Consider the following 69,715-nt stretch of genomic DNA (forward strand, 5'->3'; position numbering starts at 1 on the left):
CTCCCTCGCCGGGGGGAAGAGGCGGGGGGTGATGTTTTTAGTTTTTTTGCCCGATCCCCCAAAGGTCAGCCTGGCGATATCCCGCACTACCTGGTGATAGTTAGGAGGGGGGGGGAGAAAATTGGCTTAGAAGGGCGGGGGAATCAAATGTTTGTCTTTATTAGACGTAGGCTAGGTGGCGCAAGCTACCGCCCGATACAAAGGGTATAGCCAGTAGCATCCATCCATCCATCCATCCATCCGTTTGCAATTCTCGGAGCGAGAAGGAAGCGAGAGAGGCTGCGCCAAGGCGCTCGTTGCTTGCAATGGGAGGCGAGAGGACGAAAGGCGCATGGAGCAACAGAGTTGCAACAGAGCGGGCGCCTGCTCTCGTGCAGGCAACACTGGCGCATATCCTTTCTCGAATCCTCTCCCTCTGGCGCCGCCATTAAATTGCAAACGCTCTCCAGGTTTTGAGTTGCGCCCACCCTCACTACAGCCTCCCTATTCACCGCTTTGCACCAGAGTGCTAGGAGCAGAAGATGACATGGCGGAGCGCCCGGGCTGGCGTGATTAGCTCAAAAATTATGCACAGTACTATTGCAGGTCAACCTTCTTTAATCTTAACTGTAACTTCACCTCTAATTAAAAAAAAAAAAAGCCTAAGAAACTTGTGTTGAGAAAGGGGCAAAAAACGAAAAGAAACCGGTAGTCAAGGTAGACCCCGCGCAGCAGTCGACCAAAAGGGCTCAACTCGACTCTCGTTCCAACACCGCTAAAGCGCAGTGTCTCTTTTCAAGCACAGCAGTAGGTCTTTAAAATATTCGGGGGTATCTGTTTTTGCAGTTTGCGATATTAGAATCTTGATTTTGGTGGGTTCACAAAGCTTGGGATGGCGTATTTTTATTGAAAGACGTTTTAACGGACATGCTGGTTTTTGTTGGCGTTTTACAGAAATAAGCTACCGGATGTAAAAGCTCTTGGGGTGACAAGCTTTGGCCAGGGAAAAATTAGCAAACCCATTGTCCAGAAAAAAAGTGGTTTAAAAAGTGTGCGCGTTTTATTTATTTCTCTTTTTTTCTTTTCTCAATTTCTTGAAGGTCATTCTAGCGATACCCTACACTGCCTGGTGATAGCTACAAAAAGGCAGAATAGGCTTAGCAAAACGGGAAAGACATCTGCTGTTTTTATATTTCTTCGTAAGGTGGCGCAAGCTACCGCACATTATAAAAAGGTACTTCTGTGAACTTTTATTTATCTAGCGACCATAATACTACCTGCCGGAGTAGGTCGCGTCCACGCGTCCACTCGAGCGACTCGAGTACGTCGAGTGAATTTGCGAACACGCTCACACGCTACCGAAGCTCCTGAAGTTTTTGGGTGATCCCGCTGTCCCATCTGGTTGTGCCGTTGTACCAGTTGTCTTGTGTCATAAGCCGTGCAGTGCCAGCTGAACAAAAAGCAGCTTTACGTGTATCCTGGTCATGGGTTAGTACTTCGCCTTTAATTTTGACGGATGCGTACTGTTTGCGACTTGTTGATCTTGTCGACGCCGCAGCTGCCGTAGCTGTGCATTGATGAACTTGTCGTATATGTCCTTTTTCTGACACGAAACTGTTTGTTGCTTGATTCCGCAGTATTGGCCGGAGTCTGCCAAGCTTACAAGCACAGGGGCTACGGGCTTTGCAGGCGCTTTGCGAAATCTCGGTGGAGGAGAATGTTCAGCACGGACGTTAGTTCTGGCAGTTCCTGTTCCACCATCGCGGTGTGCCAGCTGACGTCGACGTCTGACAAGGCCGCTAATTTTCAAGTGTGCTCCGATCTAATTCACCGTGCCAAATCAAGAGGGGCGCAGGTGAGCCTCGTGTACCTACTGTAGTGTGAGACGGTGAACAAGAGCAAGATAGCTCTCTCTCTCTAGAGTAGACAAAGAGTGTTTTAATTTGTCGACCTCTTGATCGGCCACGTTCGTGGTCCGCCCTGTCGTTAATGTGCTTTGTTGTACCTCCAAGTCTTTCGCTACAAAACTTCACGTTTTGGGTAAGCAGTTTAGGCTGCAACCGTGACTAAATTGATCTCGATGTACCCATGGATGCCCTTTAGGTAAGCAGTTTAGGCTGCAACCGTGACTAAATTGATCTCGATGTACCCATGGATGCCCTTTGGGTAAGCAGTTTAGGCTGCAACCGTGACTAAATCGATCTCGACGTACCCGCGGATGCCCTTTGGGTAAGCAGTTTAGGCTGCAACCGTGACTAAATTGATCTCGATGTACCCATGGATGCCCTTTGGGTAAGCAGTTTAGGCTGCAACCGTGACTAAATTGATCTCGATGTACCCATGGATGCCCTTCTCTCTCTGCCATATCTACATACCCGGCCCCTCTATACTGAGGGCGGGAAAGGGGGGGCGGGGGGGGCTTGGCTTTTAATAGGGTTCCTCCTTGGGAGGAGGGGAAAATCAAGGATCACTACGGCAGTGGTTGTTGGGCTCACTCGTTGCCCTCCGACCATCGTGGACCCACAAGTGTTGCGCTTTTGTGCCCCTTTGCGAGGTTGGGCTGGTGTCGGGCCCTGCGGGGTCCTTTCTCCTTGTCGGTTCCTCCTGGGTCGTTCTTTTGTCAACGCCCCGATTTTTCTTTAGTCCGGTTACTTATTGGCTTTTTGACGAAATTTCCATTTGATTTAAGGATCCTATTCATTTATTTTAGTTTGGCTTTAAGTCTGCGATGCTCTCAAGGTGGAATTGGACAAGGGGACTTTTATTATTGTGAAAGTATTAACTGCCCCATGGAGCGAACTGGCATCATCAGCTCTTGAAGCCGTGCCAAACGCCACCTTCCCCTGTCCCAATGAAGCGAAGCCCGTCATCTGTAGCAGAAATCTCATAAATACGCGCTGGCACACATCATAGTTTGAAGGAACGAGGCTCCTATTGGCTCTCGGGTGGCGTAGTTCCAAGGAACGCCACCAGAGAAGCCCTCTCCGTGGCGCCGCAGTGCACGCAGCGGCCCGGCCACCGGTAAGAGGTGCGGGCCTGGCCTCATTGCCCGAAGGGGCAAACTCTGGAAAGGCTGCACGTTGGAGCTCAGCACGGCGCGGCCACTTCACGAGAGCGCGCGCTTGGCCGTCGGCCGCTACCCCAGCAGTTGCGTAATGTGGCCGTCCAAGCCAGTACACCGCAGACAAACTAAGGGAGCGGAAAAACGACATTCATGCTTTTGCATTCAGAACTCATAAGTGCTTAGGTGCTGAATTTTTTTTTTTCTATTTTTTTTTATTTTTTTATTACAAAATCTGCCATATCTACACTTACTGAGGTTTAGCACCGCAGAGTCTTTTAAATACCTAGCCTCCAGCATGCGCTTGTTGCCAACTCTGCCGTGATTGGCCGTGTATGCACACTGGAATCTTAAGAGATGGCAAAGTGTTATGATAAGTAGGAAGCTTGCACTGGAGGCAGGGCAGCTGAAAGACCTCTATGCCATTCTCAACCTCAACAATTGTAGAGAGCTAATTTCACTTAATCAAACTGTATGTTACGTTCATAAGATAAGCAATAAATGGCTCACACGCATCGCACCATACCAATGGTCATTCCTGCTTGTTTCTGCCAAAATGAAAACAAATTTGGTAGTACAAAATGTTTGCCGCCAAAGCTATGTGCTCGGCAGAAAAGTTTTTTGTAATGGCCGCCGACTTGACGTTGGTGCAAGCCATGTATAGACGCTTTGCAGTAGCTGTGCATGGGCGCCGCCATAACCGACCTTCAGTTTTTGTCTCTTGTTTTGATCACTTCACTCCACCGTTATCACTGCAGCACAGATTGTTACCATTTTAGATTCAACCGCGTCCTTCTACCAGCATTGGCCCTTGTGGAGGCTCATCAAAGTCCACTTCAGTGGTTCGGTATCTCTTTAAGACAAGGGAAGGTCAGCAATGGCGGCTGTAATCTGGCGTGTCTGCAAAGCGTCTATAGAAGACTAGATGTGGCACGTGGACGTCCTACAGACGTATTGTCATGCGAGCGATCTTTTGACTCGGTGAAATTCTTTTAAAATGCCCCTTCCGTCGCATCTTTGCAACACTCAGATGGTGTTCCTACCGGAGGCAATGGACTTTCTGGCAGAGAAGAAGGCTCAGGCCTATGAACTGGCGGAGCCACTGGACGGACCGCTGATCACCGAGTACAAGAGCCTTGCCAAACGGCTCTCGGTCTGGCTGTCGCTCGGCAGCGTTCACATCAAGGTTGGTCTCGATTGGCTAGAGCCGTTAAGTAAGCTATGCGTAAAGCTCCAGCACCCCATTCCCTACATTCCCTACAAAATGGCAACGTCTGCCAAAATGGCAGACGTTGCCATTTTGGTGCCTAGTGCTGGGCAGGCGCAATTGGGGGCTGTTACTATTAGAAACTTCCTACTCCCGAACTTTCGATACGGTGTTGGAAAGCTCCGACGATGTCGTTTTGCTCTGCCATTTGCAACGTTTCTAGAGGAACGAAGACCGTTTCCTGCAGTTTCAGTTGAAGTTTTGGATAACTAGCAACCGTGATTCTGAACATTAAGATGGCTGAAATATTGACACTCTGGAGCACAGCCTATTTATACTCGGTTTCACCTTGCGTCCGGACACAGCCAGAGCTACAAGTTGATGGGACCAGTCGTAGTGTCAAAAGGGCAAGTCCCTGGGCCTTCTTCATTCACGATTGGTTCAACGATGATAGGGCACATGGGAAAACATGACGGCCACCATGCCAATATGCTTTCACGCTCCACAATTGGTTCCGCCGGCTCGTAGCGTCGTCTGCATCTGGGCTCGAGTCTAATGACCCTACGATCGGCAACCGTCGGCTCATTGTCTTCTGCGGGGCGACCACTTGCCACGGTTTCATGCAGGACGCCGACATAGGCAACAAGGTGTCCAACACGCACGTGGTCATCAACTCCGAGGGCGACATTGTGGACACATACAGCAAGGTGCACATGTTTGACGTGGATGTGCCCGGCGCACGAATCAGGGAGTCGGACTACACCGCAGCGGGCACACGGATCACTCGACCAGTTGCAACGCCAGTCGGAAAAGTGGGACTCGGAATCATATCCTTTCGTGTCGGAAAGTAACCCCAGCGAGGGCCCAATCAATCACTTTCATTAAATCTAAAAAGAAAGAAACAGTTTAGCAAACTTTGACACTGTAATTTAGCACGAAGGTGCAGCTGGTAGGGGCATTTGTTTTGTGTTCAAGTGTCAAATAGCAAGCTCTCTTCGATCCTACATTTCAACTAAAAAGCTTGATCTTTCTACTTTGCGAACCTGCCGAGGTTCGAGTTTGAGCGGGTTCGACTTTTTTCAAACGTTCAACTAAAATTTCGACGGAAGTTCGACTATGCGCGTAAATTAAATATAAGGGGGGACCGTTGCGTAACCTTGTGGAGGAGAGACGCAGCATTTGAATGAGCAAACTAATTGATTAAAAGCTTGCATGTTTTCTTTTATATTGCATAAAGGTTGGTAATCACGATCTCTAACATCTAAATTAGACTGTTTCGTAAATACCTGTTTCCCCAAAATTGCAAATTTCTTAATTTTTTTTTTTTTTTTTTGATGCTGAGTAGCATTGTTGAACATTGACGGAAGTTTGAAGGTTCGACAAACCATGGTTTACGACATTCCTGGTTGAAACGTGGAGTGTGAGGAAAGGCAGGGTCTAGGGTACTAAACCTGCCTACTCGCGTCGACTGGAAACTTTTATTCAAGTAGGATCGCCGTAACCTGCAAAGCGTGGCTTCGGAACCGATTTTTCCTCGATCCTTGACCACCGACCCTCACTGCTATGACCTCAGGTTCCCCGAGTTCTCGCTCAGCCTCGCCAAGATGGGCGCCGACATCGTAACCTACCCTTCCGCATTCACCGTGCCCACGGGTATGGCCCACTGGGAGGTCGGTATGCGACGGACTAGCCGACGCCCGGCGCTAATCGTCCGGCTTGTTTCCGCCCTGTCCCGCCGCCCAAGGTGATCATGCGGGCACGAGCCATCGAGAGCCAGTGCTACGTCGTGTCTGCAGCCCAAGTTGGACAACACAACCCCAAGAGGTCTTCTTACGGACACGCACTCGTGAGTCCCCGTCCGTGTTTTAATTCGTGAAGTCTCGCAATCTCGTGGCGTAGAGCTGGGGAGGTAAAGGCGGGTTTGCACGCTTGCGACTGCGTATGATCGTGTGCCTTAGAACTTCCTAAAATCTTTTACAACAAGAGGACAGATTGGCGCCATCTGTCGCAAAACACTTTCGGGTAACGTACGTTTCCTTTTTTTTTTTTTTTTCGCATCATTTTTTTTTTTTTTTTGGCTCGAAAAACATTTGAGTGTTATATGGATTACCGTTTTCCGTAGGTAGTGCGTACATTCAATCTCGCAAATACCGCAATATCTTCGCTCTAGTGAAATGCAGTTCCAGGTCCACCTCATAGATGGCACCTGGCATGTTCTCTCGTCGTAAAGCGCCAAAAGAGCTCAGTCATAAACAGACGTAAGTGTGTGAACGGGCCTTTAGAAAGTAATTAGTAAGTTATAGTTACATCTACTTGGTAGGTGGATCACAAAAGGTAACGAGTAAGATACAACGGGGTGGATAGAGGGACCCTTTTGAAAAGTGTGTCTATCCACCCTGTCCAAGGACGAACCTGATATGCCCTAAGGGGAAAACTCGACGTTTCCGAAAGTGCAGAGCAAATTGGCCAGTGTATGTCGGCTTCAAGTCACAAAGTTAGCACGCGTGGTTTGAACGACGACGTCTGGATTGCTCAGACTTTTTTTAAGGGGTCGGTTGCTTTATTTAATGACGTTGCAAGGTGTGCCGAGATCGCCAACGAATGGTTCGGTTTTCATTAAGGAAAAGAGATTGCCACTGTTTCATTTTGCTTCTGCACTTGGCTCAATGCAGAGTTTTAAATGGTGTCCGAATGTGGTACCGATACCTTTAAAGTAATCTGAATTTGTGTGTTTCCGAGCAAAGTTTTGAAAAGTAACTCTAGCTAATTAAATACAATGCCCCCAAAGTATGAAGTCATAGCTACAGTTCATTGAAATTTCCCTGTAACGTGCATGTCGTTTAGTTGTGAAAATCTGACTAATTAGAGGGGCTCTAACATATTTATACTAATGCGTAATTAGCTTGTGACTCGTACTCGCGAGCCTCCGACTAAGCTTTTTTTTTTTTGCTTTCCAAGGCCCGTACAAAATCCTCAAGATTGGCTGAGCGGGCGGTAAAATTAATCTATTGGGGCGACGAAAAAATTGGTCTGCTTTTTTCTTGGCTGCCTAGGTCGTCGATCCCTGGGGCTGCGTCGTGGCGCAGTGCTCAGATGCCGTCGGGATTGCGGTGGCAGAGATAAACCTTGACTTGGTCGCGAAAGTTCGACAGGCCATTCCAGTCTGGAACCACCGGAGGACCGACCTCTACGGCAACTTGTCACCGTGTTGGAGTGCTTCAAAGCAAGGTTTCTCACAAATTTTCTGCTATAACATCGAGTATGGTAGCAGTATGGTGCCTGAAACGCGTCTCTGACCGGCTTGTTTACCGCGTCCTAAAAGGTGGTCCCCGATTTTCACCCGATGTAGAAGTCGTTGTGTTGTGGCCGGCCGCAGGCCTGGTGGTGTCGCTGCGGCGGCGGTGTATGTGGCGGACACCCGTTCTGCTACGGGTTGCCCTCCAGCTTGACAGTCGACGGAAGCCTCGGCAGCCGGGAGTTGGGTTGCCGTGACGACAGCGACTCTCGAATTTGTTTGTCCCTTCTACCGGGACTTGTACGGCCAACCACCGGGATCAAGACGTCCAACAACATGACACTCCGGCTTTGCGACGCCATTCGTTGCCACTTTGGGACCACTATCGATGCGTTGGCGGAACGGGATGCTACAAACACCGGTTGGAGACATGTGCCAGTCACCGTAGTGGCAGTAGTGTGGGTAGAACACCTGCGAAGGGAGAAAACTCTCCTCGGCATTGTTCGCGGGTTACCCACAGATATCTGCAGTCAACCGGCTGGTGGGAATACAATTTAATTGGGCTTGGCATACTGCGAATCGGATGCAGATGTCAAGGGCTGCGGGTGCGGATTGGATGCGGATATCCACCGATCCAGATCTACACTTTGGCCAAGGTGGCACATAACCGTGTTCGACCGCAGATTGTAGGTTGAATAAATGAGTGATGGTATGAAGTGCATCGTCCAATGTATTGGGGAGCAAATTAATCTATTAGAAAAAAAAGAAAAGGCGCCGATCGGGGAGAAAGTTGTTTTTTACGGCAAGACCTGATTATCACCAAAGTTCGCTGTAGAGCGTTCTATCTCGCCGAAGACATTGTTTCTAGAAAAACTAAGAATGTAGGGACAGCAATCGTCCGAGCAAAGCATGTTCTTGTTTGGCAGGGAAAGAGCGGAGAACGTTCTTTGTGCAAACAAAACCTAAAACGTACAAGGCGCAAAAAAGTAGAAGCCCCCTTCCCCCTTGATTTCTTGATTTCAAATGGAAAAAGGAATGTGCAGATTGCGGGTCGGATATGGTTCCATATTTTGTGCATGCGGTTCGGATGCGGATACAAAGTGTGCAGATGCGGATCGGGTGCAGATAGATAAATTCAAGAGCATTGCAGATGGGATGCAGGTACGAAGTTTGTGGATGCGGATCGGATGCAAATGATCAAACCGTTATCCGCACTGGACTCTAATCATTTGCACACATTACTAAGTTTCAAAAACTTTTTGCAAACAGCAGTAGCAGGATGACACTATCTGGAAGGAGGCCATTTCCAGGTTTAGTGCTAATGCTGTGACGACTACGGGCGGGCAAGTCGACTTTATGAAACCCCATGCTCCAAAATGTCACTCGACATCTTCAAGACTCACTGAAATGTGGAGCTGTTACATGCACTCTGTTCAACCCCAACATTCCTGTGGTTAGAGTATTTTGTTGCACTAAACCAACATGAGCAGTGTTTGACTACCGCTATGCCGAAACCACAGCCCCTGAGATCTAGCAACATGTATGTTTTTTATACTTCCTGCTCGACTTTTGCAGAACCGGCACATTAAAAACAAACAAAGAAAAAAAAAGAAAAAAGTTGTCCTGATTGCTTGGTTAACACTTGTTATAGAGTTTTAGTTGTGACGAGTGACTTGCTTCCCGCCGCACGAAATGTGGCAGATTGAGCTTGTAAGCACATGTGCGTCGTCGGTTGATAGTTGACCAAGTGTGATTGCCACCTTTCCAGGACCTCCTCAGCGCCCCGAGTACCAGTTTGGTCAGGTAACGGTGCAGGCAGCTCACGTGTTCTACAAGTCTCCCCTGACGATTGCCTTCGTCAACAAGATGCCCGTCCTACCTGGTCGTATCCTTTATGACAAGGCTGATAATGTGTTGGTCAATGGTGTAACCTGGAAGAGAGGGGAAAGGGGGGGGGGGGGGGAGGGCAGGAAGCCTATAAAGCTTTAACCCCCTATTAGAAAAAATGAAGAAAAATCCTGGTTATGCCACTGGTGTGGGTGGAAGGCTTATCCTAGTGTGTTTCTAACTGGCATAGAAGTCCCCAACACTCGCTAAAGGCCCGTTCACACTCTTGCATTTTCTTAGGACTGAATTCTTGTGATTTCTTACGACGAGAGAAGACACTGGAGAAGCTCCCTGTGGTAGTCTCTGGATGCTTATGACAGAAATGCCTCTGAAATGCTATGCAAACCTAAACCTGCCTTTTTTTAGGGGCGAAGCTCCTTAGGGGCTAGCCATGTCCGTATGTCCGTCCGCCGTCGGGTGCACGTGCTCCTGCTCGTGAGCTCACGCGCTCACGTGCTCATAAGCACGTTAGCACGTGCTCCCGCGCTCGTGCAGGGAACAAAAAAAAAAACCGCACCTCCACATGGTGAATGATGTTGATTGAGGCGAAGCTCTGGTGGTGCTTGTCTGCATAGACGGTGAGCCGCAGCATGCCGAGCCTTTCGTTCGTTTTCATCCATGTCAGAAAGGGAATGTGTGGTATGGAATGTGGTTATATGCGCATTTGAGCATTTGACCGCAGCGTGACTTGGATGAAAACGAACGAAAGGCTCGGCATGCTGCGGCTCACCATCTACACAGACAAGCACCATCAGAGCTTCGCCCCAATCAACATCATTCACCACGTAAAGATGCGGTTGTTTTTTTTTTCTCTTTTTTTTCCCCCACTTATATTTATTACATGAGGTTCTAGTTAAATCAGTTCCTGAGCAAAGTCACGCAGATGTTCTAGTCGCTCCTATCCGCCCGGCGCTGCGACTCGCAGACCTGTCCGTCGAAGAGGTGCAGGACCTCTTCCTAGTTGTCCAGAGAGTGCAAGTTGCGGCGGAGAAACAGTTTGGTGCATCGTCCTCTACCATAGCTGTCCAGGTAAGTCTGGGCCGGATCCTCGAAGTTGCAACGACGGTTTCAAAAAGGACAAAGGGAACTATCGAAAGTGAAACATACGAAAGATTACTTCAGTATACTGGGTGTCAACTATTTCGTGCTGCGTTGTCAAGGCTGGGCTACTTTCTACTGCGCTGTGAAAGCTAGTTTCGCGAGTGCATGTGAGCGACACGCAAGACGAAGCCACGTGCTCTCGCAGCAGTGCAATGCTGCCGCGGAAGCCACGCCAGCCTTGGCAATGTCATGTTGGGCATAGCCATACTTGGTTTGGCTCGAAGCAGCTCAACCGAGGAAGGCACTGTTTGTGGCACAGCCTTCTCTTTGCCACTTCCCCACAATTCACCAGTGCGTTTGTAGAAGCATATTCTTAGGTGCCTACTCACGTTTTTACTTTTTATTTGTCACGTTTGGTTGGTTACTGGTGGCCATAGCTGAGTTGGATGCTGCAGTGCAAGTTTGGGTGGCGAGTCTTCCACTGTGTCAAATCAAGCGTATCAACAACATGCATACGCACCCGAGAAGGGCAGACGCACTGATGCACTGTGGGGAAGTGGCAAGCAAAAGGTTGGCTAAAAACGTGGTCATTATATTGACCACTCTTTGTTTGCATTTCGTATTTCTGTGGGCTACATCATCCTTTCGGGAGCCAAAGGATTGCAAGTTAATAGAAGTATTTCTGTGTTCACCTGTTGGGATATGTTTACGTCAGTCTGCAAACCAGGGTGGGTAATAAAAAATCAAGATGATCTGAATCGGGATTTATATTGACTTAAATCAGATCGGTTTTACTGTGATGATTTATACAGGACCTCTTCCTTAAAAAATCATTCCAGAATATTTTTAGTTGCCATTTGTCTATCATGTGATGCCCTCTATGTTATTTTGTATATAAATCAGGGAATCAAGCAAGAAAGATTTATATCAGGTTGAGCTTGACCACGGCGGTTTTCTTTCACCCGTTCACCTCGTTCGTCAGTTACGCAACGTCCTATTGCAAGTAAATCAGAATGCGAAAAAAAGAAACTAATGCTAAAAAAGCAATGTCCTCGTGCAAGATATTCAGTTCGCAAAAGAAAGGGCAAATGAAGCTTTTTCAGACCCTAAAGTATGTCGAACTGTATTTTTTGTCTACTATGGCGGTGCTATTAAAAAATGAAATTTGTTAATTAAGCTGTTCTTCAAATTCAAACCAATTATTTCTTCCTCTTGGTTTTCAGTGATCGGACGGATTAATTAACTACTCGTTAAAATTAACTAATTAAGTAATCGTATAAAAATAGTGATCAAAGTTATATTTTATGGTTACTGTGATTTTAATCCAATAAGTCTGATTTCAATCAAATAAGTCTGATTTTTTTCCATTCTTCTAATAATTACAGCTTCACTTTGAAAACCATTGTTTTTCATTCTGTTTTTGTCGCATATTTTAACTAGGACGGGCCAGACGCGGGCCGTTCCATCGACCACATTCATGTGCATGTGCTGCCACGGAGACCCGGAGACTTCGCTCGAAACGACGAAGTGTACGTGAAGGTGAGTCACGCAAAATGACCGCATTGTAAAAAAAAAAGAAGCACGGTTTAGTTGAGAGTTTTGCCTGAGCTAAGCTCCTACTGACGTCCTATTCCGCCTATGCATCGAAAGCTGTCCTGAAGTGGTAGCGAATGACATCACACAAGCCGATGTGTTATTCTGTCAGATGTCCTAATGCTAGTGCTTGGTCATAGAAGTTCTGGCAAAAGGCACGAGCAGACCAGAGTGCGGAACGTCCCAATTCGTGGCTGTCGAAGCTTCTGTGGAAAGTCAGGCTGGAGAGCAACCTGCAGCAGAAGAGGCGTCTGCCACGTACAACGCCGCTGCACGGCACTTCGACGTCGTCATCAGGCGGAAATCGAGGGACCAGTTTCTTTAGACGCAATAGACACACCGGTCGGAGACGGAGAGAGACATGTTTTTATTTGATGAGGGGTTCACCCGCTATGGAGCGCTCCATAACACTATGGAGTCGGAGACACGTTCCAGGCACGTGTATGAGGAATTCCCTCAGTAGATTTGGAGCGATGCAAAAGTGCTCGGCTCACGCCTTTAGAGCAGTAGATGCTAGTGTGCGCTTGCACAAGCAAAAAAAATTAGCAAAAGACAAAAAAAGAAAAGCGCTCCGCAATTGTTTTAAATCCGCAAAGAGAATTCCCCATAAGTTGCTTGGGCTTAGACTGTTGTCTGCTCGCACAAATGTAATTTATGCGAGCGGACGATTGACTAACGCGTGTCTTACGGTGGAACTCTGCAGCGGTGGTACAGCTGACGGCACAGGCGCACGTGCAGATGCTTCGCGAATCGCAAGTGCTGGTTTCTGTGCCTGCGTTGTGCCCACCAAGCGAGCGCTTGTTGCAGCATGTTACGAGTCAGAACTAAAACGAAAATTTGATCAGAAAGACTGCCGTAATACCTTTGATGGATGCCCCGAGATAGCCTGCCCCCTATATTTGGCTTGGTTTGTCGTTTTTTCTTAATAGCCCACTTCCTGTAATCGTAGTATTCAGATCAATGTGATGGCCCCGGCGTAAATACGGCTAGTTAGCTATGGTGGCAGATTGCTGACTGGGAAGTACAGTCATTTGTTGCTTCATTGCCCCGTGCCACGGTAACAAGTTTGGCAGGGACACATAACCTAAATATAGCATTTTTCAACTTTTCCTGATTGCACACCGAAAGTTAGCCCACTTCTAATTTTCACCCAATTTGCTTCTGATTTTAGGTGGGGTCTCTCAAAATGCTTAAGTAAGCATTTTTTTTTATAATAAGTTTTTTTTTTGCATTTAACGCACTTGTAGACTGAATATTCAGATTATTTCTGAAGAGGGAGCTGTGGATCATGCATTTCTAAAGCATTTTGATACGTTTGTTTGCAAGTAGCGCCTTGTGCAGCCCTTGGAAGCAAGTGGCGGCACAGCACTTGCTGGGTGGTGCACGAAAGCACCTGATGTCAGACCCCCGTGTCATATGCCATGCAGCTAACGCCCGGGCCTTTTTGCCCCACTTTCAAAAGCGCCAGTTTCAGAAGCCCATAACGCAAATCCCCCGTATCAGGCGGCCGGGTCCTCAGCGCGAGGGCGGAGCATTCTGCTTTTAACTAAGAGACAGTAAGTGTGCACGCGAGCTTGTGTAAGAATTATGCCGTACTTGGGACTCAAGTAAGGAATAACTGGATAAAGCTTCCCGTTCTTCAGGCGTACGCTATACACATTCACGTCTCGTGACGTTACAAGTGAGAACAAACAGAAAATATCAGTCAGTGGCAAAACTTTTAAGTAATAAGCATTGAACTACAGCTTTCATTGACTCTGAAGCACACGCGGGTTCACAGTTCCGACGTTTTTTTCAATACTGTTAACCTGCAGCTCATGGCGCCGTACTTATTACATGTACAGCACTTCCATTCTTACGTCCTAACAATATTTGTATCCATCTAGGTAGATGATGTCTATAATTCTACGTCTGGGTATACTCAGACGTAGAATTATAGACTTTATCTACCTGCTGTCATAGAGGTATATGTATATACCTCTATGACAGCAGGGTGCATCGCTGGTTATGCATATTTATGGAGTTGGCCACTTGTAGTACGCCATTCTAAGTTTTTCTGCAGTTCATGTTAACTTTATTCTGTTGTTTCTTTCACTTAAAAGAGATTTGTAGACCCTCAGCGGATTAGGTAAATACATAGAACAATGCTGGTTGAAGCGCGAAGAGGGTGGGACGGGGGCAGTGAGGACGGGGCTTTAGGCACTTGGCGAATACGGGACGGGGTAATGGAATGCGGGGCTTTCGAAACGTAGGGATAATGACGCAGGGCTTTTGCAACGGGGATTCTGCACGAGGGGCAATCGTGCTACACCCCACTTGCTCGTCGTGACACGTGTTTTCCGTGTTTCCACAATGGTTAACGGTACTTGTAAAACACTTCTGTCAACGGGCTTCATGCCTTTCATGGTAACACCGATTTCTGTTTGCCCCACAGCTTCAGGAAGACAAGAAGAACCTAAGGCCAAAGCGTTCTGACGAAGAAATGGCGGCGGAAGCTGAACAACTCAGAGCCCATTTCTAAATGTGCAGCCTTTGCCTCCTCCTCTCCATTCAGCGTATTCGTGGTGGTTACAGCTGCGATGGAACAGTTTATGGATGCAGAGTCTATAATTAAATGGAAACTTTTAAGCCCGGATAACACAAAATTTGTATTCTTGCAAGAACATTTGACGCTTTGCATTGACGCGGAGGCGTTGTGAAAAGGGCCCTTAGGACGACTAAAGGTTAGGGGTGACAAGACGTTCCTCACGCTGGTACAGAGGAACAAGAAAATTGTGAATCCTACGCGATTTTTTTCCTCTTCTGCCCGCGCGCACCCGTCGTCTGCTAAACTATAGTTCCCAGGATTACTTTCGGCGCCAGAGTGGGCGCTGCACGCTTCGCAGAAGGTTGATGATTCTCACTCGATCCTGAAAGAATTACGGCGAGAACTTGAAGTACCTTGATTCTTTATTCGTTTTGACAGGCGTCGCGTTAACTCGAGGGAAAGGAACAAATGTTCACATGATCCTGCACCTGCGGCTTTCGTCCCTGCTGCTGTAGAACTGAGATTGTGTGACCATGGACACCGGGGAGTTGGCCCTGGCACGGATGTCCGGACAGTCCGTGTAAACGCGAAAATAGAGGACCACCCGGGCCGTCGCCTGGCCCAGGGAGTCCCGCCTGTTCGGCACCGAGGCGTTGATGGTGTCGTCGGCCCCTTGTCCGAACGGCAGGAAGTCCACGGTCAGGGACTCGGCGCACAGGATGTTGCCTCCTGGAACGCAAGCGACACTGGTTGCCGAAAGTCCTCTTTTTCGGAATCCCGGAGAAAAGCTCACCGGAGAAAAGCTCACTGGAGTAAAGCTCACCGGAGATAAGCTCACCGGAGAAAAGCTCACCGCAAAACCGGTGGATGCGGAGAAAAGCTCACCGGCCATTGAGCGTATGCGGAGAAAAGCTCACCAATTTTCTTTCCTCCTTTTTACATGGATGCAGTTGAATCATGCGTAACCTATATCAATTTATTAGCATTAAAAATCGTCAGCTTTGTAAAAAAGAAAATATCCTTTTTTGTAATGTTTGTTAAGCTTATTGGGTATATTGCTCCCAAATTATTAATTGCGGGCGAGTGTTTTCTATGGCTTAACCTCTACGCAACGAAGCCTAACTGAAAACAAGAAAGAGTTCGAAAACTTAATAATGTCTGCCTAAAACTTAAAAATCAAATCTGTAAATGCCGAAAATCCGAAACTGCTTGCACAACAACGCGGTGCCTGAAATTCTTTTTGAAGCTCTTGTTCACAATTGAAAACGGAATAAAACAGTCAGTAGGTTATCGAGGCTTCTATCTTCCACGGACATGCACGTTTTCTAGCCGTTCGCGCTGATGTTTCCACTCGTTGCCTTTGTGCAATAGTGCCCTTCTACTGCCAACCACCCATGACCTTCAAAGCTGCACACTCTCAGCGTTGTTACTCGTGACCTTTATAAGAAGTCGTCTTCTGTAAGGTAACAAATAGGGCGACTTGGTAAACGTTATACATGATGAAAACCGCTCAAACGACGACGATGGATTGAACTCAACAAACACGACAGGACGAGGCTGTTCGCACAACTAAAGCTTTGTTAGTGAAATTAACAGAAAGGAAACAGTGTAGCCGACTCTGATTACATCAACAAACACCTACTTATCTATTAGGCACTACACAATATTGGGAGCTGAAACGTTTCACACACTGCTATTCACATTAGCTCGCAAAGAACAAACTTCTTTATCTGATTTATCTGTCAGAGCTACGGAAGGCGTACTGTCAGCTGTCAATAAATTGTTGGCTTTTCTTACCAGTGTACGATGTTCTTAATTTATACTTGCGGCTTAATTAATATACAGAATGGGTGATTACTAATTTCTGAGGAATTAGTAAATATGCCCAATGAACTTTAAGAATATTAGAAAGAGGACATGTTTTTAATGAAGTGACGAATGCGAATTTTGTTAAATCGACACGTTTGACGCAGAATCCGCTAAGTTAAAAAAATTCGGTGAGCTTTTCTCCGCATCCGCTCAGAGGCCGGTGAGCTATTCTCCGCATCTGCCGGTTTCGCGGTGAGCTTTTCTCCGGTGAGCTTTTCTCCACCGCCCCTTTTTCGAGCCACAAGAGCCAGCTTCTGGCTTATCAAAAAGCACGTTTCCCAACGGGATTTTGTGGACTTTGTGCACGCAAATAAAGCAGCTTTTTTCGAAGAGCGAGTCATCCGTGCTCGCGTCGTTCCACCGGCAGCGTCTTCGTCTCGATGTGGCGTCAGAAACGCGAGTTAATGTATAGATACGTTGCACTGACGTAAACTGACAATTCACGCATCTTTGTTTGAGCGTTCCCTCTGCTCCGGTAGTCTTACACCGGAAAGGATGTGCCTAAGAAGCAGAAAAGACCACAATCGCGAAGTGACGGCGTGTGCAAGCCACATATACGCTTAAAAACAAATACTTGTCTTTACAAAGGGACATACAAAGGTTAATTATGCTCATCGAGGTTTTTATTTAAACGTGACCTATAAAAACCCAACTACCCAGAACACAATTTGCGGCTCGAAATTAGTTTTCTTTCCGCCCAAAAACCGGCGGTCGAGAATTGTTCAATTTCAGTCGTGCTCCCTCTCTTTTCCACGGCCACGTGGCGTTTAAACTCTGTGTACCAAATATTCAAAGTGTGCCATCTAAGGCACACATTGAGTGTCAAAAATAGAAAAGAATATGAACCTAATTTTCGTGGCCTCCAAAAAACTGCAAATATGTTGATAAAAAAAAGATATCGCACAGATCACAGGTAGGACATGACATGTACCGTAGCCACCTCTATGTTGACAAAGCCTGGCAGATCATCGCGTGACGTGGTCGCCAAAAGTGAAAAGTTGGAGCGGCAGACAAGAGGCGTGTAGCGGGCGCCCCGCTGCGGCGAGACGGCGAAACACTTGTCCCAGGTGATGGAATATCCGCTCGTGCTTCTCGCGTTCCTCGGGCTACCGTTTCTATTCTCGTCGGGTTTGGAAACCATGTTTCGGGTCCTCGCCGCTGCAAAAGCTGCGCGCTGAATACCGGACTCTTCGAGAAATGTTCTGTGCTACCAGATTCTCTCGCTCCAAATCTTCGACCGCGCACTCATGGCTCCGTCATCGAACTGCCAAGCTTTTGCGAGTATAGAGGAGGCTATGCAGGTACACACACGTCATTCTCAATATGACGACGTTCCGCGGATGGCGGCACGCTACGGACTAAGGACTGACCAATCGATCTTCAAACGCAGAACATCGAGCGGAAGGGATATAAGTGCGAAAGAATCGCATGACAGACGGTGCTCGTAACTTCGTCGACTGCTTCACACTCCGGGGGTGTTAGGTTCGCCGTGTCAGTTGCCCGCCGCAGAAGCGGGTCCATATCACAAGAGCGAATGACATTTTAGCGAACGGCGACATTTGAGCGAATGGTCGTTTTAGCGAATAACGGGGGCGCGCGTTAACCCATCCGTCGCGCTGCGCTTTACGCCGCTTCGCGGCGACAGTCTGCGGCAACTCATTACAAAAATATGAACTCACTTGGCCCACCCGAAAACGCCGCTTCGCGGCGTCCGACTATTCGCTAAAGTGTCATTCGATGAAACGTGGGCGTTCGCTAAAACGTCATTCGATCAAGTGAGTGCCTCCCCGCAGAAGCAATAGCTCGAGGGAACCATGCAGTAAGGAGAAATAACCGTCAGGGCCTTTACGCACAGTTGCGTTTGACTCCGTTGCGTCGAAAAACGAACGCGAGTTCTCGGCACATCTGGGCTTCGTATGCAGCGTGGAATCGTAAGAAGCACAGATGTCCTGATTTTTTGCAGCCGCAACGCAGTCAAACGCTCTCAAAGGCAACTGTGCATAGGGGCCTTCAGTATACAGAATCGACAACACCTGCAAGCTATGTATATTAGGTATTCTCATTTCTCTGGGTGTCGTATTTGAGCGCGCTATTCACAGCGCATCCGGGGAAGGGAAGGGGGGTGCAGAAGGTGGTATGGTTGGCCTGGACGAGGTCCTCCCGTCCACAGATCAAACTTCTGCTAACGCCTTCAAAGAACGGCAAACTTGATAATGTGAAATGCACGTTGCGGAAGCACTGTGGAAGCTTCCCCAACGTCACAACCACGAGAGCTCGAGGTCGCTGCTTTGAAGTGTTCTTCCGCAAAACGAGCGCTCGCGCTAGAAATGCATGTCTCTAAGTCAGGAGCGCGGGCTAGCTCGCGCTTGTAGCTTTGACTGCAGTCTCAACTTATGTTAACGTTCTCTGCCTAAGCAACTCCACGAGTGAGTCGTACTGCAGCGATCCTGACGCTGCGTAGGAACTCATGACGTGGCGGCATTCCAACAGAGCTTCACAGACCGCCACCAGGCGCAATTTTGAGATCTCTTCATTTGTTTTAAAATTAGTTTGCTTTACTTCTCTGCCTGCAGCCCGAAAACGCTAGTCTACTCTAGTGTTTCTGGGCTGCAGGCACAACATAGACCACATCTAAACAAAGAAACAAGTGCAACGATTCCGTTCTGGTACCCCTTCAAACTACTCCAATAAACGCGCCTTCAAAATTGTATTACTCGTTATCTCGAACATGTAACACACATCTAGGGGGTGTTGCTCGAACTCAACTGAAGAATACCCCCCCCCCCCCCCCCCCCCCCCACTTCCCTTCCCAAGCCCAACAATAAACCGCTAAAAGGATGTGAGACTCACGGAACATGCTGCTCCAGAGACTCATCTTGTTCTTGAGGGCCCTGATGGCTTGTGCCACTTTGACGTCTTCTCCGGACACGGTAAGCGACGGTATGAAGACTCGATGGGACAGACAGCGGGGGAATTGTAGTGACGTGAACTCGAGAGAGGCCTCCGGAAACGTCGTGTACACCACTCGCAGGACCTTGAGATAGCGCACCAGGGAAGACACCTTCCGGGACAGCATCGAACCAGGCGGTATGTCTGTCCGCGTGGTCGCGCGAGAAAGATCGGACGGTTTGTGTGTTGCTGCCGTAATTAGAAAGTTTTAATATATTAGCGATACAGCAGTGATGGACGGCGTGAGCGAGCTGGTGTAAATTTACAATTTTATAGACCGGGTGGAGAACTAGAACAATCCAAAGTAAAGGGAACAGAATGATCGACAGATATGCAACTCATCAAACTCAACTCGCGTATTTATTCAGTAGCGTCTTCACGTATACAACGACTTTGGGGTCGCCAACGAACCACCGCTCGCACAAGAACACCTCAAATTCAAAACAAGTCTGCAAAAAAAAAAAAAAAAAAGCATGGCCTTTGTTTTAGGAGGCATACCAGATCTCTTGTGTGTTCAGAACTTGTGAGTGTCTTTGTGTGCGTGGTGGTTTAGCTTGCGTGAACTTACGTAGTTTAGCCTTGACGAAGAGCGTCTGCACATTGTACAGCCTCAGCGGTCCCTGGTCCTGGAGCCACTGCGAGGCCCGCTTCAACACCCCGGTAAACTCCTCGAATGTGTAGCAGTCGAGCGGTTTGGGCACCACGTCGTGTATCTCTGGGCGTGTGCGAAAAATAAACCGGGTTCACTCCTTCCCACAAGCAAAAATATACACGTTGGTCAGACATTCTGTCAGCTGTACCAAAATACAAAGGAATGTACTACACTGCTCGACACATCGCGAACGATAGCAAAATTCCTCCCGGCTATCATTCCACTCGGAGCCGCCATATTGGAGGAGTTTTGCCATCTTCCATCTGTAAACGAGGGGCGTCTGCATAACTCGGTTGTCATGATATTAGGACAATGTATTTGTACATTCAATAGTTTCGGTGCAACGAAGAAAAGAAACACGGCCGCGAGGTCGTGGAAAACCGATTTTCAGCAACTAAATCGCAAGACTTGTCAACGAAGCAATGAAATGAGTCATCTGCAGTAGCATACCAACTTGTTTTTGAGTGGGGGGGGCAAACCAGACCAGACCCCCCCCCCCCCCCCCCAAATGGGCCAGGGGGCGGTGCCCTTGGTATCCCATGGACGCCGCCGGCCAGTGTTTGCCCTGCCCAGTGGCGGCTATTTCCGGGTGGGGTGGGGGGGGGGGGGGGGGGCAAAACACATGCCTTGCCCCCCCCCCTACTCTGAGAACTGGAGGGGCAAGCGCCCCCCTTGTCTTCCCGGTTGGTACGCCCATGGTCATCTGGGTAAGTGAGCGCGGTCTTTACCAAAGACGCTGTATGAAGGGTTCGATGCTTTGAGCTAATGAGACTATCGACCAGCTTCAAAAGTGCAAGTCGCTAGGCCTTTTTGTGTTTATGATTGGTTCTGCAATGATAGAACACGTACAGAAACATGACAAACATCATGATGGTGCCCTCCTGATGCTGTGTGATTGGTCCCATCATCTCGTAAGCTCGGCTGCGTCTGGATTAAAAAAAAAAACACAGCCTAGAAGAAAACAATATGTCTACCTGGTTAGGACAGGCATGTCTCAAAATAAATGTTCGCCGAAAAAGTCGGAGGGGTGGATCTTTCTGATCCACCACCCCCACTTTGCCGCGATCAGTGTCTCTAGCGAAACACATGGGTAAGGGAATCCTACAACATGGCGGAAACTTGATCGTTGATAATAGGTACAATATAGAAGGCACTTCTTTTTTTTGTTTCTTTTTTTTCTTTTTTTGCGTAGGGTCTATATCCGCGCTTTTCTACGCTTTTCAAATGCAGTTTTTGAACATCTAATCTTATCTTACCGCCTAAGTTAGCGAGTCCATGTTCCACCACATTAGTATTTTTCATATTTCGATGTTTGCGGTTCAGCTGCGACAGCACGGTACAAATACAACTTTGAGAGTCATACTTGTTAACTAAATGCTTATTCATCGTCATTATTACAAATAGTAAATGGCATCGCGTTTTTCATAGCTGGTTTGACTTTTAGAAGATGTCGCAGAAACAATCTATTTTCAGTCGTCTGCTCGGAAAACAAAACACCATTTGGAAACCAAGTTGGCGTCGTTTTAGCTACGGACTCCATTTTCCCGGTCACGGGTTTAATAATACATTAGCTGTTATGGCCGTACGCAATGATGCTAAAATACACCTTTTCATTATGCGCGGATGCATAGAGAGTAACGAAGCTGACGTACGAATCCTCTCTCTGGTTGGCTTGCCCCGGTAGAAGAAGACTCTGAAGCTGAAGATGTTGTGGCACGTCAGCAAGTCTCCTTCGAGGGCTCTCGCAGCACAAGAGGCGTTACTCTGGTTCGAGCCTTCCACGTCCCTGGACTCGACGCTGATGATCTTTCCCGGCACAGGGTCCTGACCGCTGGCTTGGCTGTAGTTGAACCGGTCCAAGATTTCTGGTACAGTCTCGTAGGATGACTGCGTCTTGTCCTGGGTGCGTCGAGGCAGTAGATCACGGTAGCCGAGCTCCGCTCCGCCCGCAGCGTGCAGTTCTGACGGGAACAGCCAAATCCTGAAGGACAACCCCGCTTACTGAATGTGGAATTTAAAAAAAAAAATGCAGATGGTATTTGCTGGGATGCCTCATTTCAGCAAGTTGTTCACGGCGTAAACCCAGAACGAGCTTCTACTATCGTCTACGAAGAACGGTGATCTTGATGGTATCTGGGGTACGCGTCGCAGAAGTTCTGTATTGAGGCGTTCAGCAACAACGGGCACTCAACTATGGATGTCAGCGAATAACATCCACTGCGATTATATATATATATATATATATATATATATATATATATATATATATATATATATATATGTATATTTGTATACCTTTCCAGCACGTATCACGTGTTTAAAAAATGCTGAGTCACTGGGCCATGGACACATACGTGGATTCTGGTCTTCCGCTGAAGATCAGAATCCGTTTGCTCGGAATGTGTTCCACAACCTATTAGATAAACATGGCAAGGCACGACAGCAATCATTGGAATGGTTTCTATTCTTTTAGGATACCGTGTTTTCGGATAAATCCGAAAAATACTCGCTGGTAAATTTTCTTTCATTTCGGATTTATCCAAAACACTGAAAATGTCAAGGTCGCAACGACAAGAAAAGAAAAAAAGAGATGGTGGTAAATAAATGTTCACAAGGTCAGTGGACCTGACGAGATACCACTTTAGTTTCCTTTGAAATATCGAACTACTTACAAAAGGGGTTGTCTCTTAGCTTGTCAAAATACCCGGACTTTTTTTTTTATGGCTCTGAATTTAAAGGTTTTGAATTTCAGGTAATTAAGAATCTAACAAAAATAAACCCTGACGAACCCCCCAATTTTCAGGGAAAACATAAAAACTCCGATAAACACCTTCCCAATTTTTAAAATAAATATACTCCGAAAACACGAAATCCTACTTATATTCAAGATATCATCGAGCCGCCACCACTACGCCCTAACCCTATAACTTGGCCCAAGAGCGAACATCATGGCCCCTTCGAGCCAATCAGGGCGATGGAGACGAAACACGTGACAGCGCCAAAGGTGCATGGATCGAAGTGTAGGGGTGTAACCAAGCAGTTGGAGAAGAAGGGAAGGAGGAACCTCCCTCTTACCCTCTTCTGGGTGTCCCCAGAGGCGCCCAGAGGTCGCTTTTTCAACCCCATAGAAGATTAGCTTGTCATGTACAAGAGCGGCTTTCCTCTTTCCCACCTGTGACCTTCACAGCACGCGAGAGAGAGTCACGTGCCTCTCTCCGATCGACACGCTGATTGGCTGACTGGGACTGTATAGCCTTCGCCATTTGCCAAATCACGGTCACAACGAGGCGGAAATTATCAACGATGTGATGTTGGTGTCCACCTGAACTACTGGTGACTTGTTCAAACCTCCGCCGGCTGATCTTGGAGGAACGTGTCATTAACGCCGTAATTTTCTTTTCTGTGACTTTACCGTTCTACTCTGAGAAAGCGCGCTTGAGATCGAGCAAATTTGTTCACACCCTGGGCACGCAGACTGACCTGAGCCCGTCGCCGTAGTAGTGGCGCTTAGCAGCTGCGGGACTGCGTCCGTCCTTGTCGAAGGTGGGGATGCTTTTCTCTGACGGTTCTCGGTCTTTGAACTTGAACTGCACTGTCTCCAAGGTGACCGCGCGGTATCCGCGTACCTGGCTGTACCAGTCACTCGCTCGCTCCAGCACATCCCTGTACAATGAATTTCATTTGTCAAAAGAAAAAAGGTCAACCATGTTACCACGCGTCTTAAGCCGGGGTCACACTGCTAATCCATCATATACAAAAGACAGTCTGCAAGCACAAGTCACCGCAGTATACGGGATTCGAATGCCGCGTGCCCAGAGAGAGAGGGAGAGAGAAGGGTTTATTAAGGAAGGACAGGGAAGTTAACCTGAACGTAGGTTCTGCTTGGCTACTCTGTACTGGGGAGAAGAGGGGGAGGAAGAAAAGGTATGACGATGAGGAAGAAAGATGAGTTGAAGTTGTCAATGAGGGTGAGCAATGGTAAAAATGTTCAAAATCTCACAGGCAATTTTAAGCACCCTAAAAAGTGTGTGATAACTTCGTGTTCGTGAGGAACACTACCAAGGCCTTTGTGAATTGGTCAGTTGTGTCCCAGGCACCAAGCACTTTTGATGAGCTGAAAGGCCGCGAGTCCAACGCCATTAATGTCTTGTTGCAGCACTTGTCGATCCTCGCCGTTGAATCTATAGCCAAGTTTTCTCCTTGAACTCACTGCAGACTATATTTTGTATGATCTATAAGCAGTGTGACCCCGGCTTACGGTGACGTTTAGCTCTAAGCTGTAACGGGATGATCGTATTTATAGAAGCGAGCCTGCCTATGGTGACGTCTTAGCTGCAATGATGTAGTATGGTATCTATGCAACGCAGTCGGCCGGTTCATGCTGTTGTCTAAGCTGTAAAGGGGCGATTTTTTTATTGATGCAAGCCAGCCTGCCTATTGTGATCAGGTAATAGTATTCATGCAAGACAACCTGACTCTGGTGATGTCTAAGGGGTAAGGGGACATAATTTGATAGCTATGCGTACAAACTTCGCTACTTCTTTTCAAAGCTCTGAAAACACTCCGCTTTGGCAGAAGAGCCATGCACAATTAAAGGAGCGATGCAACAATTTTTGTACTGTGCACAAATACCGCTTAAAACGGATCCCTAACGTTAATGACCTATGAAACACGCGTTCGTTTTTCACCCCACGCAATAGAAGTCTCAGAAAAAAAATTAAGAAAAACGAGCAGCGTTCACCCCCTCAACTCGCAGCCAGAACAAGCGGCCACGTGTTCTGGAGCCTATTATATGCCGCCAGTGTTGATCATAGCCACGCGCTGGGGTTGTCAAAGCGCAGGACACGCGCTGAGTTCCAGACATTGTTATGGCTCGGCTGTTGTCGTCGTTGCAGCGATTGGACACGGGTCACAACCCAAATGCTTCTCGAGCTAGCAGTTGTCACGAGCCCAAGTCGAGTGCCCACGCAATGCTCGGGTCCAATCTATGAACCGCATTCAAATATCGTCACCTGGGTGTACTGCGATCCCCACGTTACGTCATCAAATTTCGCAAAGGAGAGATTGAACGAAAATGATCGCTTTTGTCCTTGAAATTACACCGCAACAAAGGAGTTTCTTGGCCAATGGCGTTGCGTGTGAGTATCCTTGAGTCCCAGGTGCGCCAGTAAGCTCGTGTAGAGAGAAAAACATTCCAATTGAATATCGTTGTACAGCTCCTTTAAGCATGCACTTCTATAAGGAGTATTCACTAGGCGCCATATTTGTGGGTGCTGTCTAGAGCGCACGCTCAGAACGAGCCCACATTAATAGGCTGCTAAGACCGGCAATCCTGATGGTGTGGAATGCAACGTTGCAAAAGAACCGTGGAAGCTCGCTTCAGCACACGCTCAGCAGTCGCGCACACAGCTATGGCCGCCAGTGAATACTTCCAGCTATAGAAATTTCTGTTTAGCATCATACCAGTGCGCAACGGATGCACCCTCGACCCGGTTAAAAAAAAGTCGAGGGAGTATTCACTGGCGGCCATAGCTGTGTGCGCGAATTCTGAGCTCGTGCTGACGGCGAGCTTCCACAGTTCTTTTGCAACGTGCATTCCGCACCATCAAGATTGCCGGTCTTAGCAGGCTATTAATGTGAGCTCGTTCTGAGCTTGCGCTCTAAACAGCACCCACAAATATGGCGTCCAGTGAGTACTCCCTATTGGGGAGGAGATCGAACAGTCACGCCTCTAGCGGTGCGCTTCAGCTGTGGGGACAACAAACCCCATTTTCTTGTTTGTTTTTGATCCGAGAAATCGAAGACGACGATTCGAAGGCCGCTCCTCGTGCGACCAAAGCACTGATCAAAGCGAAGCGCTCGTGCCCAGACCGTGCTCGGCGAGGTTCAATTTCTTTGTTATGTTGTGTCGGTAAACACCGAGTTGTGGGGACAACAAGCTCTATAAAGCGCCCCCCATAGTTCGATCTCCTGCCCAATAGCGAGTAGTTACTGGTGGCCATAGCTGAGTTATCGGCTGCTGAGCACGTGCTGACGGGGAGCTTCCACAGTCGTTTGGCAACGGGCATTCCACACCATCAAGGGTGCTGGTCTCACCAGCCTATAATTGTGAGCTTGTTTTGAGCATGCGCGGTGAACAACGCACTCAAATATGGCGTCCAGTGAATACTCCCGATACAATAGACCTTTCGCTAAATTACCCAAGCATAAAAGAGAACGTGGGGAATGTATGCACACGCGCTGCACGTGCTCGCATTCCCTATAGAAAATATTCGAAGTAAATGACCGAAATAAAGCGTCCGTGGAACGCGTGTGCGAAGTGCCATTTGTTTTAGACTTTTGCTCTCGAACGTGCAGCGCGTGTACTATATGCGTTCCCGGCATTATTTTTGATGCTTGGATAATTCGGCAAAAGGTTTATTACTTGGAAGTCAATCTAAAGTTATGGGCTGGCCAACTTGAGCCTTTATGGCATCCTTCGCACACGACATTTTGTGGTATTTTCAGTTCAGCTATCAAAAGAGGCGCCAGCACGCCGCAATTTTCTTCTGGAATATGTCAACGCGGGGACCTCTGAACTTTTGAGGGTTAAAAGGATCCTGTGATATTAAAAAAATCCTCTGCACCCACAGCTCACAACAAAATGGCAGACGATAGAACAATATATATATATATATATATATATGCACGATCACCGGCATACAGTGATCGTGCATATCTAAGGAGAAATGCACCCTCGCTTACTCAAACTCCTGAAACTCGAGACGTCCCGTAGCCTTGGAACGGCGAACCAGCGGCAGGAATTCGTAGTAGAGCAAACCCGGCACGGGCTCCGGCCCTGCCTTGCCAAACTGGGCTGTGCTTGACCTCCTGGCCGATGGCAAAGACGGCCTCGATGTCGCTCTCGGCGTCATAGATTGAGTCATCATCTTTCTACCAAGCTAGATCACTTCCTGTACCATGGTCGTTGCATGGTCTTCGGAAGAACGTATCGGGGAGTTGGACCTGAACGTAGCCGAACCGTTCAAAGACTGCGCGCTCCGATCGGAAACTTCCGTGTCGTCTTTCATCGTTCTGTAAAACGCCGCAAAAAAAAAAAAAAAAACGTTCTGAATTTTTTTGATCGCGTGTTTTTGAATCTACTTTTGCGGCTTCTTCTTTGGACCACGAGACACTGAATTCCTGATTCGCCTGAGAAGCTGGCGAGCGGGCCTGGTGTTGGCCTGCCGCAGCAGCTTTCTGTTTTAGCCGCTAGGTGCCGTCGATTTCGCTGGAGTCGCCAATAGGGCGTTTTCACGTGATGTCAATCCGCCATTTGGTTGTTACATGTTCCGCGGATGAATCTTTCAAACGTTCGCCTTTGGTACGCACCAGGCTGCTCCCATACCGCAAAATGGTGAACATAATGACGTCAATGAAAACACCTTATAACGCACCGAAAAAACGCGGAGCAGGGTGAAGATACCCTGCAGCTCCGCTGGTTGTCTTGCATTTTCGCCCTGCTCCTACTCCTCGGCATATATTACAATCAAATGCAGTTTCTCATCATTGGCACCACAACGAGCCATGACTACGAACCTTTCAATCCGATCTCTGTGTGCGCGGCTTGCACTGACGTCATATAAGCCGCCATTATAGTGGCAATTGTTTCTGAGCAAGTACCTACTGCAGAATCCGTTTCGCACCACCGATTTGGTTTTTCTCGGCAAAGACAAGTAGAAATGACCCTCACCAGCATGGTACGATGACGTCCCGTGCAGGTCATGTATGTAATCCTTTTAGCTAAATCACTCGTTCAGTTTTCAGCACAATGTAAGCGCATGCGCGTAACAGCCACGGCTTTCAAGAACCACAAGGAACGTATGCCTCGCGCTTGATCCCAAAGTTCACGCGGTGTTCCAAAGCCTAACATCTCTCAAGTCTCTTGGATGCCTCAGACATCTACATTTACTGGCAGAGTGCACATGCAGCTAGTGTGAACACCGCTTTATGTTTATTGGTTTAAGGCTGCGGTCCCACGGCAGCCATCTTGAACAAGGCGTTAGTTCAACCAATAGATGGCGACACGCACCCGTGTTGTGTAAAGCCCCTCGATATGTGGGATGGCTCGAGCACCATCACGTTCCCCTCATGGCCTTGCTCGCGCCGCTGCCAGCTGTGCTCAGCTAGCTCAAGTAGCGTGGCCCAGCAAACGGATGTATGCGAGAATGTCAGGCTGGGTGTAAATTGTTCTCTGATATAGGGGGATGCCGTTCGGCGGTTATAACGGGCTTTCGCAATAAATCTTACCAAGAAGGAATCAAATGTTGATTGGCGTGTCAATATTCTATCAATGAAAATTTCTTCTGCAGGAATGCACGCTCAGTAGACTCAATCCCTAAGACACCATGGAAGCGGACGTCAACAAAACTGCTTCGGGATTTACGGGTTCTCACCTCATCATTTTAATGACGACTAAAATAACGTCACGAACTATTGTGTTTCACGGGGTCCGGAAGATGTTGTAAAGGTTGTTACATTATAGTTCCCAGAAAACAAGCGCCGTTGCAATATTTTCGGAAGTACCGGCACACATAATGTTGTAAGTACAGCTTAGGAGGAGTATGACGAAAGCCATCAGAAGAAATAGGAAGACGTTTATTTGCAATGATGACGATGAATGAACGGCGTTTAGCGACGGCAAGTTATGAGCGTTCGGGAATATATAAGTTCAGGTGATTGCTAACTATGGACATGCCTTTTTGTCGGGAGATGGTGTTGCGGTGATGACCTGATATCGGACGACTCGTGGCAGACGAACAAGCAAGTTTCTTCTCAGCGAATGGTAAGTGTCCAGTGTCAAGCACAACACGTGGCTACCGACGTTGTCGACGTTTCGAAAAACTTACCGCTTTCGACAAAAGTCCTGGCACCTGGGCTAACTTTCTGGAAAGACTCGAAGTCTTCCTTTAGTCCAACGCCATCATGAACAGTAACTGAAAACGATCCACTATTCAATCGGTGGGTGGCGAAACGTATCCGCATCTGCGGAGTCATGGGCGATACGTACTCTAAGTAACTGGAAGTTTACACGATGCCTGCCACGACGTCCAAACACGTCATTGACGTTCTACGGTCTCTTTTACCTACTTTTGCCCCACCGAAAATGCTTCTCTGATAACGCGCCAAATCTTGCTTCAAACAAAATAAACACGTTTTTGACGAAAAAAAAACCGGCATCAGGCATCACATTAGTGCACCATACCATCCTGCAACTAACGGGCATGCAGAACAAATGGTGTGCGAAACAGAAAAAAAAAAAAAAAAAAAAGCCCTTTTGAAGCTTACGGAAGAAGCAGTTCAGTGAAGAGTCGCCAGGTTGTTGTTCCAGCAGCACGCGACGGTCTCATCTTACACGGAAAAAACACCCGCCCAAGCAATATTCGCCGGACGAAGAACCACACCCTCGATCTCATGATACTATGGCTTACGAACGAAGATTAAGAGATTCTCAGATCGGGGGAGTAATTGCAGTTTATTCGGTCGGACAACTCGTCTACGTAAGGAATTTCAGCGGAAGTCGGGCCTTCCATATAAAACTTGAGTAGAAAAGGCTCTATGTTGGTTGACCAGAAGGTGTCATCTCTCTGAATACGTTGGATATCAATGCCCTTGAGTGTAAATATAACTAAATCACAAAACTCTCTTTGTGTATTGTGTAACTGCCCTTGTATTTGATAGTAGAAGCTATGGTGGTGATTTGGACCTTTCAAACCAGGCTCCTTCTTCTTGTTTTTCGCCTCATACTCCTTTGCGGTTTAAGTATGCTTCAAGAATCTTTTGGAACGGGGACACTTTACGTCAACGAGGCCATTTGTTCCAAGTAGTTAATCAGGGAATGCTGCTAGAAATCCGTCCCTCCTATTAACGAATAAGCCGCAGTTCTGCACAGTGCAGTTTTCCTGTTCCACGTACAGTTGTAAAGCAGCATCCTCATTGATTCTACCATATTCTGTTGCGGGTGAAAAAAGTCTTTGGGTATACGATACTTGAAACAAGTCTGGCACTGTACGTTGTGGTTCAACACCCACTAATGTCGTCGTCCTTATAGAGCCTCATCATTTAATCATTACCTCGTCATCTCATATTGCTCTTCATCCACAGCGAGTACAATAGGCTGCCGCCATATTACAATCCAAGAATTGAAAAATTGAGTCGTTCAGTCCTCCAACAAGTTTATTATTTATATAATGTTATTACGTTACATTACCTCGAGACGATGTCCATCGTCGACCTTCAAATACTTATACCTGTATATAAATTAGACGCACAAAGGGGGGGGGGGGGGGGGGGGGGGGGGGTCGGTGGCCGAGTGCATGGTCTAGCGCACACCAGCTCGGAGCACTTGGAGCGAAAGCTCACGCTGCAGAAGCCACCCCGCCCCTGCCCGTTTGGATCTGGAAGAGCACCGTACCGGCGTGCGATCGTGTATCACTACTGCGTGGTGCACGTTAAAGACCCCAGGTTTGCGGTTGTACCGCACTGGCTAAATTGCTCATCTACAGCTGAGAGTCAGACGCCCACTAAGGCGGACTAACTTCCGGCTGTATAAGCATACACACAACAATTTGCAATTAGACGCATAACAACAAAGAGCACAGCGTGCCGCCTCTTTTCTTTGGATGTCTTTTTTTTAAACCAGCGCAAACTCGCGCGTTCTCTCTTTTGAGACGCTTAGAACGGTCGCACATGAAACCCGCGTTTCTTCTACCCGGCCGCTTCCTCCTCTCATTATGTGTAGTTTGTAATAACTAAATAATCTATAATAATGGTGTATTATTCATATTTACTTTCAGTTTCAGTCAGGGAAAAGGAGTTTCGCGGAAACTGGAGCAAATAAATTAGCTGCGCTTAGAGTATCGGCACCCAAAACAATTTTGGGGAACGGAGTGCCGATACTTTAAAGCTCATTCAGTGACTCTAGGCATGAAGTGAACTCGGGTGTATTATTTTCCTCTTCGTCTCTATAGTTTATTGATTTCAATCATATCGAATAATGAACACATTATATCACGCTTGTCATTGTCATAGATTTATTAACCTTACCCAGTGCTTAAACCATTCATTTATCGATAGTAAATCTTCCAATATATTTTTTTAAATTTGAAGGTAAAAGCAGTGGTAAAAAGACACGGAGATTGATGATGATACAGATGCCAACGCCGCCCTTGGAAATTTTTTTAACACTAGAAATCAGCAGTTTGTCTGCCATCCGCCAGGTAGCGCAACAAAACACCCAAACAGTTTTAATTGCTTTTAAAATTAGCTAAGCTCTGCACCTTTTAAAATACCAAAGCAAGATCATTGTGAAAATTTAATACATCGAAATGTATATCTATTCCAAACAATAAATGTTATTAGATGCCAATAAATCTGTTTGATGTCCAAAAAAGATATGCGTCAAAAACAGGTAAGTTTGAAGGGCTCCTGGAGCGTTATGAGTTTGAAAATTAAAAAAAAAGCCATCGTCCACCTCTTGGGCAACCATTGTAGCTCTAAATGTTATAAAAGATTTTATCATAGTTTAATTATTTCCTCAGCGGCATTTGAAGTACCATGACTCGAAGCACAAAAAAGTGCTACGTTTGATATAAGATATCTAAACAAAAAAATTTTACACAACATTAATTGTTTTTCTGCATATTACCAATTATAAGCACTACATCTGTAGCTAATTTCATTGCCCTAGCGCTTGTCATTAAAAACATATTTGTGCTGAAAAATGTCAATTTTAGGGCAATATTTGGAGGGATGAAAAAAACAAAGTAGTGCAAATACCAAAAAAGTGTATCGTTACATTCTGCTCCGACATCATCTTAACAAAACTGCTATATTGGAACCGTGCTATATTTAATGTATCGTTCATAAAACATGAACTAGCGGAGCAAGTGAGGGTCCGCGCCGTCATATTCGCAACGCTACAAACGCGCATGAACAGTAAAAACCAACACATACGTAATATCAAACGAAAGAGGATTGCATTGCCTTTTGAAAGACATTAATCCCACAAAACAGTATTTAATAGGAGATGAGTAATGACCTGCCAAAAAGTACCTAAACTGCCACATTCAGTGGGACCGTGCCCTTAATGAAACGGCTTCTGGAAGCGGTTCCGGTGGTCGCCATATATGTGAGCGCGAACGCGAAGATATGGCTGCGATTCAACATTCCCAACGATTTACATCTTCTTGCATCTTCGCCATCGTCAAGTTTGAGGCGTACAGGCCACCAATCCTCGTTAATTGTGTGTGTTCCGTGAATCGCATTTCGTTGCATTCACGGCGTCCTTAGCACTTCCTTCGGACAGGGTGGTCGCCCTCTGAACGATTGAAATGGCCACGTGGTGCCGCCCCCATCAGCGCAAGCGCCTACCGAGTGCCTTCCCCTAACAAGATTTCGCTTTCTCTATCGGCCTTCCCATCTTTGCTTTTTGTTCCGCGCACCGGCCGCCACAACAATAAAACGATGGCGCGATAAACACAACTATGCCAGAGGCAACCGCGTCGACGAAAGTGGCCGCTGCTCGCATTGTTCCCGGGACCGTTATTGTCCGGCATCGGACATTGATAGCATTGTGGGTCAGGGTCCGGTTTCGAGAGCAGACCTTCGTCGTTTCGAGATGCCGCGCGTGCGGCCGCCCAGTGAGTCAATGCAGTTCGCTAGCTGGAGCCACGTGCAGCACATACGCTCAAGAAGCTCTCTTCAGTTCTGTATACGGTCCCTATTGGCGACGTGCTCGATCGAAAGCGTCGCTGTGGTCGGCCGGTCATGATTGGCTGAAGGCTGACTAAGACGTCAGGAAAGGATTTCTCATCGACGAAAATATGAGGAATGCAAGAGCTTGAATTTTAGTGGTGTTGGCAGTGTCGATTTGAGAGGGTAATGATTTGAAGCTTCCCCCATGCTCATTGCAAACAACATCGAACTTGTTGTTCGCAAGGTAATGACGTCACGAAAGGTAGCCATGGGATGGCGCCACCAAAACATCTCGCCGCAGTCTTCCGTCCACTGCCCCCGTCGGCGACTGCTGCGGATTGAAAGCGCGTGGCGACGCTGAGAGCAATCGGCGTGCCAGAATTTGGCAGTTACCGAGCCATAAAAGAAATCTGGTGAAAGTACGACAGGCACAAGCAACCGAGCCCTTCGCAGATGAATTATTCACAGCTCCTGGCCTTCAGAAGCCTTAGGCGTTCTCGCCTTGCTGCCCTATCGTTGTTTATTGCTTCGGTGGAAAGGCGGGAAAAAAAGGAGGATGAAGAACTTGAGTATATGCTTGCTGTTATCACTACTGCATGCACCTCACAGCCTAACAAATGTAAATCTGTCCTTGCTAAGAAGGCAGAGAAGTCAACGATGCATTTCTCATTAAGCTTGCAGAGACTGAAGAAGGTAGGGAGGGAGGAAGGTAGCAGCTACAGGAGCACGCCGATTGCGCGCAGCGCCCCCTGCATTTTCACCCACGGCGCTGCCATCTCGCTGCGTGGAGAGGCGCGTTCGAACGTGAGACTAGCCAGTCTTTCTAGGGACCATAGTTCTGCCAAGAACTGTCCAAAAGCTGGTTCGCAGACTTGCAACTGCTTACAATCGTGTACCTTATTAGAGCCACTAAATACGCTACGCTTCAGAGTAACGACACTTGGCCATACTGTGGCTTAAAATCATGGTTGCCAGCTATCTGAAGCTTTATCTGAAATCGCAGGAAACGCTTTGCCGTCCTCCAGAAATATTAAAATAGTTTGCGACAGAGCAAAAGCGATATCACCTGAAGTTACCGTGTCTAAAGCTGAGGAAGTAGCACTTTTAATGGTATTACGATTGACAGTTACGTCTAGGGGTGTCGCGAATTTTTGTCGAACCAGATTTTTTGGTCGAACTTTGGGGGTTCGACTGGGTCGAACCGGTTCGACGAACTTTCGAACTTTTCACCAGATTCGAACGGTTCGACTTTGTGGACAGTGTGGCCAGACCTTGATACAAGTATGTCTAGGTTTGGAGAATTTTTTTTTTATGCAAAGAGTTATTTTATTTTGTGAACAGCTGCAATTGAAAGAAACTGATTCTATTCACTGAAGTAGTTAATAACTTAAATTTTAGTACTGTATTGACGAAAATAACGGATCAGCGCTGCACTTAATTCATCTCTTAGCCATTACCATCCAATCCGAAGCCAACTGGCCAGCCTGTCGCGCATGCGCACACGAGTCGAACCTCAATACAAGGTTCGACGAACTTTCCACTAAAAGTTCGAAAACGTCGAACCTCGTCGAACTCGAACCGCGGCCGGTTCGCGACACCCCTAGTTACGTCTGCTCTGGACTAAGAACCAAAATGGTGGCGCTCACTGGCAGATCGGGGCAGAGCCGTATATGGGGAGAGTTTGGTCAGTCTATGATTTCGCCGCCGTAACGCTCTCCTCCCGAGTGAGCTAGAGCCACTAAATGAGCTGCGCTTAGAGTATCGGCACTCCGTTCCCCGACATTGTTGTGGGCGTCGCCATTTTGGCTCGTATGCAGAGCAGACGCAACTGCCGATCGTCATGATTCAAAAGTGCGACTTCCTCAGCATTAGGATTCGGTGTTATGAAGGTCACGCGATATTGCTTTGCTCTATTACGAACTGTTTATACATTTATGGGGGGCGGAAAATCGATTCCTGTTATTTCAGATAAAGCTTCAGATAACTGGCAACCATGATTTTAAGACACAATATGGCCAAGTGTCGTTACTCTGAAGCGTAGCTTATTTAGTGGCACTAGAGTGAGCCAATCAGCACGCGGCGCAGAGCGAGAGGCATGTGCGCATGCGCGTGAACTCCCGGCTGCTCCCAGCTGAGTGGGGAGTAATGCGGATTCTTGGGCGAGTTGGTACTGAAACTTGGAGAACATAATAGCGCTTCACGACAAGGACGAAGGGTAGGAACGAGACAACACAATGCGCTAACTTCAACTGGTTTAATCGTCAGAAAATCAAAGGTATAAATACTCTGCATCATCGCGCCATTCAACCAATCCCAAGCCACGCCACTGATCGCAAGAACTGTATCTCTTTGTCTGCCAAATCGATCGACGCCACGCTGACACATCGATCCCCGTAGTTTCTTATCAGGTCCGCCTCTATAATTTCCCTTACCGTCTTATCTCTATGTTTTCTAATGACAGTGCACAAATTAAATTCAGGTTTGCACCCACAGTCATGGCAGTGCATCGACAAATGACCGTCACGCTGTCCGCTCACTTTTAGGTTGTGCTCGCGCAACCTAAAAGCGGACAGCGTGACGGTCATTTGTCGATGCACTGCCATGACTGTGGGTGCAAACCTGAATTTAATTTGTGCACTGTCATTAGAAAACATAGAGATAAGACGGTAAGGGAAATTATAGAGGCGGACCTGATAAGAAACTACGGGGATCGATGTGTCAGCGTGGCGTCGATCGATTTGGCAGACAAAGAGATACAGTTCTTGCGATCAGTGGCGTGGCTTGGGATTGGTTGAATGGCGCGATGATGCAGAGTATTTATACCTTTGATTTTCTGACGATTAAACCAGTTGAAGTTAGCGCATTGTGTTGTCTCGTTCCTACCCTTCGTCCTTGTCGTGAAGCGCTATTATGTTCTCCAAGTATGAGAGGGGAGGGCCGCCATCTTCAATCATTCTCCCGGCGGAATGCGTGGAATAGGCATCTAAATCTCGATTATTGCCTGTTATATCGCTGGCTCTGGCAAGCAAATAACATTCTGTTATTCCTCGGTGGCTTAAAAAGCTAATAAATGAAGATTTTTCGGCGTATGGCCACAAACTTTTATTCATGCGAAAAAGAAGTCGGCCCGTAGCAGACGACGCGTAGCCTCAGCAGTGCTTTTCTCCGACCAGTCTTCGACGGCGTTGCTAAAAAATGGCGGTCGTCTCCTCTCCTGCTCCCTTCTTTCTCCCTCGCTTCTTCGGCGCTCTCCTCCCTTTCATTTACTTTTCTCCTCTCCGGCGCCTTCGTCGCCACACCCACTGGCCAAACTCTCCCAATATACGGCTCTGGATCGGGGAACATAGAGCCACTAAATCAGCTACGCTTAGAGTATCGGCACTCTGTTCCCGATAATTGTTGTTGGCGCCGCCATCTTGGTGCTTGTCCAGAGCAGACGTAACTGCCGATCGTCATTATCCAAAAGTGCGACTTCCTCAGAATTAGATTCGATGTTAGAAAGCTCGTGTAATATTGCTTTGCAAGAAACGGAGAAGCGTTTCTTGCAATTTGAGATAAGCTTCAGATAACTGGCAATCATGATTTTAAGCCACGTCGCATTTTAGCAGGCACACTTGTGTACTCTGAACTTGGAGAACCACTCCGTCGAATGGGAGAATAGTTTCCTTACAAATATTTCCGCCCCCCCCCCCCCCAAAAAAAAACAAAAAAAAAAAAAACAAAAAAAAAACGGGGTTTTGGATCCGCCCCTGCAAGATGGGCAATTGTCTTTACTGTGAAGCGTAGCATATTTAGTGGCACTAGGGGAACGGAGTGCCGATACTCTAAATAAAGCCTAGTTCATTCATTGGCTCTAGTGTGCCTAAGAGAAAACACACTGCCGCCTGCTATCGGATAGCCGTGGAACGCTTGGGCATTTCCGTATATGTCTTTTTTATTTGTGTGCGTGTGTGTGTGTGTGCATTATTCCGGCTCTGTTGGCTTGAAAATACTTTTTTACAATGTTTTAAACGATTATTTCTCATAACAATCTCGTAAATACGGGAAAACCGTGTGCTGTTCTAGTCAAACGCAATTCCAGGGTCATCTCATAGATGGCTCCAGCCAGGGCCGTACCCAGAAAAAAATTTCGGGGGGGGGGGGTTTCGGGGACAACGGCGGCCATTTTAAAAATGTCTATTGTCTTATTTTCGCCTATGAATCATGTGCATCGGTGGCATATAATGGAGAGTTATAGCAAACCGGAGAACCGGTCCCGGTTCGGTACCCGGTAGCCGACCGGCGCCACTGCGCGTGCGCAGAGGTGGAGATTAAGATCGGCTGGCTGCAAGTGCACCGACCAGGGCCGTACACAGAAAAAAATTTCGGGGGGGGTCAAAACCCCCTAACCCCCCCCCCCCCCCCCCCCCTGGTTACGGCCCTGGCTCCAGCGTACCAGTGTGTTCAAACACTTGACCGCCATTTTGTGTCATCGTCGCTTCATCTCTGGACAGTTCGTTACGGGCGATTCATGCCAAAGACATCTCATTCCAATATTTTCCATCGCAAGACGCTCTACTCCAGGAGTACTCATTACTTCCACATTTCATGTCAGGATTTAGATGCACAGGCCTGTTGCAAGACAATATTAACCGATGGCGCAAAAACAGTCAACAGCGTGGAACACGAGCGTTAAAGGGATACTGAATCGAAACTTAAAATACACCTCTCACGTTCAGAAATAGGTTAAACATGACCAACTCAATCTCCTAATGACAATCACACGATTGTATTTTGAACGGATAGCTATACGCCTCGCAAGTGGGCTCATTTTCGTCTTCTGCGCATGATAAAGGAAGTAGCGGCCACGTCAGAACGCCGAGCCCTGATTGGCTGATCGCGTCCCCCTATCTCAGCATCGTCTGCTCCTTTGCAACGTCGTCTGCTCGCAACGTCGTCTGCGCCTGTCTTACCTTTCCTGCGACTTTCGGAGCGAACTCGACTTCGCCTTTAAGAGAGGGCAGACGAAATAACTCGAGCGGTACGTTGTTTTTGTCTAAAACTAGCAGACGTGCATCAAGGAGGGAAGTCAAAGGACTCACTGGCGAGGTGTCCCGGGGCGCCGAGGTTTGTTTGCTTAGAACCAAGAGTGAGCGTGTTAGTGTCCGCAAGTTCCCTCCCAAATACTTTTTCCCTCCATTCGTGTGCGGCGAGACCCCTCAGTCTTTAACGGCGTCGGCGGGTTGGCGCAGTTAACGTCGTCTGCTTTACGTCTGCTAGTCAAAGCGATGGCTGCTTTACCTTTTCTGCGTCTGTCGGAGATTCACCGCTTTTTCACCGGCGAGAGTCACCGTTGCCTCGGGAAGCAAGGAGATAACAAGAGGAAGAAATTGACCTCTTAATCTAAAATTGAGGTCAGCGATCAAAGTATAATACGGGAAGGGTTCACAAGGGTCGCGCGGGCATATTCCATTCAGCACGCCAGCCGGTCGTGGGCAGGCGGTCGCCGAGTCGCGGAGCGCCTGCTAGGCCTAACTGCCCAGCTCGTTTGGTCGCGTTCGGTGGAATCGAGGCCGTTGGAGCTTTTCCTGGGTGTTTGTGGATCCAGCGTTCTTGTTCGTCGTGGTCTGTTTCAAGTACTTCTTAATTTTTTCTTGCTGCTTGAAGTCGGGACGCGTGAGAAGCGCACGTAGAAAAATATATCGTCCGTGGGTCGTCGCGACCGCGACGCTGTCGGCCATGCTGATTTGATCGTAAGAAGTGCGTAAAACAGCTTCGGAGGTGCCGTAGGATTTCGTCGTAACCTGCGCAAAACTTACGAAAATTTCGTTTCGTGACTACGAATTTGTTCTTAAGTTTTGTCTTACGCACAATTTTGGCGTAAGGTCGTTTCGTGAACCTGGCTTCTGCACTTTCGAAAGTCGCAGGAAAGGTAAGACAGACGCGGACGACGTTGCGAGCAGACAACGTTGCAAAGGAGCAGACGACGCTCAGATAGGGGGTCGCGATCAGACAATCACTGCTCGGCGTTCTGACGTCACCGCTACCCCCTGCGCAGGAAGCAGACGAACTTGCCCTCCGCATATTTCTTTTTCGTTTCAAAGGGCCGATTCGAGCGAACGCTCGATCATCCATCGAAAAGCACGATGCATCACGGGAGCAGGACAAATTGACGTCAAAGACGTGACGTCACTTGGCCCAGCACGGGTAAAGCTGCTCCGAGTACATGACGTATTTGCTTGAGTAATAGACACACTTCTTACGAACAAGGCCCTTGAGTCTACTTTCCTGCAGAACACACATACAACCAACCATCGCGCCATAAAACAAAAACAAAACAAACAGCGAATAGCGAGCTTGAGAACACGATTCTTCGTAAAAATACGATCTGAGCAGATGACATTTTCGCGTGAAGACGTTATCTCTGTCCCGTAAATCGCTGCCATTTTTCTGCCAAACGCGGTGATTCGCGCTCCGAGTGCTCCGCGGGAAAGCAGACCGACAAACTCTGTTCATAAACAGCGTGAAGGTATTCACTGGACGCCATATTTGAGGGCGATGTTTAGAGCGCATGCTCAGAACGAGCTCACATTAATAGCTTGCTAAGATCGGCAACCTTGATGGTGCGAAATGCACGCTCGAAAAGGACTGCGGAAGCTCGCCGTCAGCACGCGCTCGGCAGCAGCGCACACGGATATGGCCGCCAGTGAATACTCTTTCAGTGCTAACAAAGGTACGGGCGTGAGCGCGTGTATTTGGAGGGTGTATTTTATTTATGCGCGAGTTTTTATACGGACAAAAGCATGCTGTACTTACGCGCTTGTGGCTTCGTCTCTGTCTCTCTCTCTCCCTCTCTTTCTCTCTCTCTACATATATATATATATATATATATATATATATTGTGCCACATGTTCCAAGAAAAACAATCCTTTTTATTTTAATGTCCTGACATGTTTAGTTTCTGAGAAAAAAAAAATCTCAAAGAAGCGGGAAAGAACGACGAGGTTTTGACGATTGTCGTTTGTGGCGTTTTTGAATCACTTATAATCTCAAAGTATTCAAAAAAGAGCGTCTATATTTTTTTTTATTGTTATATATATGCAAGTCGGTAAAACGACATTCCAACTAGTATTTATTATTCGTCGATCCAATCTTTGTAAAAGACCCCAAACATGCCTTCGCGAACAACTGTAACGTAAACTGCGGATTTTTTTATTTTTTTCTTTTGAGTCGACTATGTTTAGTTTTGCTTTTAAAATAATACCACGTGTAGAACCTTTCATTGCCTTCTAAATTAAGCAAAGTCTGTGCCTTTATAATGTACGGGTACTGAGAAATAAATTATGAAACAGAGAAGGTTTTCACTTTTCGTTCAATTTCAACATGCTGTATATATATATATATATAAACATTTTTAATTTTTTTTTTCGCGTCGCTTTCTCTTTGGATTTTTCTTATACCCGGAATACATTCCGTTACACGTATATGCACTGGTTTTGAGTTTTAAGCCTCAGAGGCACTTCGTTTGCACTGTGACGAAAATTAAAATTTGCTGATTGTAAATACTACGCTCCTAGCCTATAAAAAGTTTTGTTACACCCTTTTTTAAGTTACGGGAGTTCAGTGTGGTGCACTTTTACTAAGGATGGAATTAACAAAGTTGAGCGTATCCAAAAGCTAGCTCCTCGGTTTATTTTTAATAATACGAGATCATCATCCACTGAATCAGCTAAAAAACCTCAGCTTCCGACTTTGCAAACACAAGTTATAATTGAAGGATCGAAAATTGTTTACCTCTTTACAAAATCATAAACGGCTCCCTTCATGTATATAGCTCCAATTACTTGAAACCTTTACAGTCCAGGTCGTCACGAATAAATCATTGCCCAACATTAACACAATAGAGGTTTAAAAACGACTGCTTTGGATTTTCTTTCTTCCCTCGGGCAACTCGTGGATGAAATAACTGAACAAATGGTATTGTGACTCTGACGATGATTTTCTATCACTTTGTAGATGTATATATATTGAACTGAACTTTAGCTAATTTGTTAGTTGGTGCGCCACGGCTTTTTGCTGTTGTGTATTCTGTAACCACTCGTACAATAACTCCCTAAATAAAGCTGGTAATAAAAAAAAAAAAAAAAAAAAAAAAAAAAAAAAAAAGCCTTCTGAAAAGTAAACTGGGTGCCAACTCCCGTCCCCCCTTCTCTCAGAAAAACCAAAGAAACACAATCCCATCTCCTCTCCTGCGCCTACCGAGCTAAGAATGATGGAACGGGCGCGTCTAAAAAGTGCACCTGCTAATTCGGAGTGTACGACATGGCTCTCGAACATATTGCACAACTGAGTTATTAACAGACGTGCAAATTGCCATTGTGAGCACACATCCTGGCGCACTCCACGCTAAGGTACTTATTCTTTTGTTTTCGTTTTGCTCCGTAGTCTTGCGTGTACTAACCGGAGTACCTTACATCAAGCTCCTGGTGGACGAGGACCACGTCGGAAAGAAAAAAAGAAAAAGCAAACAGAGAAAAAAGCACGCGTAATGTTACGACAGGGTGTGTTCCTCTTCCAGCAGGACCGACGTGGACGGCGACACTCTCACAATTAACGGACAAGCGGCCATCCCCCGGCGAAGACAATGCGCCCCGCCGGCGCACTGTCCCTTGGCCCCGTTCCGCACGGATGTGCCTTTTGTAGCGCGACCCGCCTTAAAACCCGCGGCCCGCAAACGCTTCTTCGCAGATGATTGCGTGCCCTGGCTTTCACCGGTGCACATGGACGGCGGAGACTGCGGCCGGAAGACGACGGGCATGCGGCCGGCCACGGTGAGGACATGCACGCCCCTGGACCTACGCGAGCTCGGATTAACGGCGGCGGTCCACGGACGGCCAGTTCCCTCTTTTGCGGCTCGTGGCGCGCGCGCGGACGACGCGATTCCTCGGGATTACTGTCCGTTACCCTAAAACAAATTCACAGGGTGTCTTATGTTATTCTTAAGACGACCTGAAGGCGAAAGCCCAAGCACCGATCCCGGTGATAGCGAACCTCCGAAGACAGCGGGTTCTCTCACGACGCCGTTAAAGGCCGACGACTAGACCCGAGATTCTGCAAGGCAGAAGATCCTCCTCATTATGGTGGAGGAGGAAACAGGCAACGGTGGACGGGGTGAAAGGGGGGAGAGGAGGAAGCGGAGGAAAAGTGGAAAGCGCGAACTGGTCGTAGGTCTTTAAAGGGCAACTCCGCTTCATTTTTTATATTTAGAAAACTATGTAGCCCTCTTCAGTATCATATAGGAAGACCCCATGTCAAATGTTACGATCTAATTCGGTCTATATATGTGATAAACTGGCCAGCAAACTTTCAAATCAGCCAAGTCGCCGAAATCTGCCAACTCCAGCGTGCGACGCGAGGCGCAATCGGCAGCGCAGTCAATGCGACGGAGTTGGAGCGGCCAACGTTGAGCCACTACGTCAGAGGCATGTCTACGTCAATCTCACGTTTTGTTTGTTTTTACTTCTCAAAGCGAAATTGAAAGATGATGTCATGAGTTTCTCCTCCCGGTGTTGGCTGAACGGCGTCCACGTGATCACCGTAACGCGGATGAGCTAGTTTGCGCTGCCCTGCGCGCTTATCGGTCTGTTTCTCCGCTCCCCCTCTCCTTTTCGTCTTCTCCCCCTCTCCCTCTCTCCCGGGCCATCACCATCCATGCCATGCGAAGCGACCTGCCCGCGTCGCGTGTCCTGTCCATCAATCCCATCCCTCCTCCCCCCCCCCCCCCCCCCCCCCGAACGTCACAAGACCACGTGGTTCGACGTGACGTGGCCATGACTCTGACGGAACGAGAGCAATGTTGCCTGACGCAACCGAAGTTTCGGTTTCGGTATCATTACACAAATAATATTTCACATTTCTCGAATCCGAGGTCGTAGAGCTGTTTAGAAGTGCTTTGGGAAATGGAATCACATGTAAACCTAAATTCTTCGGAATTGAGCGGAGTTGCCCTTTACCGCTGTCTTCACCGCTGCCCGAGCGAGAGCGTCCTCCTCTCCCGATGAATTTGCGCCGCGCACGCGCCTCCGCCGATTCTGGCACAAGTAACGCCATCTCGTGGTCCAGTGGCGAACCGTAGGTTTTGGTACCTTTCGTGTCGCCGACGCGTTTTCGCTCAAGGGCTGAACGATGAGACATATAAGGCTTTCGCCTTAATAAAGTCCGTGCGTCGGCTTACCTACAGGGCACTGGGGGATAAGCCAATCGCGGCAATCTAACGAGGAGACAAGTCGACAAAATATGTTCAGAACGAGAACTGAGCCTGCCATTTGGGACAGCGACTGCTTTTTGCGACCGTAGAACGCATCGAATGGAAATTTAACAACAATAATTGGGTAGAAGACGAAGAGAGTGGAGGACTGGGTGCGCCTGATTTGTTCCTTCCCGATTCGATGCGTTTGTGAACCCATGGTCATGGAACAATGTGAAACGGCATGCTTAAGGCCCGTTCACACTCTTGCATTTTACTCCCACCGACTGAGACAAGGCCGGTTTTTAAACCTCTTTTGACGGCATACGACCGAGTGCATCGTTGCGCATCCGATCGTACGCCGTCGCAAGAGGCTTCAAAGCCGGTCTTGTCTCAGTCAGTCGTATAATCAAGCAAACGTGTGTGAAGAAGCCTTTACGTGTTCCATCTTCGTCTTCGTCATTTGCCGAGCTCTCTCCGTGCATTGCAGCGATTGGTTCCTCGAGTGTCACGTGGAACAGTAGACGCGCGGCCGTTTCTTCGGGTGTCGCGGATGGGTTTACCTTTAGCTTCTCGGTTTGAGCAGCCTAAAGGGCTGTCCAAACGGGACACGCTTTCTGCTGTGCACAACATCTACTGGACGGAGGTTTTATTACCACCCCGCGGTCCGCTTTAAAACGTTTATTAGTATTATTATATTTATTTTTTACCGCGAAAGCCTAGTCATTTGCATTAATCGGTGTCCTTATTGAAAACGGACGCCAGCGCCGAACATTCATTTCCTAAAAATTAGCGCGTTTTTTTGTTTTTTCTTTCTTCTAGTGTACAGCAGGAGGTTTGTTTCGTTTCGACAGCCCTGATCACGCAACCGGTTGTAGCGTAATAGGAAAGAGAACATGCCGCATCCTCTCTTACCTCCTACATTCAGTTACAGGTCAAGAAAGGTTTTCGAGGGAAAGGAGGGCTGAGGAGGAGGAAGAAAACGAAGTGCTAGAGAGGAGAGGAGGAGACTCCCTCCTCTCTTCAGCGTTCCGTCTGCTTCCTCCTTCCCAGCCTTCCTTTCCCTCGCAAACTTTTCTTAACCTGCAACTACTATATATAGGCGCAAGGATGTAATAAGTTGGATAGACTAAAATATCGACTGACACCGGTTCCGTTTTCGTATTATAATAATAAGCGCACAAGAAATATGTTATTCACTATTTTTAAAGTTTTCTAGTTCCGAATAGTTAAAGACTACCCATCCAGCTGAACTATTTCAAATTCAGGATGAGCGTGCTGATTCTACATGTTTACATTATTTACATTTACAAGTAGGTATCATGTATCAAATTATTTCTTCCATTAAATGTTTAATGCTTAACAATTTGAGAAGACAAGTACTGTATTTGCTTGAGTAACCGCGCTGTTTATGAACAAACCCCGTGGGTCTGCTTTCCCGCGAAGCACGGGGAGCGCGAATCACCGCGATCAGCACAAAAATGGCAGCGATTTACGGGACAGAGATAACGTCTTCACGCGAAAATGCTATCTGCTCACATCGCATTTTTACGGAGAATCGTGTTCTCGACCTCGTTATTCGCTTTTTTTTTTTTTTTAGGGCGCAATGAATGGTTGTAGTGTGTTCTGCAGGAAAGTAGACGCAAGGGCCTTGTTTAAAAGAAGTGCGACTATTACTCGAGCAAATACGGTATTTGCGAGGAAAGGTACTTGCTATAGGCAGTCATGTCTCTCATTATGACACCAACTTTAGAGCCCAGAGACTAGACCACGATGCGCCAGACTCAATTCAGCGGAGTTTAGCCGCCATTTCTGAATCTGGTAATTACCGATGTGCGCCCCACCGCACTTCGGTTTTTAAAACCCGACCGGCTAGAAGCAAAAAAGAGATAGTTGCATGTAAACGTGGCACATGCTGCAGGATATATGTGCCAGGTGGCACAGACAGCATATTCGTGTCCACAGGATATCCAGCGGACGTTAAGATCTTGATTTGAGGGTATCTGCAGTACCGCGTGTGCTGCCGGAGATCGTCTTCGATACGAAGACCTCAAGGAAGGAGTGAAAACCGTCGTTTACGTACCACGAAAGTCGGCCCGCCGTTGAGTGGCGATTATCTCTGGAAGGATGCGTACACATGTACACTTTTTTCTTACCTATTCCGAGCACGTGCGGATACACATAATCCAGATACCAGGGAAGAGATTGGTCGAAGTCATTTTGGAGCAGCCACAAGTATATTTTGGAACAGGAAAAATAAATTTTCGAGCTTAATTAAGCACACACTTAATTTTCATTCATACCGCTGCAAATATTATGTTAAGATCGCCTGTCGAACTTAAAGACCTAACGTATCGATGCAGGCGATCGAGTTGGTTATGCAAGATGAGTTGGTTATGAACTTAAAGATTAAGTCTACTTCAATTGCCTTCCCACTTCTGTGAAACCTTCTGTTAGTGTCAACTGCACGGCAGGTTTGATTCCCTCGAACACAAGACAAGCTGCTTAGTAGTGCGTGAAGCACAAAACACGGCAACAAAATGCTGATTGACAAAGGACAGTATGAACTGCGATGCAGTTATTTCCGGTACGAAACTAAGGGTAAAGCCAATTGTATATTCCACTGAAATAATGATCAATTATAATATTTTAGAGCACGCAAACTGATGTTTTGTTAGAACTCTAGAGGTTAAAAAAAAAAAAAAAAAAACTAAAATTCTTAAATCAGATTTAAAAAAAAAATTGTATTTGACTATGACCATCAATTTGACTATGACCATCAATAACATTTTATATTTATAATTGCATCACACAAATCGGAATGTGAACGATGGATATGCCTCCTTAAAAAACCACGCCAAACTCGCTAAGACTGTTCTTAAGCTTCCATCCACTGCTACAGCTAATTTAGTTTTAATTTACATTATCGGCTGTGCCATCAAACAGATATGAAGTCATATAAAGATAATAACTAAACAAAAGAGTGCCCTTACAAAATAAACCTATAGAGCAGTCCATACAGATAATTTAAAAACATTCAACTCTCCTTGCTAAATCTCAAATATGAAAAAAGATATCCTCAGAATGTTGCAGTCCGTTATACATATAATAACCACAACTTTGTTCAGAAATCGCGTGTCTCGTCCTGCTCTGGAAAAGTGTGTTCCCTTCAGCACGCAGGTGCGCTGCGGCGAAACAGAACTCGCAAAATCGCGGAGTTGTCCATTTTGCGGTTGTCGCTCCACTGAAGTACACGTAGACTGTGAAGTGAGAAGCGCACTCGACGAAGTTAGCTAACCTGCCACGGCTGTGTTTGATAGAAATGAAACCACATAGGGTGATTTCATCTCAAATCGTGCAAGAAAAAATGATCGGTCATCAGAAAATTCTGAAAAAAAATATATATGTATGTGGAACGTGTGACTAGAACAAAACTGCAAATTAGAACTACGCAATTTTTGGTTTTGAAAGGGTGGAAGGTAGGTCTTGCGATTTTTGCAGTTTTCACGAGATTTAAAGTCTTGCAACGTTTAGATTTTTTTTTTAACGATAACCTTTTTACTGCTTTAAATCTTCACACAGAAGGGTTAAGGCCCGTTCACACATGCAGCGGAGCGCTACAAGCATAGCGCTAACCTCGCGCTAAGTGCGTGCTGACGGCAGCGTTCACCAGCTTTGTATCGGACCATCAAAACTGTTGCTCATGGCATACGATAAGTAGCTGATGGCACGTGAGGAGCGCTACATCAGCGCTTCGCTGCATGTGAGAACCGACCTTTAAAATTCTCTAGAAGTGTGTTGTCCTTATTTAATACTAATACTGGAATTTTGTACCTTTGAATAATGGATCAAGTTTGAATCGAGCTAGCTTTCGATGTACAATTATTTATTAAGATATGAAATAAAAGCTTGCATCTAAGCCTATATAAAAATGACCAGACGGTCTACGCGCTACGGTTCACGCAGTGGCCGTTGGCGGCGTTACTGCTTGTCCTGCTGCGGAGCTCAGCGCTCGGGTCCGAGTTTCCCCACCACCACAGCGGCCCCGGCGGAGTGGTGGTGCTCTACCACAAGGAGTCCCCTTTCTCCGGAGGGGACCGCGGGAGGTCCAACGGCCACTTCCCCAAGAGCAAGCACGGCTCCACGTCGCTGGTGCCCGCGGCCTCCATATTGCCCTCGGGCTTTGTCCACGGGCGACCGGCGTGTGCTAGGGACTTGGACTTGTGTGTCTTCAACCACGACTACCCCATGTGAGTCTGTGTTCCCCGATTGTATAACGCGAATGGTTGGCCCACGAAAGCTGAGAACTGTATGGCGCGCGCGCACAAATCCTTTTTTTTTTTTCAAGGACGATGCTTGCGTTTACTTACGCGCACTCCGTCAGAAAAAAATCTTTGTGGTTGACTTTTTTTCGTCCTTGACAGGGGCAGCATTAGGACGGCTTTAGAAGATGCGTGATTCTTATCTTAAATTTAGACGTAATAAAAAAATTAAAAAAACGGCGCGAAGACGAGGACAAAGTCTGAATACCAACTAGACCAAACTTTAAAGTTAACAAGCTTAAAGTTTACTGGATATGTTTTATTATTTTCCAGAGGTAATAAACCTTTTTTGAAAGTGCGTGCCACTCTGAGCATGTACTGGGCACTAAGGCTGCGCCAGCATTCAGCGAGGACAATGACGTAATAACCTACTCACATGCTTCGTGCCCAAGAAATGGCGGCCGGCAATGTTGCTTGATGGGGTTATGGAAAGCGTCTATTGTGTAGTTTACTCCAATGCGTGTCTGCATTAAAAGTTCTCATGCGGCAATAAGAGATCCTCTTAACTGCCGGGTCGTTCTGAATTTAAAAAGATTTCTTGGTATATTGGATTTCTGACATTATATTGCTAGGAAAGGGAAAGAGGGGTTATGTTCCAATGAGGCGGCATTGGGAGCTGTAGTCCCTAAGGAGAGTACATCAGGTCAACTCTTTTGAGGAGCCTGTAGCGGAGTCCCTCGATGAGGCGTTTTCCAAACAATTGCTCCATATCACATCGCACTGACTCCAGACCCAACGAGCGACGTCGAAACGGTGCTGGTCTGTTCTTAGCGGGCCACTGGCGGCCGCAAAACGTATATGCAAGATTCCGTTCTTGCTGAATGCTGTTGAAGTTAGGAAGGTGAGAGGCATTAGGAGGGGCCGCTTGTGTACCGAGCACGAAAGGCGAGACAGTCACCGAGAAACGAGCCGAGACTGACGACGTTTCTAGTTAGGAAAGACGCAACAATTTGAGTGACCCAAGTGAAAGGGATTTCTTTCCCTCGTTCCCTAAACCTCTTCCCCTGCCCTATTCCCCTTCTCTCCCCGGCATCCAGAGACAAGGTGCAGTCGATCGTGGACCGGTACTACAACCAGATGTATGACCTGCACCACACGCTGTACAAGACACCGCCGCACGAGGTGCAGTGGGTGGAGAACTACACCCTGGCCTTTGCCCAGGAGAAGCAGCACGGCAGCTTCGTGTGCCGCTCCGAGGCCGTCTACCTGCGCATCGGCTGGGCCAAGAACTGGAAGGGCCTCTGGCTGACCGTCGTCAACACCGAGCGCTTCCCGCAAGTCACGCGCGTCGAAAAGTGCAAGTCAGTGTGCCCTCGGGGGCTGCAGCCCTTGCGGCTTTAACGATATGACGTGCGAATTTTACCAATGTCACCTGGGGCCCTAAACTCGTCAAACACAAAGTTGGAGCCGAAGTTGAGGGAGCGCGCCAATTGGACAATCACGACGATGACTTGGCGTTTTTCTCGTCGACGTCCAATCGGCGCGCTCCGCGAACTTTCGGCTACAACTTTGTGTCTGACGAGTTTAGGGCTCCTGGAAGACGAGGTTTACGCCTTCCCCCCCGGGCCCAAACGCCGACACGTGACTCTAGTCACCACTCCTGTATCCACGCGGCACCTACCTTTAAAAAACCCTGAAACGAAAAATTTTATAGCAAGATTGACAGCGTGAGACGCAATTTAGTCGGTAGCCACCTCCTTTCCACTTTTTTTCTCTCTCGACATTTAGGGCGCGTGAAGGAGAGATGGATCGGCTTCGCTTTACATTGAGGTGGAAAGAGCGAATGACCAAATGACCATCTCATTGAGCCATAACCATTCCATAAAGTCATGGACTTTGCGCGCAGAATTTCAAATGAATCTCTCGCCGTCAATACTGCTCTTAAAAATATTTTTTCGCATAATTTTTTTTTTGACACGTGTGTACCACCCAGACTGTTAAAAAAAACTTTTTTTTTTTTTCTTTTCATGGGGTTTTTAAAACTTCTAGCAAACGGTCACCGTGTTGCGCGTACCGCACTGCCGGAGTCTTTGAATCATGTGCTTTTGAGGGCGCGCACCCCGCGCTCTAGGTATCACTAGGGCACGCGCTTAAAAGCATGCTTCAAGGGTTCAGGCGGTGGGGTACGCGGAACAAGGCAACCGTTTGCCAAAAGTCCCTGTTGAAAAGAATTGTGTTGCTTGTAATTTTAGACAGCCTTGATGCTAGTACGCCTCAACGAGTGGCCTGTCTTTTAGCTGTAGAGCCGGTACGGAACTCATCCAAATCGGGGTGTTTTCAACTTTACACTACCTTACTGGTCCCTGCTGGAAATGGAAAGCCCAATCACACTTACAGCCTGATCAGCTGCTTAATGAGATTCAATATGAAATGTAGCACTACCAATGTGAATAACTTGGGATTTTCTCATTGATGCTCTTAGGAACCCTGCAGAGAAGCTGCAACCTAAAAAAGAGACAGATTTGTGACCAAGGTGAAGGCAACCTTGGAGATAGAACCTTACGAGCCCCCCATGAGCACAATAGTACCTGATAGCACCGATATGCACAACTGACCTCACTGGAACCCTTGGAGACACTGCAGAAAAGCTGATATCTTCGGAAAGGGGTAGTTTTTCGTGCAGGGTAAAGCCAACTTTCCGGAAGATCTCAAGCAACCTCACACTTCAAAAAGTATCTGAATTATGGCGCCTTGCACTCAAAACAGGATCCAAAGTGGGACTCAAATATACTCATATGCCCATTGACCAAGAAGCTCCTTTGTCACGGTGTAATTTCAATGATAAAAGCAGACTTCCTCTTTCAGTCCCTCCTTCGCAAAACTTGACGACATAGTCTATGAGTTGCACTATAAACGTGGGGCATCCGTGGCTACGATAGTGAAATGCTACTCATAGATTGGACACAAACACTGCGCAGCTATTTTTTCTGATCGGCCAATGATTTACTTCACAGATACTCTCATTCGGCAAGTCAACAGTGAGTCGGGAGGAGCTTCAGGTTACATCCAGCGAAACGTATTACGTAAAGTTACATCGCGCCTGCCGTGGGGGTCCATATGGGATATGCAACCTCCATGCGTTCTACATAAGTAAGCTGATAGCTCTGGTAGGTGATCCAGCTGCATGTGCGTTCATGCAAAAGTTTTTTTTCTTCTTTTTTTAAGAGAGGAGCTCATGCTCATAGGCTTTATGGCAGTTCACGGTAGAGGGAGACAGTGTACAGGCTGTCCCCCCCTCCCTCCCTCCCTCACCCCCCCCCCCTTCCCCCCCCCCCCCCCCCCCAAAATTGTTTTTTATTGCAAAAATAAACAATGTATTGCTGAGCGCTCATCCTCCGTTCAAATGTAAAGCTAGCGGCCCGAATCAGATGAAAAGGTTTTAGAACCAATATCATGTAACTTTTACTCAAAAGTTATGTGATTTTCTGAAATGTTCAACAGAAAAATGGCGGCCGACGGAGCCCTCAAATAGCTCAATGGCACCAGTTACTAAGAACGGGCTTCAATATTTCCCACTGAAAATTTAAATAAAAAAAAATCGCATGTACCTTTTGAATAAAATAAAGGGCAGTCCTGAACTTTGGCATCCGATTCAGACTGCTAGCCCTACATTTTGGCGGAGAATGAGCGTTCAGCAGCATGCCTAGTTCTTGACAGGTTGAGAGTAAAGTGGAGGCTACTCCCACATCTTTCCACTTTAGCAGAGCGATCGCTGGAGAGGAGGCGACCTCCTTTTCAGCTTTCGCTCTGTCAAAGTGGAAAGAGCTGGGAGGAGCTTTCCCTGAACCTGTCACCTACTATAGTTTATTCCTGTTGGTAAAAAAAAAGCCAACCTTGTAAATGTTTTTTATTTTGGGACATGGAGAATTTGTTTTGGCCGCTTCTGGCGTGCAGGTACCGGGGCAAGCCGTGCGACTACATGGTGCCCTGCTACAAGTCGTCGTGCAAGCAGCGCGAGATGCTCTTCCCACTCATCGCCGTCAACCCGTACGACCCGGGACAGAAGCCCAGCATCGAGCTGTTCCCCATCCCCAGCGGATGCGTCTGCTACGTCGACGATTTCCGGTTCCACTGACCCTGCCCTCCAACACCCCTCCCCAACTCGCCCACAAAGCGCGTAGATTTACAACTCCAAACAAATTTCTCGTCGTACGGAGCAAATGGCTCCATTAGGGAGTTTTAGCAGATCGTTCCGACGACTCCGACACGCGGTGCTCCGCCAACAGCCTTGTGCATGTATCGTATCGGTGTCTGAACGTTCCACTAAAACTACCCGTTGCTTCGTCGAATCATTCATCACAATGCGTGTCTGCGGATGTCGGAAGGATAGTAGGACTGCTGCACTGGCAAACTTGGGAGAGTTGGTATGTGGGCTGAATGTTGTTTAAAACAGTGAAATATAGAGGATGCATCTCTATCCTTATTTATTTACAGAGCTGTATCCCGTTGGTTAGAGCAGTTCAAAAGTAGCATGAAGGTACAAAATTTAAAAAAAAAATCTGGTTAGTGTTTGCTTTTTCATAAACCTAGAAGCGTCCTGTGCCTTTACTGCAGAAGACACCACAGACAACTGCACTCGATTGCGTGCATACAATGTGGTCATATCGCTTACCAAGTATCATTTTTCGTTTGTACAAGTCAACGACAAAACAGACAGCCAGACATATTAATGAGACTGTAATATTAATAAAAAAAAAAGCATGGTTCTACGCTTTCACAGCTTCCGTGGCCTTGGTTTTCGTGTCCAGCTCGGGAGTGATGTGTTGGCTCCTTCGTTTGACCGATGATTCAATTTTGTCCAAGAGGTGCTGACAATCCATCTTTTCGGTGGACATGAGAAACGACTTGACGGACTGACAGTATTTGGGCAGCATTCTTGATTCGAGCTCTGTTTGGGTTAGCCATTCGAAATCGCTGGCCCTGTCGAGCTTCTTTAGGGAGTCCGCCGAAAGCGATCCACCCTGAAGTTGAGCCTTGAAGAAGAACACCTGGTGCAAAGGAGGTTATGGACGCTTAGGAACGGTAAGGCGTGACACAATCGAAAACAAACCACTGTTTTTGGCAAGGACAGCACAGGTCTTGGTATCCCGTATGTGTAGGCATTAGGCTTTCCGGTTTTGACCGAAAAACACACAGACAAACATCTGTCAGAGCCAAAATACAAACTCGGTTGAAACCAAAAAAAAAAGTAAATATTTGTTGGTGTTAAAAATACAAAATTGGTTCAAACGAAAAATGCACCGATTTCTCGAAATATTTTCTTTAGTTAGGACTGCTTTTGTCAAAATCGTCCCCTCTTAGACTTGAACACTTAGCTTTTTTTTCTTTTTTTTTTTTTATTATTATTTTACCGATAATCGACTTTCCGAGTTTGACCGAAACAGGCCACCAAAATACACCAATAATTGAAAAAAACAATAAAAAAGATATAAAAAAAATATCTGCCAGCTTTTCTTATACATAAACACCAGAAAATCTTTGGCCTATACTTATCTGCCAAATAGGAACATTTCCACTTACATTGATTCAAGCAAGCAAACCTCAAAAACACACGTCATTAAATTCCCTTCAGATGAGCAAAGTTCTGGAGCACAACTATGCACAATACTTCGGTTAGTTGCCTACTTGATTATGACAGCCCCCTTTAAAAAACGCATACTTCAATTTGAGCCAACAGGACTTCTGTGCTGAAAGGATGGGCGCAATTCTGTTAGTTGTGGGAATTCCCTTTGTTCCATTTCTAAAATGTCATAAATTTGTAGGTTCTCGAAACCAGAGTTGCATATGGGACAGCACTGACCGCCTACCCGGTTCATGCAAGTTCACCAAAGCTGCATACCTTCATAAGTGAAGACATTTTAGGCAATATTAGCTAAGCAAAATGGGTTCCCAGTAATAATCACCCACTATACAGCAAGCCAGGGGAGAGAAAAAGATAACGGATACAATGATCTTGTCACAGTTTCGAGGTAGGCTAGGCTTCAAATAATCACTCATTACATAAAACACGGCTAACAAATGGACGAGAGAAAATAAGCAAACGAGAGAGTGGAGAGAGCATTCAGGATTCCTCGAGTGTTATTACAGAAGACCCAGTAAAAAAACTACTTTAGACGGTCGGATTTTTTTTTCTCAAAAGATGTTTCCCAATGGTCAGGCTTTCTTTCCAAAAGAGTGGTATAAGGGAAAGGCCAATGCACTTTTTTTTCTTAATTATCTGGTGAGAACACATACAGTGCTTGCAACCTGTTCAGGTTTAAAAGCATTAAATGGAAATAGTGAAGGCAAAAAGTTGCAACCTCTCTTCCATTCAGTTACATTTTGGCACGTCTGCTTCCACAGCGGTTCCAGATTCCAAACCGGAGGTACTTTACAAAGCTTATTCAACGGGTTAAAAGCTCTCATACTCGGAATTCAATTTGGAGGAGCAATAAAAGTCTGAATCGGAAGAGCCGACCCTCCGATTGCCACTACCGCGAGAGCAGCCGACAAGCGAAGCAACCACATCGCTCGCACTATCAAGTGTGAGGAGCGTCTAACTTCAAAACTATAATTAGCCGCAGAAAAGCGAAACACGAAACACCGTGCTAACATAACGTTTGTAGTTCACCAAAGACAAGACAAATATCAACACCTCCCACGATGCACACGGTTTAGTGTTTAGGCAGGCACTTTCAAATGTGTAGCCGCTGCCGCACGTGTACAGCGACCGCCAAAGGGTTAAAAGCCTCCCGGACTACCAAGTTGTGGAGGCGGAAGAAACTAGGAATCTTTTTAGAAGAAGCAGAAACGTTATTCCCTAGCCAGACTGCTCATTCGAGAAGTCCTTGCACGGCACGCCACACCTTGCCTGCTTTCTCTGTCGGACGATTTGCCACCAACGGAAGGCCAAGCCCTCACCTTTGCCCCCACGATCCCGTCTTTCCGGAACTCCGCTGGATAGCGGTACTTGTAGCACCCGGCCGGAGCATTGCCGAGAAACCGCACCTCCAGGCCACTGCCGCAGACTTCCGCCAAAGCTCGCTCCGCCGTCTGCAAAAGAAGCAGACCTTGCACCACCTGCCGCTACTATGCTGCCCAGAACGCCTCTTCGACTGGTGTGTTTAGTGTCCTATTTAACCCATGCCTCGACAGAGAGCAAGGCGGAGACGGAGGCAGAAATCGGGGGACCACTTCTTTGGACGCGGTAAACGCACCCGTCGGAGACCCATATAAGGCAGCGTACCGCCGCAATCTCGTCGGGGGTCGAAGCGGCCGACGGACGGAGGCACACGTCTCACCTGGCGCATGGTCTCCCCCACCGTGTGAACGGTCTGCGGCAAGATCCACCGGTGTCCGTTTCCAAGCCGCTGGTTCACGACGAGCAGCAGGGGATGGTCGAGGAGACGTTCTGTGCTGCGTTTGTCTCCCCTCGTGTCTGCGTCTGGGCCGCCAAAAAAAATGTGGCGTCAATGGTGCAGACTGAAGGGGCTTCGAACACGCTTCTCGTAAGATACCAAGAAATCTTGGCTGTGCGCTCGTTGGGTTCATTACGGTGTGCACGTTGAAAGATGAATGGGGCGCCGACAGCCCCAGAAGTGTACTTGCAGCAGTAGCTGCACATACTGGTAGGTGGACATTCTCAAAGTCTGTATGACCTCCTCCACCCACCCTTTAAAAAAAAGTTTTTTCATGCAAAACGGTTAAGTATAGACCGACACGCTGTTTACAAACAAGCCCGCCTTTGCCCACACCAGGTGTGGGCACTGCGCATGCGCAGAAACCGAATTTGGGAGGAGTGAAGCGTTTGCGCATGCGCTGTGCCGCCGACAGCGCCACCGCAGTTGCATGACGTCAGGGCCGCGTGTCGGTCTATATAGTGTGAAGACCCAACCAATTTATATTTTGGTGGTGGAGCCACGTAACTGCTGACAAAGCTAAACAAAGTCAGGCTGAAGTCAAAGAACCAAAGTAATTTCTGATAATGATTTAAAGTGATCAATTGGTGCGAGCTCTGTGTTGTCATCAAACATGACTGAGGACAAAAGAATAGGGGCAGCTCCGAGCAGGAAAGTTCAATTCTGAGCCGCAGGTATTTTTATTGATAGTTGGGCCTTTGTAGGTCACGTTTTGGGAAAAAGTTTTGACACGCATAAGTGCAGTGTCAGAGATCAAAGATCAAGATATACAACTCCTCGAAGACGACTCCTCAACTCAGCAAACATACTTAGTTCTCGCAACACAAGACATCATTCTAGACGCTGAATGTGCGGTAAAGCGTAACGTTGCTCGAAGAAGAAACGCCGGGTAGTGGTTAGTAAAAGGAACATGTTCACTCCCAATCTCGACACTAACCTCCCATCAAAAGTTAGGTTAGTCAAGAAAGTTGCGAACTACGAGCTAAGCCCACCCGTAAGCCTTGAAGCTGGCAGGAATTCCTTGGCTTTCTTGTTCCACTCCTCGGCGATGTCGTTTGCAGTCTGAATCTTGATGCCGCCGCCCTCATCAGTGCTGGCCTTCCGTTGGGACTCTCTGCACAACAGGAAACCACGTTTTATATTGTGCAAACACAAAGAGCTCTCCGATTTCTCAAACATTCCTTCACAAACATTCTTTCATAAAGACTTGGATCCGGGAGGACGCACATAACATTGCATTTCCTAAGTCGTCAACACTGTGGTTGCCTCTAGAAACTTTCTGAGGATGGAAAGCTCATGTAGTTCATAAAGCCAGCAATAGGAGCATTCTGGCGTCAATCAAGTTTATTTTCAGTTACCTCAGCAGTGACCACGTTCCAGAACGAAATATCAAATCATAATTTCATATAGCAAAGTCTCGAAGCTTTGGGGTGTAAAAGCAAGATGGTGGAAAGTTTTTGCAGAGTTCACAGAAATGTTCCGAGCTTTGTCCTAGTTTTGGTTACCCACAGCTCCCGAACACTCGAGGGAGCCGAGATGGTTCTTCCCAACATTAAAATACAACCAGCTCGCTGCAATTCCTACTGATAAACCAGACTTAATTACTGACTAATGAAACGAGCAAAAAAAAAGTCTGGGGTGTCCCACTGAAAGGAAGATCCTCTATCAAACCATGATGACACCACAAGGGATGTCACAACCTTGTGTCACATCAGGCTAGGTGGCACAAGTTGCCGCCCTATTCAAAAAAGTCCAGCCGTATGCATCCATCCATCCATCCATCTACATCATGCTATCTTGGGGCAAGGATGAGAAAAAGTCCAAGAGAGCAGCTTACGCTTTGACCTGAAGTTCGTGGTCGCTCAGGAGGCTTGCCTCGACCTCCATGGTGCGAAGCATCTCCAAGTACCTCCTCTCGAACTCGTTGAAGTCCCGAGTGATGACGGGCTTTCGCTCCAATGCCACTGCACTCACGAGCTGCCATTCCGAGGACGGCCTCACTTGAGTCGTTGCCGGCATGACAACTGAAATTAAATTAAATTCTCTCGCTACCGCCCGTTCAGACAAAGGGAAGGACAGTTACTTTCAGCGTGTGTATGGTGCTCGGAGCACGTCTTCGACTGGCACGTATGCCATCCTATCCTGCCCACACATCAAGAGTAGTCCCCAAGCGGCAACGAATTACGACATGGAAGCGTCATGCATCGGCACTCCATCCGTCTTGAAAAGCGTACAGACGGATAAAGTCCGAAGCGTCGAAGATGGTTGCTTTACTCGATCCTCCGGGATCGTCATCAGCCGTTTGTAGAGAACGACAGCCGGAAAACAGCGAGAAAAACTTTCCACAACGAACGCACCAAAACGATCGCGTCTAGGAAGCAAACGGGGTGACGGGAGGACGGACTGAGCCCGCAAACGTTTTGAATTATCTCCACGAGGGTGCGCCACGGTCGCTTCAACGAACTCTGAAAAAGGTCAATTCAACCATTTTCGTCAGCATCTTTCTTTCCTGCCTTGAAACGCAAGTTGGCGATACGTCCCCATGACCCACGGCACCGCTTTCGCACGCACGATCGTCACACTTCCCCCTTTTGCCCAGCATAGTCGCATACATAAAGAGGTTTGTTCAACGTCGATGACAAATGCGGCGTTTAAAAGAAGAACAGTGAGAGTAGGCAATGGGCCATCCTGAAAACAGCAGTCATTACTCTTAATGAGTAAAGCTATACGCACTCCGGAGTGCGCTTCGGACGGAAATGGCTATACGCACTCCGCTTTTCTCGTACAAAAAGAGTGGACACAACAAGTTTCCTAAGCGGTGCCATGGCATAGGAATTAAGGTGTCTGCTTCATACGCAAGTGGACGCGGGTTCGATCCGCGGTGGGCCTACTTTTTTTTTTTTTCTCAAACATTGTTTTGTCGAGGCATTTGGCGTTATTTACGACATTTCCTTTTTTGCAATGAACAGTTAAAAAAAAAAAAAAAAAAAAGAATCGAATGTTGTCGAGAAACTTCGCAGAACTAAATGGTATCGGACTCCCTTTCCGGAGGTGCGATCGGGGACAGCGGGGCTTGGATTGCCGGCTGGACGCCGGCGTGTACTGGTTACGCTTTGTAATTAGCAGCCGATACTGTCGCCGCGAAGCGGCGTGAACGCAGGCGGGGGGCTGTGTTAACGAGCTCCCCAGTGATTCACGCGCCGTTCGAAAAGGGTGGCCCAAACGGCATGATCTCTCGGAGGAGTGCGTATAGCCATTTCCGCGCGAAGCGCACTCCGGAGTGCGTATAGCTTTACTCAATCTTAATTGCTCGTATGAGTAATGCTATATGCACTACGGAGTGCAGCTCGGCCGGAAATTGCTATATGCACTACGTTTCTCTCGTATAAAATGAACGATCACAATGAGTTTTCCAACCGGTGGCATAGCGTAGGGGTTAGCGTGTCCACGTCGTACGCAAGTGGACGCAGGTTCGAATCGCGGTGATCCTACCTTTTTTTTTTTCATTTTTTTCTGGAACGTTGTTGTGACGAGGCATTTGGCGATATTTATATTTCTTTTTTGCGATGAACACTCATAAAAAAAAAAAAAAAAAAAAAATGCTGGTTAACTTTTTTAATTAGCAGCCGCATACTGTCGCCGCGAAGCGGCGTGAACGCAGGCGGGGGGCTGGGTTAACGAGCTCCCCAGTGATACACGCGCAGTTCGAAAAAGGGTGGCCCGAGCGGCATGAGCTCTCAGCGTAGTGCATATCGCAATTTCCGTCCAAAGTGCACTACGTAGTGCATATAGCATCGCTCAGATGCTCTTACTGTATTCCAGAAGGTCCGAAGAAATGCACGACACGCCTACGTAGTACTCGTTAAAAGCCACAGGTTGGTATTTCCAGTCAACTGCCAAAATTGTCGCAGAACCATGATGAATATTCACTTGTCCAATCCGCTGTTGAATAAATATTCAAGAGAGGAATGTCGGACTACGAGACAACGCGGTTTGGGACAGCAGCATTGGACCGACACGTCGAACAATTACCCACTTCGTTCACGTTATTAAACAAAAACAAACAAACAAAAAAGCGGAACAATATCGTGTTTTGACTAACCTCTCTCGTTTGGTGCAACTGAATTCTGGAGGCAAGCGGCATTCCGAAGAAATCTCCTTGAAACAACCACGGAGCACCGCACGGAGGAGAGCGCCATGTTGACTCAAGGGATTCGGATTAAAAAATGGTATTTGATGTAATCCAAATCAATCCAAAATGGCTTCTTGTCTCTTTCAAAAATTGTCATAAAAATCAAACCTTCCTCGGTCTACCGTATAAAAGGTATGAAATACCTCAATTTAGTTATTGTATAAAATATCAAGTTAAATTATAAAAAATTAATATATGAAGACTAGATAGAAAAGAACAGCGCTAACTACTGTAGCGCTAGCAGCCTCCATCGGTATCCAGCGTCTGATCGGCATCAACATCACGACGAATTTGGAAAAAAATAACAAAATAAGGGCGTTTTTCGTCCATTTTCGCTTTCTTTTCCTGTTGTGGAGGGCCCGGCAATTAGAATTAATAATTAGGAAGAATAAGCCGTATTGGTAAGCTGAGATGTTCATAATACATGTAAAAATGAACCAATTAAGTTATCCCAATATTGGAAAGCCGGAAGCTCCGCACGCAGGACGAAGTCGGTACGAATGAGTCATGACAAGCTTAACCGACATGACGAAGATCATAGTTCTGCTTTTAGCAATCGGTGAGTTCCGTCGTTTATTTACGTCGTATCCTACGTTAATTCCCGAAGCTCCCGAATGAATGAGTTTATGGATAGTTTTTCTTTTTCATTCAGTTACGTGTTTGGCGAGGTCTGAAGCGGAGCCGGGTGAAAACGATCTACTCATTAGAGCCCGACAAGAAAAGGTAAGCATAATAATGACTGAACGCGTAAATTTATGAAGGGTGCACTTTTTTAATTCTACTTTAAATTCTAATTTTAAAAATGATTACATTTTTAATCGCTCACGCGTGTTCTTTATTTCAGGAACAGCTGCATCACTCGGTGAATGCAAAAGGTGCGTAGTTCGGCCAAAATAAATTTTTCTTCTCGGTCATGAAAAGTGATCACCGTTTATAACGACACCAAAAGTAATTCAGCGGGGAAAGAGAGCTTGTTTCAGTTGTAACGTCTCGTATCGTAAGAGAGGTGTTAGAAACTAACACCTGAAATAGAGCGACTAAAAATGCCAGTTGGTTGACAAACTGGTTAATTAAAGTGGGGACAGAAAAACAACCATGGATGCTCGGAATGCTTTCCTATTCTTCGACTCATTGGCCGAAGGGGAGACTAAACAATGCTGCTATGCGACGTTCATTCTGTGCTGATCAACCTCTTTGCAATGCTGTGGCTGAAACAGTTGAAAAACTATGGGGTGCCTTTTGGAGGGCCGTGTCCAGCAACCGTACAGCATACACAAGCCACGGTTGCTAATGGACAATTGCTACTCTCTCGTTCTCCAACCAGAGTTGCCAGAGCAGCCTGTCAGTGCAGTTGTGGCAGAGGAAGCGAGCCAATCACCGGGACCTGCACCGCACTCCAGTCGCCAACACGATCACCCCAACCTTCACCAGGACAGCAGCAGTCCGCTCCTGCAAGTCAACTTCTGGTTGACGCTACTTATCTCCGCCCTGGCGGCCGCGTTGCTGTCCTGAAAAGCCCCTCTCCACATCGTCGAGTTTTTAGAGTAAATTAAATCCTGGTTTGACCTTCAGTTACGTTGTGTTGTTTCACGTGTAAGTGCTCTGTGGGTCGCCCGGAAAGTTTTGCCTCGCATTTGTCGTTGTCTCTTTCGTGGCCTGTAGTCGCTGACAGGATAGGAGAAAACTTCTTCGAATGACCAGCCTCCAGCATGCACTCGTCGACTTCCTTCATGCTTTTGAGTGCGCTTGCATGCTCCTAGCTAACAAGACGCCCGAGTGTTATCAAAAGTAGCAAGCTTGCGCTCGAGGCAGAACAATTGAAGGCCCCTCCGCCTTTCTTAGCCTTGCGATTCGAAGTAGAGTTAACCATAGCTCGGGGTATGTGGGGCGTAAGCTCGTGCTGCACGATCCGGAGATCGTCCCCGTGTTTGAACCCTGCCCTCGCCCACTTTAATTTGGATGAGAAAAGTACCAGAATGTGGTTCTGTAACCACTTCCCTGCGACACATTTTGTAGACCCCGTTGGCAGTCCTGCTGCACTGGGCAAGTTGCTCCTCTACGACGTCGAACCAGTGTCACAATATCTTAACAACCGACTAAATCTTTTGCTGTACACACCTCAAAATGTCCAATTCGCTTCTTGTTCCCGTTTTGCCCTTCCATAATTCAGCGTGCAGAACCATGCGATGCTTAAAGCACCAAGTGTTTTCTAAATTGCATTTTCTGTTGTCCGATAATGGCACCATAGATCTGGCACAACGGAGACCCTCTTGCATTTAACCTTAGAGTGCAATCTCTGCAACTGGGAACAGCACACTTGTGATAGGAAAGGGGAACCAAACCCTCATACTTAATTTTTACAAACTAAAAGCGGCACAAGCTAGACAAAGGACCAGAAAAGACCCACACGAACTGAGCACCGTTTTGATACCTTTTAAAGGGGCATACCCAACTCAACGAAGTTTCTTCCATTCCTCAAACATCATATTGTCAAGGAAACTAGCTGCAATTACACTCGTTTTTACCTCCAGGAAAAAGGAAGTTTTGCGCACTGTTAACACACTGTGTAAAGTAGTTCTTGCAAGGTTTTGTTGTCGGAAGAAGCGATGCTCTTCGCATTTTAAGCGTGTATGGCTTGATAAGACGACATATCTAAAGTTAAATGCACCTACACTACATAAACGGGGAAATTAGTAATGCTTCACAAAGAGCCAGACTTTTTTTTACTATGGTTCTTGGCGGTAACGAGTATAGCTGGCATAAGTAAGGGGTCAGTGCACGAAAAACTAATGAAGCAGTTCATTTTCTTGTCCCAGCAGATGCTACAGGATGCAGTAATTTGGTAGCCTTCAGCAGCTTGAGGAGTAAAGTAGGATGCGCTTCCAATCTTCCACACACCTCTCCACATCACGTTCAGCTTGTAGACTGTCGCCGACAAAGTGCAAACGGCAGGGCATGTCTTACAAATACTCGGCCTTCAGCATGCGCGCCTTGCCTTCTGCCATGCTCTGGCTATGCACATGATACGCCGAAGCATTGTCAAAGGTAGGAAGTTCTCGCTGAAGGCGGGGCAACTGAAGCTCCTCCCTGCCGTTTTTTTACCTTGTCAGCGACTATTGTATCGCACAGGAGGGCACACACAATATTTTTGTACTAATTGGAAGAAAACCGACGATGTTTGTGACTACACTTGGCACACTTTGACCTTTGTAGCCCTTGCGCCACAAAACGCCAGCAGGGTGTCTAGCAAAGTATAATTTTTAAATTCCCTGACTTTTCCGGGTTCTCTCTGCCAATTTCAGGTAGAATTCCCTGATCACTGTAAAGCAAGTGAAATGTATGAGACCATGGGCGTACCAACCGGGGGGGCAAGGGGGGCACTTGCCCCCCCAGTTCTCAGAGTGGGGGGGCAAGGCAAGGCCCCCCTTGAAACGGCCGCCACTGGGCAGAGCAGACACAGGCCGGCGGCGCCCAAGGAATACCAAGGGCACTGCCCTCCGACCCGCGCGGGCATATTTTTAACGCGCAGGCGATACAAACCCTAGCAACGGTGCTCACGCACGCCGGATTGGCTGGTTCGTAAAGCCTTGCTCCACGAACAAGGCTACACGGTAACCTTACGGAATCCATCCGCGAGACATGGGCCGGACGGGCCGTCCAGACCAGGACGTAGGCCCTTACACAAAATAAAGTTTTGCTTGCTTGCTTGGAGATAGGGGCTGCCGCCGTCAACATAGGCAGCGGATGCAATGCGAGTTTCCGAAGAGGTAGCGTAACTTAGTGGTGAGATGTCTGCCTCATACGTGTCAGACCCGGGTTCTATTTATGGTGTGGGCCGGCTTACTTCTTTTTATTTTTTTTCTCGAACATTTTGTTTTGTCGAGGCATTTGGCGATATTTACATTTCTTTTTTACCATTAACACTAAAAAAACGAATGTTGTTGACGAAACATCGCTAAACTAAATCGTATCGACTCTATTTACGGAAGTGCATGGGGGGCAGCGGGGCTTGGGTTGGCGACCGGACGCCGCAAAGCGGCGTGTACGGGGGGTGGGGGGGCTAGGTGGGTTAATAGATTTGTAATTAGCAGCCGCACACCGTCACCGCGAAGCGGCGTGAACGCAGGCACGGGGGTGGGTTAACGCGCTTCGAGTGATACACGAGCAGCCCATCCGGCGTGAGCGTCGTTGTTAGGGGTTCTATCGCCTGCACCGTAAAAGGAGCAGTGTGTGCACCTCCTGTAGTGGGCAAGAATTCCTACATTGGAGAGAAGCGGGGACAAGCCCTTTCTTCAAATGCGTCAAGTCTCCTTGAGCTTCGGAATACAAAGAAACGCCACTATTCGGAGCTAATCCCACAGTTACTCGACCTCTCTTGCGTCGTGTCTGTTCGCTCCCCGCGCCTCGTAGCAGTGTTGTTGCAGTGGGGGGGCTCATTAAAATTTTGGGGTTTTTTGGACTATCTAAATCACTTTCTTCCTTCCCATCCCCCCTTTTCTACTCCGCATGCTTCCCCCTCTGCAAATATCAGCTGACCTTCCGACCTCTGTTCTCTGTTGATAGGCAAAACAACCACTAAAATTAGAAAGTAATTTGTAATTTGAGTGGAAGTCACTCGGAAAAGTAGTTAAAGTAAACTACTGATTACTAGAATAGAAATGTAATTAAAAGTTACTAAACTACCCAGAAAAGTAGTTAAACTACAGTAACTTGAGTAAAGTAGTTGAACTACGTACAAGTCTGGCCTGGCAAGCGCTCTGCGTAAGTGTTTTCACTGATCTGCCTAGCCCCGCACACCATCACATGGGCCAAGAAAGGTGTAGTTTTACTGCAGAGGAGAAATCAGCAGGGTCCAAGATGGTGACAATGGAGGATGGGGGACTGTTCCAGTGGCTGATGGCTTGAGAAAGGAATGACCAATCGAAAGTGTTCGTAGAGCCAGAAGTGTGTTTGATGGTGCAGACGTTGTTGAGGCGAGAAGATGTTCGGTCGAGGGGTAATAACAAAGTGGTTTTGAGGTCGGGAATGTAGTAGTAGATTTTGTGAATAAGGCACAGCTGAGAGACTTTCCTGCGAAGCTGCAAAGAGGACATGGTTAGTTCAGTTTTTAGCGCCGAGACACTGAAAGAAAAGTCATAAGTGGATGAAATGAAGCGAGCAGCTCTGTTCTGAACTGCCTCTACAGCGTATTGATGAGGTACAGTCGATGGGTATTCCAGATGGTTGCAGCATATTCTATTTTTGGTCTGACGTACATGTTAAAGGTTAGCTTAGGGACAGGGTGGAGCGATTTTTTAAGTTACGTCTGCTTAGTCCAAGAGTTCCAGATGAATCGGCGGTAATGACTTCAATGTGGTTATTCCAGGGAAGGTCAGATGTTAGTCTTACACCAAGGTATTTATACACAGTAGCGGTCTCAATCAGATCGGAGTCCAAGAAGTAATTAAATGACAGTGGTTTTTTTCTTGGTGAAGTGGATTAGTTTGCGTTTATACTTGTTTGGCGACATAATCCACTCTTTGCACCAATTGTTCATTTTATCTAGATCTTCCTGAAGCTGGTTATTATTTTGCACACAAGTTACTTTGTTATGGATGACGCAGTCGTCGGCGAAAAAGCGTTTTTTTGAAGAAATCCCAATGGGAATGTCATTAATAAATATTAAAAAGAGTAAGCTAGGGCCCAAGTACGAACCCCAGGGGAACACCAGGAGATACATTTATTAAGGAAGATTCATGATCATCATGGACGTGACCTGTACACGGGAAAAAAGAAAGTCACGAATCCATGCAAACGGTTATTGGTCGAGGCAAAAAGATGATAGCTTAGAAAGAAGGCGTTGATGGAGGACACGACCGAACGCTTTGGAAAAAAAAAAAAAAAAAACTGCGTCAGTTTGGACATGACATTCAAGGTTAGTGTGCAAGTCATGGATGAAGTCGCAGAGTTGCGTTTCGCAGGAAAGTACCTTTTGAAAACCGTGCTGCTGTTTAAAGAAAAGAAATGGGATGATAGGTGCCTCATGATATTGGAGTAGAGGATATGCTCAAGTAGTTTGCACGAAATTGAAGTCATTGAATTAGGGCGATAATTAGATGCGGAAGAGCGGCTGCCCTGTTTAAAGACTGGGAATTACCCTTCCCACCTTTTGGTCAGATGGAAGGCAGCTTTGAGATGAGGACTGAATGAAGATGAGTTTCAAATACTCACTAGAAATAACACGGGTGTTTCTTTTAAATTTTAGGGTTGATGTTATCGGTTCCAGCGGACGAAGTAAGTTTTAGTTTATCAATCAATGTTTTAATACCAGCGGAGTTAACGTTAATAGGATGCATGCGCTCGTAAAGCTCTTCAGGGAGAGTGGGGACGAAGTTCAAGCACTCGTTAGTAAACACTGATGAAAAGTATTCGTTAAACACAGAACTATCATGCTCGACGTTGCACATCCGACATTCCTAACTCTCCCCATCTTCCTAAACGTTCGTGTGTGTCCTAACACCAGAAACCGGAATTTTAAAGGTTAAAAACGGCACGTTGCGAATATGGAACGCGCACTTTCATGCAAAGCTGACGTCAAGTGACTCAAATCGAAAAACATGCATATTTACAGTATTGTTATCTCTTCTGGTGAAGGCTAAACAATCGTTGCATCCGTTTTCGCGCACGAAACGGTGACTCCCAGAGAAAGTAAGAACGCAGTGATTGTCTTTATTTTAACAATGTAAACACACTTGCAGGCGTGCGCTGATGAAGCCTCAAAATCAAAACTCTCGTAGTGTGATTCGTGACTGCTCCGGCTACTACCCAACCTCGTTGTCACGCCACTTTCTGCAAGCAAACACTAAAATTGCCAGTAAACACACAAAAGCGACATCGATACAATTATCTTGTAGAATATCACCTTATTTAATCATAACTGTTTCAATAGGCACTACAAGTTGTATTTATTTTAAGAAGAAGAAGCAAAATTTTTTTTGTGAGAAAAAACAAAATATTAATGTTAAGTCTGGTAACGTTGTAATTTTGCCGAATCATTGCCACATCTTTAGAAAACTTCGACAAAAGTTGCGCCAAATTTTCGATTAAGGGGGGGGGGGGGGGGAAGAGGGTCGGGTTTGCCCCCCCACTCAAAAACAAGTTGGTACGCCACTGTATGAGACCATTAAAACACAAGGCATTGAGCACTGTGAGCATCATTTTGCACGGGCCTAACCTAGCTTGCATATTTGGGTTTGTCCAGTCCGGTTTAAACAAGCACTTTCTTGCCGCCGACATAGTCAGTGAAGAGGTCACTTCCAGAAAGACGGTGAAAAAACGACGCTCAACCACACACGCCAATAACTGAATGGCAGCACGGCGCATGGCCACCAGATGCACACTTTCGGATAATTTCGGCTTGATGCTTGGATTGGATTGGGGTCTGCGGCTTTCCCATTTGTTACTAAATCTAAAAAGGTCTAACTGGATCAAGCGTGGTGTCGTCCCCTCAATCCAATCCAATTCAAGGCTTCGACTAGATTTGTCGGCTGTTCCCTTTGCATCGAGTAGCACACTCTATATCGGGTGAGCAGAGCCCGCGCTCCGCTCTAAGCAGAATCTATTGCCTATCTTTCTTCCCCCAAGTCCTCAGGTCTTTGCTCAGGGCACTCGATGGCGTTTCCGGCTCATTTTCTTCGACGGGACTCACTTTTGGACAATACGGTATCCCTGACAATTCCCTGATTTTTCCCGGTAATCAAAATTTCCCTGACAAATCCTGGTTTTCCGGGTCGCTAGACACCCTGGAAAGTCAATCAATCAATCAGTCAATGTTTCCGATAAATGCTGGCTCGAAACATGGAACCAACATGGTTTCGTTTAGGGAGTGCACAACGTTTTGCTCGAATCGAAAGAATCCGTCTGTTCGACACAAACTTTCCTCTATAAGTTTTCGGGCAACCTTCCGCAAAAATGCTAGGTCTTTCCCATATGGTACGAAGCCACCCCTTTTCCACCGCGATATCGTGAGCCCAAACGGTCATTGCAAAAAAAGTTATCCGTCGCATTGCACGGGCAAAGTGTGAAAGAAGAAACGACGCCGCCGCATGCGGTTTGCTTTTGACCTCCGTCTTTATTCGAAGTTGCAAGACTACGATATGGTGCTTGGGGTGCATCTCGGACCGGCGCATTTAGCGTTCCGAATTGCACACACGCAGAAAGTGGTCTGGAAGGGCCAACAAATTACGTCGTGGAAGCTGCCACGTCGTGCCGTCGAGTGTCGCGACCTCGACCGTCAGAAGCACCAGCAAAAAGCCTGAACAAATGCAAGCATCGCCGTCGTTGCAACGTCTCAACTTGAGGTTGCCGAAGTTTCCGCAAACTGCATTACCGAAAAGCGACCTACAACAGAACGAGCGTATGCTGTGTCCACATCCGGCGCCACACCAATACCAGGATCGTGGCACAACACACTACGACGGCACAACCACTAACAAGGGCGCAGTTCAATGCACCAGTCAGAGATGCGTTCCAAAGGCACCTCGACTATGGAACGATGCCAACCACAACAGAAACTAGATGTCCTGAACCCCGGCACGGAACTTTTCTACGATAAACCCCTTCTCTTCTGTAAAGCTGACGTCAGGCTCTTCGCCTTCCTCCGCGATGCGGTACCTCTCCGACGTAGGGTTGGCGTACACGGCGGGCAACATGGGCTCGACGCTCGTGTCCAAGCCCTTTGCCTTCATGTCGCGGATCACCATCTTGCGGAGTAGCGGTGCGAAACGACGGTACCGAGGCAACACCACGGGCTTCGATTCGTCGACGGGGTGGTCAAGGTACCGGTGCTCCTCGGACTTCGGTACCAGCCGGTAGTCCGGCAGGTGGGGCGACGGAACGTGGCCGTCTGAAATAGAAAAAAAGTTACCTCTTATGTTGCGGTGCACGAAAGCAGATGCACAGAAGGGGGACACTCACACAGCACCGTCTAACAACTTTGTTCTTTTAGTTTCATTGTTTATTCTCCTTCAATGCGTTAAAAGAACACATTAAAAATCTCTGTTAGTGTCTACATGAACTAGTGGGTAAGTAATATAACTCCTTTCCTGAAAAAGAGATGGGCTGTTATCGCACTGGCGTCGTCGTAACATTGGAGGTATAAACAACCAACTTGCCGAAACTGCAGTCTTAAAAAAGGTAAGCGAAAACTGGCCAAGCTGGCAAATGCTCTCCAGTTGTCAATTGATGAGTCAATGAATATTTTATTTACACAAAAGAAGAGGGGGGAAAGAGAATATGTGCATGGCCAGCAGATAGGTCTATGGGCCGTACGCAGGGGCGCCTACTAGCCGACCTCGTACTGATCAACACGAATGCCAGGCGAGCAAGGGAGCCATTAGTCTGTGGTTTCCTGGCAAGTGGTTTCCTGGGTCACCGAGTGTCTGAGGCAACGAAGTCAGTTTGTCCTTGTAAGTGGCTCACAGTCCTCTACTGTGCAAGACACATCTGGTGTACCGCAGGAATCGGTCCTGGGGCCACTTCTGTTTTTGTTGTTTATTAATGATATCACCGAAGGACTAGTGTCGCAGATGAGACTTTTCGCAGATGACTGCGTTTTATGTGGGGCCGTCGCTTGTGTTGAGGACGCTAATCCCATACAGCAGGATCTTAACCGAATTAACCAGTGGTGCCTCAGATGGTGTATGCAGTTAAATTTAGGGAAAACTGTTTTTATGTCATTCACAAGGAAAAAAAAACCCGTACGCGGCCTCTTATGCCATAAATAACAATATTTTATCAAGAGTGTTAGAATATAAATATCTGGGGGTAAATTACACGACTGACTTAAGATGGAATACACGCGTTGATTACGTAGTGGCCAAGGCTAGTAAAACATTAGGGTTTCTCTGTCGTAATGCAAGAAACTTCAATAAAGACACTCGGGAATCGCTCTATAAAACATACGTCAGGTCAGTTATGGAATACGCCTGTGTCGTCTGGGACCCGCCTACAGCACATGGCAAAATAAAACTAGAAAGACTGCAGAACTTAGCCACTCGGTTTGTTACCGGGAACTATAGTAGAGATTTCAGCGCGACACACACAAAAGATATCTTAAAATGGGAGTTACTCGAAACTCGCAGAAGCAGACTTTGTTTGAAGTTGTTTCATAGCATTTAGCATTCAACAGTTGGCATACGAAGAGACATGTATATAATGCGGCCCCACTATCAATCGGAGCGTGTTGACCATAGTTTCAAGGTGTGAGAAATTTCGTTCAAAACAGAGGTATTTAGGATGTCCTTTTTTCCAAGAAATACCTATGAGTGGGATCGATTGCCTCCGTCTTTGGTTGGCATACTGTCAAATGATGCCTTTTTTTTCTCTGGCAGATTAAATCTAGCTTGAGTTCTTTATATTACCTCGCATTCCCTTGCGGGGTTTATAAGCTATGTTTATATGTACTGTTTATAAGTTTCCATTTCCTTGTATGGTTTATAAGGTTTATGTGTTGTTTGAATGTTTCATCTGCCGTGGAGCAGAGGTCTGACTGACATTGTATGTTTTTTTTTTTGTATGTATATCCCCCCACTGAAATGCCTGATTTGGCGCTGTGGGTATTGCATAAATAAATAAATGAAATAAATGTTATTTTTTTTTCTTTTTAATACATACAGATATACGGTATGTTTGCCATGCAAGTCGTTTGCTTCATCTGCACATGCTTGCTATGCAGATTTTAAACAGTTGAAAAAAAGCGACTTTGCGGATTCCGTTGACTTTTGGTGCGAAAAGTGGGGGCCTTGTACGAAGAAAGAAGTTATCTCGACAGACCCTAGGGTTGTTCATTCGTTCTAAACAGCGCA

At 47.0% G+C, this 69,715-nt stretch overlaps 6 protein-coding genes across 6 annotated transcripts in view; 3 read left to right on the forward strand and 3 right to left on the reverse strand.

The window, feature by feature from the left end:
- The first annotated feature begins 1,342 nt into the window (after positions 1–1,342).
- On the forward strand, positions 1,343–14,648 carry LOC121833388 (nitrilase and fragile histidine triad fusion protein NitFhit-like). The gene is made up of 11 exons (XM_042286615.1): positions 1,343–1,467; positions 1,617–1,834; positions 4,071–4,226; positions 4,874–5,074; positions 5,807–5,917; positions 5,992–6,093; positions 7,301–7,475; positions 9,251–9,367; positions 10,253–10,398; positions 11,851–11,949; positions 14,438–14,648. Exons 1-11 carry the CDS (start codon positions 1,464–1,466, stop codon positions 14,522–14,524), a joined length of 1,416 nt encoding a protein of 471 aa, XP_042142549.1. The 5' UTR covers positions 1,343–1,463; the 3' UTR covers positions 14,525–14,648.
- Positions 14,649–15,002: 354 nt separating this feature from the next.
- Positions 15,003–26,929, reverse strand: LOC8034949. The gene is made up of 6 exons (XM_042287074.1): positions 26,745–26,929; positions 23,481–23,663; positions 21,653–21,981; positions 19,917–20,063; positions 19,250–19,492; positions 15,003–15,259 (listed from the first exon to the last, which is right to left on the reverse strand). The coding sequence occupies exons 1-6, from the start codon at positions 26,927–26,929 to the stop codon at positions 15,003–15,005; spliced, it is 1,344 nt and encodes a 447-aa protein (XP_042143008.1).
- A 31-nt stretch (positions 26,930–26,960) lies between these two features.
- Positions 26,961–51,357, forward strand: LOC121833639. Its single transcript, XM_042287075.1, has 5 exons — positions 26,961–27,076; positions 41,293–41,545; positions 46,900–47,210; positions 48,320–48,583; positions 51,177–51,357. The coding sequence occupies exons 1-5, from the start codon at positions 26,961–26,963 to the stop codon at positions 51,355–51,357; spliced, it is 1,125 nt and encodes a 374-aa protein (XP_042143009.1).
- Positions 51,358–51,942: 585 nt separating this feature from the next.
- On the reverse strand, positions 51,943–58,910 carry LOC115324688 (39S ribosomal protein L46, mitochondrial). The gene is made up of 6 exons (XM_042286725.1): positions 58,782–58,910; positions 56,517–56,703; positions 55,672–55,793; positions 54,563–54,705; positions 54,183–54,314; positions 51,943–52,270 (listed from the first exon to the last, which is right to left on the reverse strand). Exons 1-6 carry the CDS (start codon positions 58,876–58,878, stop codon positions 51,989–51,991), a joined length of 963 nt encoding a protein of 320 aa, XP_042142659.1. The 5' UTR covers positions 58,879–58,910; the 3' UTR covers positions 51,943–51,988.
- A 235-nt stretch (positions 58,911–59,145) lies between these two features.
- LOC115310372 lies at positions 59,146–60,442 on the forward strand. The gene is made up of 4 exons (XM_029968725.3): positions 59,146–59,430; positions 59,524–59,594; positions 59,716–59,746; positions 60,196–60,442. The coding sequence occupies exons 1-4, from the start codon at positions 59,379–59,381 to the stop codon at positions 60,381–60,383; spliced, it is 342 nt and encodes a 113-aa protein (XP_029824585.3). The 5' UTR covers positions 59,146–59,378; the 3' UTR covers positions 60,384–60,442.
- Positions 60,443–66,961: 6,519 nt separating this feature from the next.
- Positions 66,962–69,715, reverse strand: part of LOC8034944 — a 3,346-nt gene continuing 592 nt past the window's right edge. The window contains exon 2 of the mRNA XM_029985315.4: positions 66,962–67,755. Coding sequence (XP_029841175.2) covers positions 67,424–67,755 — 332 coding nt within the window. The 3' untranslated portion in view covers positions 66,962–67,423. The remainder of the gene's footprint in view (positions 67,756–69,715) is intronic.

Source organism: Ixodes scapularis, unplaced genomic scaffold, assembly GCF_016920785.2.
Source record: "Ixodes scapularis isolate PalLabHiFi unplaced genomic scaffold, ASM1692078v2 PGA_scaffold8__174_contigs__length_109621045, whole genome shotgun sequence".
In the NCBI taxonomy this organism is placed as follows: Eukaryota; Metazoa; Arthropoda; class Arachnida; order Ixodida; family Ixodidae; genus Ixodes; species Ixodes scapularis.

Bases quoted from the DNA above. Each gene is read 5' to 3' on its own strand.
- LOC115310372 (XM_029968725.3), top strand. From the start codon at position 59,379: ATGACAAGCTTAACCGACATGACGAAGATCATAGTTCTGCTTTTAGCA. The intron at 59,595-59,715 runs GTAAGCATAATA...TCTTTATTTCAG, and splicing joins TTAGAGCCCGACAAGAAAAG to GAACAGCTGCATCACTCGGT. The intron at 59,747-60,195 runs GTGCGTAGTTCG...TTCTCCAACCAG, and splicing joins TCACTCGGTGAATGCAAAAG to AGTTGCCAGAGCAGCCTGTC.
- LOC115324688 (XM_042286725.1), bottom strand. From the start codon at position 58,878: ATGGCGCTCTCCTCCGTGCGGTGCTCCGTGGTTGTTTCAAGGAGATTT. The intron at 56,704-58,781 runs GTTAGTCAAAAC...ATTTAATTTCAG, and splicing joins AGTTGCACCAAACGAGAGAG to TTGTCATGCCGGCAACGACT. The intron at 54,706-55,671 runs GTGGGCTTAGCT...TTGGCGGCCCAG, and splicing joins GCCAGCTTCAAGGCTTACGG to ACGCAGACACGAGGGGAGAC.
- LOC8034949 (XM_042287074.1), bottom strand. From the start codon at position 26,929: ATGATGACTCAATCTATGACGCCGAGAGCGACATCGAGGCCGTCTTTG. The intron at 23,664-26,744 runs GTAAGCGAGGGT...TTCATTGTACAG, and splicing joins CTCGAGTTTCAGGAGTTTGA to GGATGTGCTGGAGCGAGCGA. The intron at 15,260-19,249 runs GTGAGTCTCACA...CTTGCGTTCCAG, and splicing joins TCTCTGGAGCAGCATGTTCC to GAGGCAACATCCTGTGCGCC.
- LOC121833388 (XM_042286615.1), top strand. The intron at 7,476-9,250 runs GTTTCTCACAAA...CCACCTTTCCAG, and splicing joins TTGGAGTGCTTCAAAGCAAG to GACCTCCTCAGCGCCCCGAG. The intron at 10,399-11,850 runs GTAAGTCTGGGC...TATTTTAACTAG, and splicing joins CCTCTACCATAGCTGTCCAG to GACGGGCCAGACGCGGGCCG.
- LOC121833639 (XM_042287075.1), top strand. From the start codon at position 26,961: ATGGTCGTTGCATGGTCTTCGGAAGAACGTATCGGGGAGTTGGACCTG. The intron at 47,211-48,319 runs GTGAGTCTGTGT...CCCGGCATCCAG, and splicing joins TTCAACCACGACTACCCCAT to AGACAAGGTGCAGTCGATCG. The intron at 48,584-51,176 runs GTCAGTGTGCCC...TCTGGCGTGCAG, and splicing joins ACGCGCGTCGAAAAGTGCAA to GTACCGGGGCAAGCCGTGCG.